We start from the raw sequence: 72089 nt of genomic DNA, 5'->3' as shown, positions 1-72089 counted from the left end.
GGCCTTGATACTCAACATAATCATGTGAGGCAGTTCCTTATAAGAAGTCTCTTTACACACGCATGCACACACATGCACATATCCAATTGGGTCTATTTTTCTGAAGCACCCTGGCTAACACTGGGGTAGTCCTGTAACCCTGTCATCTTCGTTGGTCTCTGTTCCAGGCTTCTCTCCTTTCCAGTTACTCGGTATTTCTAGCCAAGTTATCTTTCTAACATATATCTGAGCAAGCCAGGCCTTCTCTTGATATTCTCTACCTCCTAGTTACCTATAGCTCCCAATTCCTCCTCTAGAGTAAAAAGTCCTTCAAACTCTAACCCCATCCTACTGGTTCAGCCTTCCTTCCTCTCTTTCCCCAGTACCAATACCACCATTTAAACTAATCATGGTCTTTCAGACATTTGTGTCTCTTGCACCCACTGTTCCCATTGTCTGGAGGGCCCCTTTCCCTTTTTCCGCCTGGCTGGTTAACCACTGATTAGCACCCAGATGTCACCTTCTCAGTAAATCTATCCCTGATTGCCCAAGGGTACACAGCCTGAGCCCCATTCCATTTTGTACCTGTCTCCATCGTGGCAGCTATTACAACATACTGTAGGGGTTCACGTAGTGTCCATTTCTGCCAATTAACAGGGCTTCTCAAGGGCACAGACCATGACAGTTTAAGTTTTGGTTTCTGAGGGTCTAGCATGTAGTAGGGACGCGAGTCCCTAAGTGCTGAAAGGCTGGGCATGAATAGATATATGAACATATGGATAAAAGGATGGAAGAGACAAAGAAAGTGTGACAGTGGAGATCCCAGTTATCACAGCTCATTCTTCTCTTTAAATGTCCTGTTAAGTGAATAATCATGAACTTCTTTCCCATCATTGTTTTACACTGTGTTCCAATAACAGCTAATAATCAACTACAGAATTGTTTTCATAAGATTTTCTTCTTTTATTTTTATCAAGTTTCATCCAGTGTCTATTTGGGCTTAAAGAGCCTTGGCTCTTATTATTAGGCTTTTATTTTGTACTGGAGAAATCTCAAGAACTCATTCTGGTGTTTTTAGGACCTTCGTTCATAGCATTGTTGAATGTAAAGTTAACATTTTAGGGAAGACAGAATTTCTGAAAAGTGTTCTTTGATCTTTTGAGTTATAATTAAATACATACTTGGAGTTTTAAAATTCCAGTTCTATAACCTGTGCCAGAGTGAGGGAAGACTATAGAGGAGTTATGCTTTTTAATGAAAGTTGGAAAAATATGAAATCAACATTAGGGAGCAGGCAAATTTATTGTGGCAACTGACGATTGTAGGCCTAGTGAGTTTCTCATCATAATTCCCATAAAGCAGGAGGAGAAAGAGCCTGAGTGTAGATCTTTAGAATGAAATCACAGCAGGGGCAACAGAAGTTGGTTTAATGATTTTAAAAACAACGCTTTTAAAAATGCTTTTAACATTCCTAGCACACAAAAAGAATTGGCCTCAGTGTTTTGCTGCCGAGCAATTGGGAAAATGAGTATTTCCATTGTGGCCAAAAGCCTGCACATTTCTCTTATGACTCATCTCGTGTCTGAATTCTAAAAGCCTGGCATGCGGAAGAATGGGCAGGTGCCACACCCTCATTTCTAGTTAATCCCTGTCAATGGAAAGTCAGGCTGCACTTCAGGGTAAGTTTTATGTGACAGTTCAATTCAGAGTATATTTTCCAGGGCCCTTGATATTTGGGGTAAGATGTAATTTTCATCTCTAAATTTAAAAAAAATTGTAGACACTCTGTCGTATGTAAACAACAGCACCGATCCTTGACACATATACCCCTTCTTGCTCTCTATACTGTGGACTTACATAAATGTCAGTACCCTGACCTTGGGCAAGTAGTTAGTATTTCTGAGCTTCATTTTCCTCATCTGTAAAATGGGAACAATGTCTGCCTCATCGGTTTATTGCAGGAGTTAAATGGGTGAATGTATATAAATAACACAATATCTAACACATACTCATTATTCAATAAATGGTAGCTGTTGTGGTGGTTTTTGATGTTGTTCATATTATTAATGATGTAATGGAAAGAACATTGGGCTGGAAATCAGAAAAAACTAAGTTTTCCCAAAGTAACTGCTTAGCCTGTAACCTATTTTGAGCCATATTTTCTCATCTTAAAATGAAGAGTCTGGCCTAGACAACTTTCCAAATTTAGTATTTATGACTCTGTGAATAAACCTGTCTTTATAGTGAAGTCCTCTCAGCTCCATCCCCTGAAGTCCCTGCATGTTTCCGGAAATATTCTTCAACCACAAGCGAGTCTTGTGTCTGAAATTCCATGGAGCTCTTGTGTCTGAGCTCCATGCTGGCCAGATCTGTGTGGGTGCACAATAGCTCTGCAGAACTGCAGAGAAAAAGAGTTTTTTAGGTAATGGTTTTCAAATCCAAGGACATTATGTCTAGAAAAGTTTTTAGTAATAGTGGGTACACAGATAACATTCAGACTCGTCTCCAAGAGATACTGTTCCATTGCCAGTGAGAGCGGAAGATGGATGCTTTTATCCCGCAAGTCCTTGATGATATTTAACCACTTTAACTTGGAAACAAAGAAGTTTTCACCTGGGGCAATAAAATTCTCCAGACCGATGCCAGTTGAGGACAGACAGCCGTAACAGCACAAAAATTACCCCTTGCATCTGTACGGCTTAGTGCCTCTGCAAAGCCCTTTGTCATACATTATGCCCTTTCATCCCCACAACAACTATATAAGGCAGATAGTGATGCTATGAATATTCCCATTGCTGAAATAAAGGAGCTGATATCCAGAGAGGTTGTATGACTTTGCCTGGGGTTGCACAGCTCATAGGGCATGTGCTGTGCCTGAGAGAACCATGGCTTACTGGATGTGGAAGGCACCTAGACACCCCCTTGTACTGCATCTGAGCAGCAGTAATTCTGTCTTCCCCACTGGTCTTCTTGGAAACTGGCAAAACATTTCAGCATCTCTGTCAGATAAAACTAAGCAAAGTTCTCAAAAAAGGATCTACCAGATCAGCTTCTCAAGCAGGTCTGCTGGACGAATGTAAGGGGTGAGAGGAGGGGAGACCACACCCTCCTTCTCTATCAAGAGATACCATTATAATCCTTATCAATGCCTTATAATGTATGCCATTGTCTTCTACCTGCAGAACTGACTAAGCAAAATTATGAACAGGCCAAGACTGACCTTTCTCTTGATACATGAAACTGAATTGTTCTTGTAGTATTTGATTTATTCAATTAATAAAAGGTTTACATGCTGTTTTTCCTTTATAATAGGTAGATAAACGTCTCCATTAAATGTCCTAAATGACTGTGCTTTTGAACTGAGTGTCACTCTCTGTGGGTGAATTTTGCGCATTTTGGAATGTGAATCATTTGACAGTCCTACATTTACGTAGGTGGTGAAAGGTGCTGGCTCCTGCCTTCCACCACCAAGCAGCATTGCCTCTGCACGGGCTAGAAGAAGGCTCAGAGCTTCCGACTGAAGGCAGAGCTTCTGGAACTTGGGACCAGCCCCTCAGCGTGCTTGAGCGCTGCTTCCTTCACTTACTCACTCTTGCCTCCCCGTCCACTCTGAACTCTACCCCGCATTCTACAGATGCAACTTCTCTTAGAGACACTAGGAAATACATGGACAAAGCCTGGAAAGGAAGAAAGTTTAAAAGGTTCATTGGGGTATGACGGAGCTCAGTATCAAAATGCGTTTGTGTGTCTTTAATGGGGGTCAATGTCAAAGTGTGTGTGTGGATATGTGTGTGTTTCATGGGGGTCACAAGGGTCAGTATTAAAGTGTGTGTGTACCACACACACACACACACACACACACACACTGGACCTGTGATAGGGACTCACCTCTATAAACAAGAAGCACGGAGCAGGCCTCCCCTGTCCTTCATAGCTCCAGTGAGTGCTGCCTAGAATAGAATTGGCCTCACTGTGGCCTCATCACGTTACAGAGCAGCATCTCCGTTCCCGTCCATCAGTCTGCCCAGGTGCTTTTCAGCCTCTCAGCTGTCCTTTCTCTCCTGGCCTCTCTACCTTTGCTGTGGATTAGTTCCCTGTGGCTAGTTTGGTTTGTACTTCCCCAAACCGAATCCCAGTTCCTCCCTCCCACTCTGCACCAGCTCCTTTGGACGTCAGCTCTGGTTTCCGTCTCTGGTCTTTGAAGCACACGCTGTGCCTGCTCTCTTCTAAGTTATTAAGAATAGGTGTTAAATGAGGACAGCCTGGACCAGGTCTTCAGCCTGATGCCTCTCTGGAGCCAGCTACCAGCTTGTCCCTGAGATGGGCACCGAAATGCTAATGCTTAGCCTCTAAGGCATGCTTTGAATCTCAGCTCTGCCACCTGGTTAGTACTTTACTCCCTGAGTTTCAGTTTTGTTATCTTTATGATGGGTGCAGTAATGCCTTCCTCAAAGAGTTGGAAGTAGTTAATGAGACAACGGTATAACATATGTGACAGCTATTAAAAAGGTTCTAGCTCTTATTAATAGTATCATTATTACTTGACATGGTCCTCCCCACTCATGTGACACGGATCTTCCCTCATTTTCCTTCCTTCTCCCCAGTATTTACAGTTTCTAAAAAAAAAAAATACATTATCTCAATAACCTTTACAAACAGATGTTATCACCTCAATTTATAGGTAAGGAAATAAAGTCACAGACAGGTTATATCACTTTCTCAAGGTTGCATCATTTGGAATAAAAGCAACTGGGATAAATTAGTTCCCTCTCTGACTCCTTCAGGAAAACTTTTCTGGCTGCTTCTGGTGCCATGAACATTTTAGGTGCTGAGGAGACTGTGGTGATTAGACATGGGCCTGAGGTGGGGCCCAGTCACATGGGGAAAGTCAGTAACAGGATAATTATGGGATAGTAGGTTACAGGCATCCAAATAGGTAGCCAGGGACCTGGGGGCACCCCCAGGTAGCAGGGCTCCAGAGCCCATGGTCTTTCCATCACCACAGAGTTTACATAGTGCAAGCTGGAATGTGTCCTAGGGTCCGGCATGATGGGGCGCCCTGGAGGAGAGAGTCATTCTGACGGGGAGAGAGGGAGCAATCCGGGAGACCCCGTAAGGGCAGGCAGCATCATTGGAGACAGGGTTCGGAGGACGGGACTTTGGCAGCAATTCTGAAGGCAGCACACACTTCACACCTCTCAGCAGCCACCCTTCTTCGAGGACAAGGAGACCCTTTCCCATGAGTCCCCTGAAGACCTTCTCTCACAACTCTGACCAGAATCGCATCGCAAGCCTGTGGAAGCACCATGATTGACTTAGGATAACAAGGATCTACTCATAGGCTGTGGAGGTGCCCTGTGAAAGCTAAAGCAAAATGGGGGTTCTAGCAAGGAAGAAGGGGCTGCCTGGTGGGTGATTGGCCACCAGTGTCTGCCACAACCATCCGTTATTGTTATTATGATTATTATTATTTTGGGTTTTGATTTACGTATTAGCTAATTTTTCTCTCCTGTGCTTTGGTCCGTATTCCTTCTTTTTGATGACTGGGGATGTTGAAATGCCCCCAGCTCACTATTCTAAGCATCTATTATTTTATTATACTGAGTTCTAATACGTTGAGGCTTGGAAGAACAGGCTGAATTTATAATTTGGAAGGCATACTTTGGATAAGTTATGAACATTCACTTGTATGATTTACCTTTTAATTCTAAAAGCAGAGTGCTGAAAAATATTGCTGGCTATATTGCCAGCCTCCCATTTTAGTTGTTTCTCTTCTGGTCAATCTCATTTGATTCCCTAAGAACCAACAGAGTAGGCTAAGTACTAGAACCTCTAATTAGGGTCAGACAGGTGAAGAGAATTTTGTAAGGCCACCATAGCAAGTTTTAGGCTTCCTGGTTGCAGACTTCTCACTAACTATAGTGTGATGAGCAAAACAGTCTGAAAATGACCATGGCAGCTGACTCTGGTTGCCTGACCAATGAGCTAGCAGGCACCAGAGACCTCCTTCTCCCAGTAGAAGTGCTACACCCAAGCTTGGTTTCCCATGGGACTGGTAGTTTCCTTCGCCTACAGCATCCTATGGACCTTGCCTGCTGGCTTTCCCAGCAGCCCCTGTAAACAGCTGGGCCCCCCAATCCAGACTGGATCAAGCTGCCTGAGTATTCTCCCACTGACAAGGCAGCTTATACTTGCTTTATAGAAAAGGCAGAATAAGGAGGGATACTGTTCCTCTACTGGAACATAAACCCACACCATATTTCCTGCCAAGCACGCTTGCCTATCTCTCTGTGGGACTGTGGGAAGTAGGGAACCCAGTACTCTCTTTCTGTGTAATCTGCCTTTAGGTTTTCCCTTTCCCCAATAAAGCCTATTCCTTAACCCAAACCAGGTGAGGTTGTAGAATTCATTCCAAACTTGATGCACAGTAGGTGGTGACTCAGAAGGGACCCAACTTGCACAACAGACACCTGTTTTTCTTTTACATAGGTCGGAGTATGGAAGTATACCATTCAATTGTCCCCACAAGTGCAAAGCTATAAATATAGTAATGCAGAAAAAAACTTATGCAAGTTATTTCATCCTTGTTTGAAATGTATGCCCTCAAGTTATATGTATGTAATATATAATATATGAATGTATTCATTTAAGTCACCCTACCTTTCTTCTGCAAAAGATAGCATATAAATAAATACATATTAATAAATGAGCTATACGTTACTCATCATTTTATCTAAGACTTCTATGTTCTTTCTGCTTCCTCTTGCCCCCTTACGTGCTGAGCGTTGACATTGCTGCTTTCAACAAGATCTGAGCCCTGGCACTGGGCCTGAGTGTTTTAAGCCTTGCAGCCAATAAAGACTGAGATTCTAAATGCATACACACATATACACATACACACACACACACGCCCCACTCATTTATACTCTGGCAGTAGTTCATCAATGCCATTGCTAAAGTAATTTGATTTCCATAGTGATTCTAAATATTGAGATTCTAAGGGCATCAGGAAACAGACTTCCTCCCAAATTCCTCTGATCCTACAATTTCTCTCATGTCTCCACCACGGTGATCTAAGACAAAATAGCTTTTAGTAAAAGAGCTGGGTTTTCGGTAAAGTATTAACTACCCTCATTGGTAGATTACTTTGATTACTCTTTGGAATATTCTCCATCTTAATCCTCTCCTGAGTCCTCCCATATTTGCAGATTTATCTTCAGTCTTATCCCTTCCCTGAAGTCTCTCTCTGATCGAGGGCTCCCAGATCCCCTTCTCTAGCACGGTTGCTTATATAAGTTATGGCTTACACATCATCACAGAGTAACACATACATACTCACACACTGGCTTAAACACAGGAGCTGTGACTTATACTTGAGTATAAGTATTGAGTTCCCTCAGTGTCCTCCAGTTCATCTGGGAGACGGTGTCTTATGTGCTCTTGGGAATAAATCCTCTCTCCCGATTTGACCTGCTAAGGCTGTGAGGTTCTCCTGCACATTCCATCGAAGCCTGTGTCAATCGCCTGGTTGCCTGTCCCAGGCCAGTTTCCTCTCCCACATCAACTCTGGTCCAGAAGCAGACTGGGTTCAGCCCAACACCCCACACCCCATCCCCAGAGGAGACCCAAATGAGGAAACTCCCTTCACCCTCTAAATCCCCACTTCTTCCCTAGAAACTTCACTGAAACTCTGTTTTGTTCTTTTAATCGCAGCCTCTTCTCCAGGTCTTGTGTACAGAACATGGGGGCAGGATTGGGCCATCTGAGGGACAGATAAGGGCTGTGCTGAGGTGTAGCCACCCCCATGACTGACTTAATGACCTTGGACAATCTTGGACTCTCCTCTCTCTTTAGGATGAATTGTCACTTCCATTAGGAGGTTTTTTGGTCCTATGCACAGCGGCCCATAACTACCTCCCCTCCTGTTTCTTCTCAGGTGAGATTGAATACTAGGGAGATCTCAGCTGAAGCTATCAGGATGGCACCCCAGTTTCCAAATAAAAAACAAATGGATGCCTACTTCCATTTATGTTGTCCCTTCCATAGAGAGATGGAGTCCTATCTCTTCACCTCTTTGCACTTGAGCCTGGTCATGTGGTTTGCTTTGGCTAATGACACACTAGCAAGGGTGATACAAACAGAGGCTTGAAAAGAGTTTGTGAATTGGGATCTGCTCTCTTTTGCTGCTTTTGGAACCCAGTGGCCAGTGAAAAGCCTGGGGTAGCCTGTTGGGTGCTGCAGACACATGGCACAGTTGCCTCTGCACCATAGCCAACCACGAGACACGTGATGAGGCCGTCCACATTCAATCAGCTTCTGGCTGAACCGCCCGCTGACTGTAGCCACAGGAGTAAACCCAGGCAGGACTAGCAGAAGAACCACCTAGCTGAGCTCAGTTTAAATTGCCAACACCCAGAATTGTGAACTACTCAGTGACTGTTTCCTTAACCAAAAACCAAGTATTGGGATTGTTTGTTACACAGCAATAGATAACTGATCTATTACTGGAAGGGCAGAAGAGGGAATGTGGAATTGACAGAATAGGTATTCATAACTGATGGATAAAAGAAGATCTAGGGTCTTTTTCAGATACTAAAATTCTAAGATTTGATGAGAAGATCCCAATGTCTATACAAGCATAATTTATATCATTTAAATTCACAATTTAAAGACCATATCTGCTTTTCCTTCTGTTTTACATTGTAAATCTCAGAGATACACAATGTATGACCATAAAGAACTATGACTAATAATCACCACACTGATCTCATTACTTCCTTGCCACACCTTGTTTTGTTACTGCCAAGGCAATGCCTTTCTTGAGTTGTGGACTGTTCGTAAATGGTTACTTCATATGATTCATACCTCAATCTTGTATAAGAGCTATATGCATTAAAAAAAAAGAATTGAGACTTATGCATGAATTAATTTTTTAATAAAAAGATATTGAAATCACTTGCACAGTCACACACAACCATGAAAGAATGCAGCTGCTATAACACTAAAGGAAATTACCTCTAGGCTTCCATCCAGTACAATGCAATTTCAGCAACTAAGACAGAAGCCTTGAAAATAAGAGGTAATAATGGAAATGCTGACAAATCCATAACTCCCATTGCTGAAGGAGTGTCAAAGAAAGACCAGAATAATAACAACACAGTGTGAATTCCCAGTGTTTTTACCTTGCGTTGGCAGCAGGTGACAGGACGGGCTTTCATAATAACATTATAATTAAATTACCCATTGTTTAACTAAATAATTTCTGAAAGCCAGGAAAAAAATAGCACTATTTAATTTTGGAGAAGATTCCATTTTGCTGAGGTTTTTGGCACACGAGTCAGAGATTTCCAGATGGGACACTGCCCTGTCCTTGTTTACATATCTGGTGTCCACCCTAGGTCATGTGGAGGGAGACGCAAGAGGGAGGCAGATGCATCTTTGTACACATGTCACACTGAGGACTGTGGGCCTAGAACTCTGGGAAAATGTCCTCTTTCAACTCAGTGATCAGTGCTTTCCCCTTCCCGGGCTGTGACACAGTTTTCTCTTTGAAGGACAGGAACATCAGGAGAGAGTGTAGACAGTTCTCATCTCCATTTATGCTGCCCCCACCCCTCCACTTGCAATTCTCCTCCCAGCCAGAACCCACCCCCAGGGCCTCAAAGGGTCTCCTCCTCCAGATACCCAGGGCTGACCCAGCAGGAGGCACGAACACCCTTATTCATTACAGAGTGTCCTCTCTTCTTATCTTGCCTTTTTTTAGCCTGAAGGACAAAGACAGAGAGAGGAGTCTTGATTTTCCTTGTTAATCTGCTCCAGCTGGCAGCCTAGCCAACATCTAAAATCAGTTGTGATGTGAAAGTTATGTTTTTTTTAACTCTAGCAACTCATTTTATGTAATTTTATGGGTAACAGGATGGGAATTCAGCTTAGAAAACTTTTAACCAACAATCATTCAACAAATAAAAATGAAAACCAGAAAGGTGACTGTGACGAGCAAAATAGCCTGCTATACCAAGAATGTACATGAATCATGTTTCCAAAGACCATGTTTCTTATCTGTTTTATAATGACCTGGAACTTCCTTCTAATCATTCTCTCTTGGGCTCCTTAGTTGTCCAAGGATGACTAATTCTGCACTTAGAATGGTGGACACTTGGAGCCTCAGACTCTCTGAGCTGAAGGGACCTCAGAGTGCTTTCTGGTTGACCAGCTCCACCACATACCCCACACCTGTTGGGAGTTGGAGAAACAAGGATGGAGAGTGTTATGGGTTGAATTGTATCCCCTGAAAAGATTTGTTGAAGCCTTAACCCCAGCGCTTGTAAATGCAAATTTATTTGGAAACAGAGTCTCTGCAGATGTAATCAAGCTTCAGATGAGGTCACTAGGGTGACCCCAATCCAATACAACTGCTGTCCTTACTAGAGGAGGAGGGATACCGGGACAGACACACGAGGGAGGAACACCACGTAACAGATGGTGGAAGAGATTGAAGGGCTGCAGCTGCGAGCTGAGAGCGCCTAGGACTGCTGGCAACCCCCCAGAACCGAGCAAGAGGAGAGGAAGGATGCTTCCCTCTGGATTTCAGAGGGAGCCTGACCCTGCCAACACTTTGATTTCAGACTTCAGCCTCCAGAACTGTGAGACAATACATTTCTGTTTTTTTCAAGCCGTGTAGTTTGTGGCACTTGTTACAGCAGACCTAGGAAATGAATACAGAGTTAGGCAAACTGCCCATGATCCCAGGGAGGGTGATGGCCGAGGACACACCAGAACACAACCTTTGTGACTCCTACTCCAGGGTCTGTCCCCCATCCTGGGCTTTATTCCTCTGAGGCACCACAGCTAAGTTGTATGCATGTATGTTTTCTTACTTCTTGTTTTTGTTCCAGATTTCTATAATAATTTCCCTCAAATAGACTTCCCTTGTCTCCCCCTTTTTGTTTTGAAAAACTTTAGACAGATACATTGAAAGAATAACACAACGAACACACATATTCCCTACACCTACACTCACCAATTAACATTTTGCCATGTTTATTTCTCTCTTATTCTTTCTATGTTTACTTTTGTGTTGAGCACTTGAAAGTTTGCAGACCTCAGGACATTTCACATCTAAAATGTTTCATCATGTATCTCCTAAGAGCAAAGACATTCTCCTTCATAATGATCAGATTCAAGGAATTTAACACCAAAAGGATAATCAAATAAAGATTATATTCAACTTTCTCCAACTTCCCCCCAAATATCTTTTATAGATAGTTTTTTCCTTCTTCCCCTCCCCTTCCCTCTACTGTCCTTTCCTTCAGTTTCCTTCACCATCTTATCCTCCAGCTGCCAGGTCTCTTTCTCTTTTAATTGGGAGCATTTACCCACTTTTTTTTTTTATCTTTTCCAACATTACAATTTTGAAGAGTCAGAGCCAATTGCCTAACAGAGTGTCCCACAATCTGGTTTTGTCTGCTTGTTTCCTCATGATTAGATTCAGGTTAACCATTCCTTGGTAGGAATATTACCCAGGTGAGGCTGTGCACTTCCCATGGCATCTCTGGCAGAACTTCATGGCGGTCAACAACGCCATCGCTGAGGATGTCGGGTTCGCTGGTGATGGTGGTACCTGTCAGGTCTCCCCACTGTAAAGTTACCATTTTTTTCCTGTTGTAATTAATGAATTATCTGCGGGGGATATATGAGAGAAGGCTTGTTCTTAACTACTTAATACAGTACATCCAGAGTAAACAACAAATGCTGACTTGGTATTAGATATCACTGCACAGCTGAAATGCAACACCTAACACGCCCTACTTGATTTACCACATGTTTTCCATAAGGGTTCTAGGGGGGTTAAGGTTAAAACTAACCCTCCTCCTTTACAAACCACCTGCCCACAGAAATCTGAAGGTCACTCTCATGGCTTCACCAGCACATATAATATTATCGAGGTTTTGGTCTCAGGCAAGATTTCTGACTCATTAAAATTTACATTGAAACTTAAGAAGGCATACCAAAAAAAGTTAACTATATCAAAGAGTAAAGCCCTAGGTAGATAACCCCAATGCTTAAAGCACAAAATTACATTAGGTAAATCAAAGGTTTGCTTCTCAGCATGTCAGCATCACGACAGCCCAAGTGTCACGGATAACATAGAGCTTATAAAATTACACTTGTGGCAGCGTGGTATTTTCCTTGTTGGCTACCACAAAGAACATGAACTTGAGAAAGCAGGACAAAAATAGATCTCCAAAGCCATGTCAATCATTTCTGAGAGGTCAAAACCCCTTGTGGCTTTAATTGCAAATTACTGCCTTGGTAATTAGTATAATAACACGAAAACACACCTAAATCTCTGAGTGAACATTAAGCAGGGTGATTATGACCCATCAGTCACCAAGGCCACCCTCAGGGCCTTCCTATGGCACCGGAAGTTTGGTTCTGCTGTGAATTCCTGTGGAGTTTTTTCTGTATTTGTTGCAGGAAGGGGGACGCCTTCCAGGGCCCAAGAGTGGGCTCTTGTCTAACACTCGGAAATGAATTGTCGGAGAAGACACATGTGCTGACAAAGCAAGAGACTTTAGTGGGAAGGAGCACCCGCGTGGAGAGCAGGAGGGAAAGGGAACCCAGGAGGACTGCTGTGCCACGTGGCTCACAGTCCCAGGTTTTATGGTGATGGGATTAATTTCTGGGTTAGTCTCTGGCCGATCATTCTGACTCAGGGTCCTTCCTGGTGGTGCACGCATGGCTCAGCCAAGCTGGATTCCAGCGAGGAGGATTCTGGGAGGTTGGTAGGACATACGGGCTGGCGTCTCCTTTTGACCTTTCCCGAATTCTTCTGGTTGGTGGTGGCTTGTTAGTTCCATGTGCTTACCAGGACCTCCTGTTGTAAAATAACTCATGCAAATGGTTACTGTGGTGCTGGCCAGGGTGGGCAGCTTCAGTCAGTGTTTCCCCTAACACATTGATTTCCCCACTGGATTGCAAGTTCCATGAGAACAGGGGCTTGGTCCTGTTTGCCCTCCAGTGTCCAGAACAGTGTCTGGTGCACATTGGGTGTCCAACAATTATTGGTTGAATGAAGGAATGACTCAGTACTCTTCAAGGTTAGGTCAGTTCAACATTTCTAAGCAAGAGATGTAACCTCATGACCTCTTCACCATCTTTTAACTTAATTACAAAATTTGCTGCTTGGGAGTGTGTGTAAAGGGCCCTTCTTAACTTCTCTATCTTAATCTCCAACAGCTTAGCTGGTCATTTCAGGGTGGACAGCACACCTCTGTGTGCCAGACCACATCACAATTCTATCCCTTGAGGCCATGTTTCCCTCTCTCTCTACCTCTCTCTCTCTCTCTCTCTCTCTCTCTCTTTGCAAAGCAGGAACCAGGAAGGACATGGAATATTCCATCATCTCATCATCACTAGTGTGTTTATATTCTTCCAATATTCCATTGCTGAGTTGCTAAAGGTCATGGGGAGAGCGATGCCTGTGGATTGTTAATAGAGTGTATAATTTGCTTAAATAACATTTTTTCTGGGCTTCCCTGGTAGCGCAGTGGTTGGGAGTCCGCCTGCCGATACAGGGGACACGGGTTCGTTCCCCAGTCCAGGAGGACCCCACATGCCGTGGAGCGACTGGGCCCGTGGGCCATGGCCACTGAGCCTGCACGTCCGGAGCCTGTGCTCTGCAATGGGAGAGGCCACAACAGTGAGAGGCCTGCGTATCGCAAAAAACAAAACAAAACAAAACAACCCACATTTTTTTCTGTACTTGATTTTGTCTAGAAATATTGTGACATACAATTTTGATTCATTTGCTTTAATATATGACAGTTAAGCAAAATAAATGATCTGCCCTATAAACATTATTTTGTTGTCATTGTTCATGTGCAGATGGAGGTTTCAAGGAAGCTGAAAGAATCAACCAGTACACATGTTCACTTGAATCAAGACCCTCCAGACTCAGAGATGGAAGACAGTGCAGAGCAGAGAAGGAGAGAAGGGCCAGGAGAGAGGCTCTCCTTCCAGGAGAAATAGCAATAATAAAAATTTAAATATAAGAATAGTAGTAGTTTGTGCTTGTTTCATGCTTATTACTTCTTTTACAACAGCCCTATGCAGTAAGACTATTATTCCCATTGTAGAGAGGAGGAAACTAAAGCTTAGCAAGGTTGTGACTTGACAGTAGTAAGGAGTGGGCAAGAATTTGAATCCTCTGACTTCAGAGGTTCTTACTTCACCACACACGGGGCTGCTTCCAAACGCACAGTATAAGAAGAGCTTGTTATTTGCAAGTGTTGTCTTGCAAATTTTCAAGGAAATCTTTGACCATTTCTTAAAGTATTTATGCTGGGAGGAACTAAGGGCAGATAAGTTCCTGTAAGATCACTGCCCCAGAGTTCACGTAGGGGAATCCCTACAAGTGTTCTTTTTAAATCTAATATCTTTTGATATTCGGCCCTTTTATCATCTTTGTCATTCTCTTTGAATCCCTCTTCAAAGATGAAACATTCTCTAAAATTATGGATATAGCTCAACTCCTGAGAGGCATCCATTTGCAAATAGATGAAAAGCTTTTCTACTGTAGGTGAGATGAACAAGGCAGACTGAAAATGTGACACGTTAAATATGCTACTGCCACTGACCTGCTCAGACACACAGATACAATGGCTCACTCTTTCTCCTGTCCCCTGGTGAAAAATTAGGGGAAATAAAGGGCCCGTATATATAAAGGTTATTTTTTAATCCAACACCTGGAAAGAAGTAGAAGGTTTACAATCATCAAGCTTAATTTTATCTAAACTTCTTAAGATTTTATGTGGGTGGGGGTGAGACGGGGGTGGGAATCCTTCTAAAACTAGTATTCATGTTGGCAACAGCGGCTTTCCAATGCTACAGTTCAAATTCTGCACCAGTGCAGGCACAGTGTTTTTCTCTTACACCTACCCTCCCCCTGCACTCCCCCAGACACATACTAGAAAAACATTCAAAACCAGTTTTAAAAAGCAAGTGGGGCTTCCCTGGTGGCGCAGTGGTTGAGAGTCCGCCTGCCGATGCAGGGGACACGGGTTCGTGCCCCAGTCCGGGAAGATCCCACGTGCCGCGGAGCGGCTGGGCCCGTGAGCCATGGCCGCTGAGCCTGCGCGTCCGGAGCCTGTGCTCCGCAACGGGAGAGGCCACAGCAGTGAGAGGCCCGCGTACCGCAAAATAAATAAATAAATAATAAATAAATAAAATTAAAAAATAAAAAGCAAGAGTATTTTTTTTCTTTCTCACAAATTAATTTCCCCTTAATGTAGATGTGGTTAAACCACTGACAAGCAAACAGCAGGAATGCCTTTATATGAGTGTATCTTTCTTCCAACCCCAGCACAGATATAACCATCCATAACAAGGGCTCCTAACCTTTTGGATTTCAAGGACCAATAAATGAATGAACACATGAAACTTTGGATGATCCAAGGTTGCCAAGTTTCAATTTGCAATGAAAGAAAACAAATAATAATACATATTACCACCATGACTTCATAAAGCAAAGGACAACATAACAGGAGAAAGAATGTCAGTACATAATTGCAAAATAAAGAATTTGTTTTAATCTTAAAGTTAGCTTATGGAATTTAGTTTTATTCTCACTCTCCCACAAGTCAGTGAAAATTCTATCAGAGACTGGCACTGGTCCTGGGAGCAACATTTGGCCGCCACTGATCTAAAAGAGGTCTTTCCTGATTATCATCTCCCTCCACCACTGGGTGGAACTAATCCCCTTCTTTCTCCTCAAGCATTTTGTGAATACTTCTGCTATATCACACTGTTTCATAATTATTCCTTTTTTTTTTTTTTTTTTTTTTGCAGTACGTGGACCTCTCACTGTTGTGGCCTCTCCCGTTGCGGAGCACAGGCTCAGGACGCGCAGGCTCAGCGGCCATGGCTCACGGGCCCAGCCGCTCCGCAGCACGTGGGATCCTCCCGGACCGGGGCATGAACCCATGTCCCCTGCGTCGGCAGGCGGACTCCCAACCACTGCGCCACCACGGAAGCCCTCATAATTATTCCTGTTAATATTTATCTAGCAGCTAGACCACAAGTTTTTAAAGGCACAAAGATTGTGTCTTACCCTTTTATCCACGTACAGAACATGGCACAAAACCTAGAACACAGTAAGCACTCTAAGAGAACTTATCAAATTAATTTGTACATAAGTCAGTCAAATGTAAAGAGAAAATTCTCTCCCTAGACAAAACTGACCATCTTATTTGCAAACTGGCATACCACAATAGGCCCTGGAGGGAGGTCCTAGAGGTATGTAAAGGAAGTTATAACAACATCAAATACCATTGGCACACAGCTATGGCTTGCAAATTTTAATTGAAGTTTAAATAATTAGTCAACACCATTGTTCTGAAAAACAATCTCGGCTAAGAAATTGGTTTAGGGTCGTGTTTAAACATGGAGAGTGACATTGATTTATACATACCTCAAATGAAAATGGAATTTCCTGATGCAGAACAGAGTAAGAATCAAGAGGTAGGGTAATAGCCAGCAGCAGATGAGATCCACTGTGTTCATTTATGCAGGTGGTTTATTGGTGAGTCATGGATCTGTGGTCTGAATACTGAACACTCACCCGGCAGTTTCCTAAATTCAGGAAAACAACATGTCCTAATTTATTACCCTGACATAATTTGGCCACAGATCAGCAATGCAGTAAAAATATATTCCATAAAAATATCTTTATGGATTTTCTCATTACATTGACAAATGAGGGGTGGAATCACCTTATGGGGGGCGGAATCACCAAAAACTTCTATCCTTTATACACATATATCTCCATGAAGCAAAGAACATAAAAAGGGGAAGGAATTAAAATGATAATCAATTGTTTCCTAGACTGTCTCTTAAGAAACAATTGACAAATTCAGAGGCTGTCAGCCTATACAGTGTTATGTTAGCTATTACTTTTCACTTCTTAGCGGTACCCAACAGTTAAATCATTTAGTGTTGTCCCATGGATCAAATTTAAATTTACCTTTAGCAGTGATTAAATAGTTATGAAGCTACACGAAGCTTTATGGATAAAATTGTGGCAGCATTGGCAACTGTAAGCGGGATCAGAGGAAGAAAACTGAAACCCAGAGCCTCACAGCTTGCTGTGCTCATTCACCTATTCTTCAGGCTAAAGAAATGAAAACAGCTCTGGGGGCCAAACTTGAGCATATCTGAATCCAGTGCTTTTGTAGAAGCAACATCATGCAGGCACAGCTACATTATTTCCTCACTGAGGCTGGCAGGTCCCAAGGATCCCACCCCTGGGACTCATGCCCTGTGGACTCCTTTCCAAACTTTACCAGCGTTGGTTTGTGTGACCAATAGGATACAGAAGTGATTGTACGTCACTTCTGAGATTAAGTCATAAAAGACTCTGCAGCTTCTGCCTCGAAGTCTCTCTCTTTGTCTCTCTCAGATCACTGGCTCTGGAAAAGCCAGCTCCTATGTTGTGAGCAGCCCTAAAGAGAGGCCTGTGAGGCAAGAAACTGAAATGTTCCGTGAACAGCCATGTGAGTAAGTTGGAAGCAGTCTCCAGCCCCAGTCAAGCTTTCAGATGACTACAGCCCCAGCAGACAGCTTGACTGCAACCTTAGCAGCCACTGAGCTAGAGCCACCCAGCTAAGCCGCTCCCAGATTCCTGGCCCTCAGGAACCAAGTGAGAAAATATGTGTTTGTTGGTTTAAGCTGCTAATTTTGGAGGTGATTTGTTACTCAGCAATAGGTAACTAATACACCCACTGTGATCTTGGGTAAGTTAGATAAATTAATTGAGCCTCTGCTTCTTCATCTATAAAATGGGGACTGATATAAATAGAAATATATTTATACTTAATTTCCTTTGTTCCAGAACAAATTTAAGACTACTTTCAGGGATGCATAAAATATAAGGAAGCATAGATTAAAAGAGGAGGGAGGATAGAAAAACAACGATAGGGGAAAAACAACGATAGGGGAATAATAAGAAATGGGAAAGAGGTTAAAAAATAATACATTACGGGCTTCCCTGGTGGCGCAAAAAAAAAATAATAATAATAATAATACATTACACACATGTTAAAACTGGGCCACAATCTGACTCTGAAACTTAGCATAATTCCTCCAGCCTCCTCCTACCCCACCCCTACAAGTGCACCACACACACATAAGGTCAAATGTTAGCTCAGAGTCCAAAAACTTTAAAAAGAAACCCCCTTTTTTTTTTTTTTTTTTTTTGCAGTACGTGGGCCTCTCACTGTTGTGGCCTCTCCCGTTGCAGAGCACAGGCTCCGGACGCGCAGGCTCAGCGGCCATGGCTCACAGGCCCAGCTGCTCCGCGGCATGTGGGATCTTCCTGGACCGAGGCACGAACCCGCATCCCCTGCATCGTCAGGCAGACTCTCAACCACTGCGCCACCAGGAAAGCCCAAGAAAATCCAATTATTGAAGAAACATATAATTATACTTAGTGCTAACATGGATGAGAATTTTCCTTGGGCACTCCCTAAAGCAGACACTGTATGGGGTACAGGCTCAGGCCTTCACACTCAGGGGTAATTTAAGGAAATGGGATGATGACACTATGTCTCGTATCATACCAGCCCATAGTGGGGCTTATACAACAGTGTCTGCTGTTACTACTGCCATTCAGGGCAGAGTTTTACCAGTACTACAGCTCATCTCTAAAAAAGGTTTTCCCTTCACAGCCTAATACTCTTGAATTTCCATCCTCATCAATATTAAAAACAGTCCTTTTTCCCCCACAAACTTAATGGAAACAGCTGTGGAAAATCCTGGATATTCCAAATAGTTTCTCATATTCCTTACATTGCAATAAGAAACGCAGTGGACATAAATGTCCACCCTCATGGTCACTCATGCTCAAAGCTTTGGGCCTCTTTGATACCCTCCCCTTTAAACACTTTCTTATTGACCTCACCACCAAGTCTTAATGTTTTCAGTAATGTCTCTTCCCATCTGACCCCTCCTTTATATTCTTGCTGCCACTGCCTAGCTCTGAGTTTTAATTCTTTACTGTCATATTTAGGCAATAGCCCTGTATTGGTCAGCTCGGGCTGCCATAACAAAATACCATAGACTCGGCAGCTTAAACAAAAGACACTAATTTCTCACAGTTTTGGAGGCTGGGAAATCCAAAAGCAAGGTACTGGCTGATTCTGTTTCCTGGTGAGGGTGCTTTTTCCTGGCTTGTAGATGGCCCCCTTCTCCATGTCTCCTAACATGGTAGAGGGAGAGAGAGGGGAAGAGAGAGAGAGAAATCTCCCTGGTGTCTCTTTTTATAAGGGAACTAACCCCCCACCCCCATTCATGAGGGCACCATCCTCATGATCTCATCTAAACCTAATCACCTCCCAAAGGCCCCACATCCTAACCCTTCACATTGGGGGTTACGGAGGGAGACACGAGAGGGAGGAGATAGGTGGATGTATGTATATGTATAGCTGATTCACTTTGTAATACAGCAGAAACTAACACACCATTGTAAAGCAATTATATTCCAATAAAGGTGTTAAAAAAATAAAAAAAAAGAATGGTGGGGGACATTTCAGTCCATAGTAAGTCTCCAGTCTTTCCCAGTAGAACCAAAATGAATAGGATTGTAAGAGCACTTTTTCTCTCTTCTTTCATCAGGATTTAGTCAAGTGTCAGCCTGGGTCCAGACTGCAGCATGAGAAAATCTGACATCTTTGATATTAAAGAACCCAAACGCCTGCCCCAACTCTCATTCCTGTTCTTCACCCAACATAGCTCTTCCACTCACATTTGCTCCCTCTTGTCTCTGGGCCTTTTCTGTACTGTGAAATCCAGAACGCAACACCACCATTCCCTTTCTGCAGCCAATTCCATCCTTTAAACCTAGTTGAAATCCTAGCTGAGAACTGAGAGTCTGAGTTGGAAGGACTCCAAAGGTTACTCTGTCCAACCCTCAGCCTCATTCATGCATCACCTATTCACCAACCCAACATTCATTTGGTAACTTCTAAGCCAGGTAAAAATGAATATGATAGATTCAGCCCCCAAAGAGGTCGCAGTTTGCACAGGGAGACTGGAATGCAAATGATTACAATGTAAGTACAATGTTCAAGACCTGAACAAAGTGCTTTGGGAGCACATTCTTTGACACTTGTCTAGATTCTACTTGAATACCTCCAGGGACAGGAAACTCAGCTCATTCCATTTCAGAAAACTATAACCAAATCAAGTTAGCACACTGAGTGTAAATCTAACTTCTACATATTTACTCTAGTTTTTTCAAACTCCAGAGGTTTCAAAGATAAATCTAGATTTCTTTTCGTATGTCTGTCACTTAGGTATTTGAAGACCATACCATAAATATCCCTAAATTTCTTACATGTTCTGATTCTAGGCTCTTCACCCTGTTGGCTGCCCTCCTCTGGCTCCACTGAAGATTTTTTATACCCTTCAAAGTTTGTTGGGGATTCACCAAGGTAAAATGGAGGGAGGCTATCCCCTCCTTAGTTCTTACCTTAATGCAAATTAAGATCACGTTTACCTTCTGTGGAGGGAAGGGGGCACCCTTACTATTTATTGTAGAAAATCAAAGTTTTCAGTGATTCTTTTTTTCTCCCTCATTCATCTAAGTGATCTCTCCTCTTGAATGGCTCATATTGGGGCTTGTTCATACTATCTTGTATTATCAGTTAATTTTTTTATGTATAAATCTAAGCTCTCTACCTAAACAGAAGGAGTCTTGGGGGGGGTAAGGATACTTTTATTATTCATATTTTCCTTTAATAAGTATGTGAATGAATGAACAAGTGTTAAGAGAGAAAAGCCCTATGGTATGCAGAGCAATACCCCCTTCTAAAAGATGTCCACACCACAATCCCCAGAACCTGTGAATATGCTATGCTACATGGCACGGTGGTGATTAAGTATGCAGATGGGTTTATGGTTGTTGATGAACTGACTTTAAAGTAAAGAGATTATCCTGGATTATCACCCAGCAGGCCCAATGTAATCACAAGAAGGCAACAGAGATCACAGTGAGAGTGATCTGAAGATGCTACTCTCTCCCTTTGAAGATGGAGAAAGGAGCCATGGGTCAAGGAACTGCAGTAGCATTTCATCGCTGGCTGAGGCAAGAAAACAGATTCTCACCTAAAGCCTCCAGAAGGGAATGCGGCTCTGCTGACACCTTGATTTTAGCCAACTGAGACCCATTTTAGACTTCTGACTTCCAGAACTGTAAGCTATGTGTGCCATTTTAATCCACTAAATTTGTGGTAATTTGTTACAACAGCAATAGGAAATTCATTCAGGTGCTACTATTTTGTGCTATTTGCCAGCCATCATTTGGCATTTTCCTTTAGATTATCATTAATCCTTATAACGCTCTTTAGATTTTAAAAGTGTTGAAGCTATTGGGTAAATTTGGAAAGATTAGCCAGCTAGTAAGAAGCAGAGCTAGGATTTGAACTCTGGTGTCTCTGGCTCCAACTTATGCTTGTTTTACAAAACCACAATGCCTTCAGAAGGGATAAAATCACAACCCAGATATTGTACCTTAGTAACTCCCTAAACATTTTTTCTTAATATTTATTTATTTGGCTGTGCCAGGTCTCAGCTGCAGCATGCGGGGTCTTCGTTGCTGGTGTGGGATCTTTAGTTGCAGCATGTGAACTCTTAGTTGTGGCACGTGGGATCTAGTTTCCTGACCAGGGATCAAACCCAGGCCCTTTGCATTGGGAGCGTGGAGTCTTACCCAGTGGGACACCAGGGAAGTCCCCTAAATATTCTGATTAGACTTCCCGAGTCCATTATTCCTAGCAGAAACTGGATACATAATTCGATAGCTCTTATTAACATTCTTCCTCTGTCTTCTTTCTCTCCGTGAACTTTTCCCTCTCCTGTTGATATGCTTAAATGTAAAATATTGTAAACTGAACATATAGCTTTAAATAGATTAAATTGTTCACTTCATATCACATGTCCACTATAGTTTATTACTAGGATGTGAATTGAACACATTAGGTATTCATCTACAAATATTTATAATACCTAGTTTCCAAGGAAAACATGGTTTTATAGCTGATATCTTGGGGTAAGGGGTGCAGTGGCTTGAAGCAGGACCTTGGTCCTTGTCTTCTTTGAAGAAAGAATTCAGCAGAGACAGATTGTGAAGGAGATAAAGCATTTATTAGAAGCAAAGTACACGTGGAAGATCATACAGGTGGACTTGGAGTGAGGCACAGAATGGGGACGGCTTAGGTTGCTTATGTGGATACAGCCTTCCAGAGTGTCTCTGGCCAATCATCTCACTTGTGTCCATACTTGGCTGGACTCAGGGCCCTCCCTGGTACATGAATCTCTCGATCCAGATGGATTCCAGTGTGAAGGTTTCTGGGAGCTTGGCAGGACATACTATGGGTTGACACCCCTCCTTCCTTTGAACCCTGAGGACCTTCTCTATGCCTGTGTGGGCTAGGAAATCCCTTTGACCACAAGAATGTGAAAAATGTGGTCACTCTGTCTTTCACCCAGTCAGGGCCTGATGCTCCTGCAAGTGTCTTATCTCAAGGTGTTAGCAGGGGCCAGTTGTAGCTGCTCAGCCTGGGGCCCATCTATCTCCTACCTCGAAACTACAATTGTTTTTCCTGAAAAAACATAACCAAACACTTCAGTGCTCTGACAAGAATGGCCATTCAGTGGTGATACACTTATCTGTGCAAAATTTATTGCTGGTTACAGATACAATAACAAGGGTGGAAATTTTGCAATTATAAGGATATAGTTTATCCTCAAATCTATAATGAAAATGTGAAACTTTCTGTAGTTCCTCAATTATCACAATTCACCTGTTGCAACATGCTACTTTTGTCTCTACTTGAAACGAGTTCATTATTGATCACCTATTGTGTGCAGTGGTCACTATAACATAGTGCTTTAGAACGCAAGCTAAGATGCAAGGCAGATGATTGTACTACTTCCTACTTACGTAAGTAGTGCCAATCACCCTCAGTGAGACTCAAGTTTCCTCTCCTGTGAAATGGATATAATGGTGACACCTACCTCATATGAGAGTTATGAGGATATAATGAGACAATGCATTTAGAACAGGGGATAGTATAAAGTAAGCACTCACTACCTGTTAGTTCTCACTATACGCCAAGCTGTGGGTTTATATGGGTGTATAAAAGAGACAGGATCCCTGCCCTTAAGAAGCTTATACTCTTACAGTTCAGGTGTACAGGTAAGCAAAGAATTATAGTTTTTAAGAAGTGTGCAGATCAGCAGCTACTATTTTTGAGTTCACAGTGTGGGAGCTTCTGCTGAAGTCCGCATATTGGCGTGACCTGCTTCAGGGGCACTCATGCCCGGGCACCTGCTGTAAAGTGCTCTAGACCCACCCCAAGGTCTCAGTTCCCCTGAAACCCTTCACCTTTTACCCTCTGTATTCTGGAGAATTATCTACAGAATTACAAAAAGTAATGAATGAAAAAGTAATCCTGCCTGATTATCTGATGGCTGGAGAAGAATACCCCTTCCCCTAAACATATCATCCTTAATATTTAAAGACAGCACCATAAGCAGGGATTTCTGAAATAAAGCAACTCTAGATACCCACTTTTCATATTCTTTGTCATGTTAAATTAATGCACAGAAGCTTCCTCCTTCCCAGGAGATTTTTGTCCCTAATTCTGTAAGAGAACGATGATATATATATTTCCCTCAAACATACTACTGCCTCATGTATTCTGATGAGAATGGACTACTTTTAAAATATTAAATAAGACAAAACTGAATGCACCTATAACAGCCTCTGGCCCACAAGAAATGAGCCACATTACATGATCTGTTTCTTTCTTACAGATGATTTGTTGATCTCAGTGCATAACTCCAAATAATTTAATTTCAAAGAAGCAGTTCTCAACCCCAGGATGGTAATAAAACAGGTACCTATTGCTTACATAATTAGTAAGTACTTGCTGATTTCCTGTCCAAGACCTGGAGGAGTTAAAGATGAGTGTCTAGCAGCCTCTCTTCCCTCTAATCACTGATTTTGGCAAAGGCCATGGTAGTTCACCAGGCATCAGGCTGACAGCATCTCAGACCCACTTGCAGGTCTATTTTAAGCTTCCTGGCTGGCATCACTGAGATTCTACTGGACTATCTCCATGTGGTCACAGCTAACCTCCAATACCCCCAAGGGTTTTTATCATCCACCCACAAGAACACCAGGCCAATCTGGCTGAGCACTTGCTCATCTCCAGGTTTATTCTAGGGCAAGAAAATGACTACATGTTAATGGTCTAATTCAGGAACTGTCTTTCATTTTTGTTATCACAAAAAACACTGTGTAGACAAAACAGGTACTTTTGTGCATTGCTTCCTTTGTACCATACTATTTTAGAAGCCCCTTTCTTTCTCCTTGCCTGCCCTTACAACAATCCTGTGTTGTTCAGTGCTACTTTTATCTACCTTCCAATGTCACAGTGTCAACAGGTGTTCTGGTGACTAAAACAGTCCGTGGGGTCAGAGCAGCAAACCCAAAGACCTTCCCTGGCCTTGGCCAGATGGCCATGTGATAAACAAACAGCACTTCTGAAGCAAGCCTATTTACTGGGTGGCCAAATGGAGCTCCATCTAGAGACAGGAAGAAAGCCAGGCCAGAGGAAAGACAAGATTGAGACGCTAAAGAATCTCCCCCAGTGGTACAAGCAGTTGGTTCCTCTGCAGAAGTACTATGACTTTATTTAGAACATACTTATCACTGAATCATACAACTTTGTAGCTAGAGAACAAAACTTACACCTCTAAATGAGTTTATTTCAAAGCCATTACTTTGGGGAGCCTTTATTCTGACTCCAGAAATACTTTGGCATTGCCTTCAGTTCTCATGACAAATTCTTTTGACTATATTTACTGGTGGCGAATACCAATTTTTTGAGAGTGGGTGGTATTTTCAGAAATAGGTCATTCAGAACTATTAGCAGAAGGGAATCAATACTACTTTGGTGTACAAACCAAGGTGCTAGTTATAGTAAACTAAGTTGGAGTTTCCTGGGCAGATCCAAAAACAATTTGAAAAGGTAATTTAAAAAGTGCTCTGAATAATGGCAATGTTGGTGTGGAATAATGAGATACGCCACCAAGATGATCTGAAGAAGTCATTGATATGGATGTATATATTCTGGAGTCTCATGACTCTATTTTCACAATCACTAGGAAAAAGTTTATAGACAACAGGCAAGCCTAGTGTAAACTTCATTTCTGAGTCCTCAGGCAGAAATTCTCAAAATAAAAATCCACTTACCTTCAATTACCTGGTCTCCATGTCTGCAACGTAGGGGCTAAGAGGCAGTGACATTCCTCATGTAAATAAATTACTTTAACCTGATTTCCTAAGGTTCTAAGAATCTCCAATCTATTAATATTATGACTTCTTAGTATCTAGCTGTAGAACATATTCCACTTGAGGGTCTGGGTTTCCTACTCGCTAGGAGTCCTTAATTAAAACAAACACACTCATCTGGACATGTCTATAATACTAATAATAGCTGATACTTATATAGCCCTTACTACCTGCTTGTACTTAACATGATATGTATCAACTCAATACAACCCTGAGAGGTTAAAAAGTTTTAAAATATTACTATTTTTATTCCTATCTTACTTATGAAAGAACTGAGCCAGGAAGAGGTTGCCCAAGGCCACACAGTAAGCTGCAGAGCTGGGACTGGAACTCAGGCAGTCTATCTCCAGCTGTGCTCTTACTCACTTTGCTATATACCACCCTATACTGCCTCTATGAGACCACAGAAAACCAGATACATAAATCAGATACTCAATAGAATAAAGGACAATGAAAAATATTTACAAACTTGGGCTTCTCTGGTGGCGCAGTGGTTGAGAGTCCGCCTGCCGATGCAGAGGACGCGGGTTCGTGCCCCGGTCCGGGAGGATCTCACGGCCACTGAGCCTGCGCTCCGCAACGGGAGAGGCCACAGCAGTGAGAGGTCCACGTACCGCAAAAAAAAAAAAAAAAAAAAAAAAAATATATATATATATATATATATTTACGAACTTATGGGATGCTCATTTGAGAAGTAGAAAGGAGGGGTGAAGTGAGGCAAGACCCATGTAAAATGGGATGAAGGCCACATAAAGATAGCCACAAGAGTTCCATGGGCAGCCTGGTGCTGGGCAAAAAGGCCCTCTAATTTATTTAGAGAATAGAGAAGGCAGTTGGAAAGACGTAGGAGTTATAAAGAACCAGTTCCTGGCACTGTTTTGTGTCTATAAAAATTTTCCTTTATTACATAAAAATCAGATAATGCAAATTAATAAAAACAAAACTCCACAATACTGTTAACATGACAGTTTTTATATCCAGCTCACATCACTTTATGAACTTTATTGGCTAGTAAGCAGACATGCTTAATAAATCAAAGTAAACTGTTTAACAGTAGGCGGGTTAAGTGCAATGATCTACCTGATACCATCTCCGAGGAAGCTTTTAGAAGTCACTATCAGTGACTCATTTCCCATAAAGAGGGGATTACGTGTGGACAGAAGGAAATGAAATAGCCCTTGACATGTTTTCCCTTTAACCCCAGGCTGCCAATACCACCCCAAATACAACTCGTCTCACAGAAGGGGAAACTGAGTCTTATGGAGCGGAAATGACTTGGATGAAAGTCCTGACACAAGAGTCCAGGGCTCTTCCCACTTCGTCACAAATGCAGACTGCATTCTACCCTTTTCCTTGTAACCATTCAGGGCAAGTAAGTCAATACTGATTTCAAAGTCCTTCAGAAAACGTGAGCACACACCTACTCTACAGGGGAAAGAATTCCTTCATCACAACTTCCTCTTGCTGCTGTTTAGACCGCCTTTCTCTCCCTGGGCCCTGAGAGGTGCCCAGAAAATGACAGAAAACATCCACGGCAACACTCCTAAAATCTGCAAAGTATCAAATGAATGAGGCCACAGATACTCCCAGGTTATCACGCCTTGTTATTCCAGGCAGGGGCGACTGCAGCGAATGCAGTTTCCCGTTGGGCAGGGAGCCGCCCCAACAGCCTAAACCTACGAAGCCCCGGCCCACTCGCAAGGCGCGGGGTAGGCTCGGCCAGCCCCCCGCCAGAGGCCAGAGATTCGCGGAAGCCTGCCCGGCAGGCAGAAGCCGGTCCCGGGGCCCAGCTCGCTTGGGGATGCTGGTCCGGGACACACGCTTTCTCCAACCCGTTCCGCCGCCAACCCACTAACCGCGCGCAGCCCCACCCTCCACCAGGCAACCAGGCGCGGGCGCGGTCACGTGAGGCGGGCCTGCGGAACCAATGGGCACCTCGCGCGGAATGGAAGGGATTGTCTGACCCCCATGACGTCACAAAGCCGGCGGGGAGCGCGCCGCTCTTCCGCTCCCACGAGCCGGGCAGCGGCCAGCTCTCCTCCTCTCCGCCCACTCGCCACTGCGCAGCCAATCGGAAGGCGGGAAGAGCTCCGGCCCGAAAGTGTGGGCGGGGTAGGGTGGCTGCCCTGCGGGGCAGGGTCGCTGAGGGGGCCGGGCTGGGGCAAGGGGCCGAGCTACAGGGAGTTGCGCTGGGCTGCGTGGAAGGACCGCCCGGAGGTGCCGCCGCCGCGGCCGCCTCCTTGTTGAGAAGAAGCGGCTCCTCCCCTGCCGTGCCCGGTTCGTATTCCCTACTCCGGGCCCCGAGCCGGCCCTTCCGGAATCCTCCTCTACCAACCCAAAGTTGTGAGGGGGCGGCCGGCGCGCTTGGGGAGCGGCGGCCGCGGGCGTGCGGAGGGACTAACCCCGGAGCGCCAGGTGCGCGTGAGGGCGTCGGGGCCGCAGCGGGCGTGGCGGCGCTGGGGGCAGCCGCAGGCTCGGGGTGGTGGGCGGGCCCGCCGCGCCCGCTGTCAGCGCCGGGGGCGCCGTGGGGACCCGCGGGAGGGTGGGATCCCGGGAGGTGCGACGCAGGTGGCGCGGCGTCTCTGCCTGAGGGTTTCCCCTTACACACCTCGAGTCCAGGGTGATCCCACAGTCAGCCGCCGCGGGCCGACCCTCAGTTTTCAGGACTGAAGCCGGTGCGGCGTGGGCGGGCGGAGGATGCCGCGCGCCCGTGGGCTCCGCTCCCGGGCTGGATGGACGGGCCGGTCCCGGGGCGCGCTTCTGCGGGCCTTGGGGCCCCCGCCGCTTCCACTGTAGCTCTGCCTCTCCCGCGGGGTGGGTTGGTTTGTTTGGTTTCCTTCTTCTCCCCACCCCTTTTTTCCTCCTCCATCCTCTTCCCCCCTCCTAGCCCCATTCACCCGCCTGGGGCGAGACCTCGCCCCTCCTCCGCTCCCGCCTCCCCTGCCGCCGCCTCCTCTAATGAGCATCTCTGCCTTGCTTTCAATGGGCCGGTGCTGCTGTCGCTGCTGCTGTCCGCGCGGGTTGTGGATGTTGTCGGCTCCGTGTTGTGATGACAGGAGAATGTGTGTGTGTCCCGGGCCCAGACGAATTGGTAGGTATTCACTTAACTACCTGCGTTGGGTACCCAGGAAGGATGTTGACTGATTTTGTGTGTGGATGGTTTTAGGTGGGTCGGCGTGGAATTAAGAGGTGACATAGATAGCTTTGATGCCTTAGTGAGTGCAATTTTCAGGTAGGGACAAAGGAAACTAATCAAACAAGTGCTGGCTTAGGGCTTCGTGTCTTCCGAAGGCAACCGGTTTCTTCATCCATGTAGAGATAACAGGAGCTGTGAAATGTCTAGACATTAACCAAAAATGCTGAAAAATCGCAGAGAGTCTTTATGCAGGGTGTTTAATGCAATCAAATTACGTAAACTGGGGTTCTGACACATTTAATGGTTAGTATAGCATTTTTTTTTCGTTTACACCAAAATTTTTGCAAACCTAAAGAGCTCTGGAGTCGGTACAGTAATTGCATTCTCTAATTTCTTCTGCGAGTTTATTGATGAAGTTGAATCATTTCTTGGCACAAACTCTGTTGAGCACATCAGTAAGAATGGATGGATCTCTTTCCTGTTGCTGGTTACAGCTCATCTTTCCTTATTAGTCGTGGGCAAAATTGGCAAAATCTGCCTAAGACTAAGATGCTGAATATAAGGTGGCTAAGTCTGGATCATGGGATAGGACCTTTTAAGTGAAATTGTGGCCAGAAATAACTGGAAAATTTGACAGTGCTTCAGTTTACCACAACTGAACCTTGCTGCGGTTCTTCCTGCCTCATCAAGAGCCGTCTACTTCATTAATTTAGCAAGTTTGTCGACAGAAGTTTTGATTTCATGGGGTTTTGTTGTTGAATCACAGGATATTCAGAAGGATACTCACAGAGTTTTTTGAATGCTCCCTTAATGGTTTATGAAAGCATTTGAAAGTACTTCGACTTCTAGTAGTAACTGGTCTGATGGAGAGAGTATGTTACTTGTACTGGTGGTGATAGAATGTTCATTAATCACAGAGTAGGTAACTTCCCTAAGAATTTGACTTTTGGAGGCATGTTGGGAGTCAGTCCATATGCTAAGCCCCTGAGTAACTGAAAGATAGAGTTAATAAAATTCACTCTCTGCTTTTTTGTTTTTAATGTTGAGAATTTATGCCTGAAGGAAAAATGTATGTTAGAGTGCTTGCTGTTTGAATTTACGTATTATTCAAAGCATCTGCTGCATGAGTCGGTTCTTTTTGCCACAATAGTTCATTTTGCAGTCAATTTCAAAAGCAGGAGGATTGTCAAAGCAAAGGAATTTAAGGAAAGTGTGGGTTTCCTAGACTTGTTATTCCTTGATCAGACACCATATAGCCAAATCCTGGTATGCATCTATCTGTGAAAACCCCCCTCCAAACACACACACACACACACACACACACACACACACAGTGCTTTGATTCAATCTACATTCCATACAGAAATACACGTTTTTCCCTCTAAGATTCTTAAGTTTTAAAGTAAGCATAAATGCAAACGTATATAAAGTTACAGAGAAAATTTACTTTCATTAAGATTGGTGTCTGTTTACATTTTTAATAACAGAAAAAATCTTTATACAAAGCATGAAATAAGTTAATGTGCTTTCTGCATACAAACCTAGCAAGAGATATGATTCATATCTAGAAGCCAGTGTCATGTGGCCCCACATTTGAGCACATCTCCTGGCTCAGTCATGTACACTTAACCTTTGGATGACTTTCAAGTATTCAGTTTGAAGTGCTGTTAGTTAAGTGGTTAGTCTTGATAGATTCCTGTTCTTCTGGAATTTCTGTTTTTCATGACTGCCTTTCAGAATACTTATTTAGTTATTGATTTTATTTCCAAAATTCTAATCATTTCCTTCTATTGCCTAATCTTGTCCTCAATTTTGTAAACAAATCCCTTCTTAAATACTGTAGTTAAAATAACGGTACTTTCTATCACATGCAAAAGGAGTTCTATATGACTGGCTTATACAGCACTTATTACAGAAGCAAATTCTCTGTTTTCTCTGCCCCCTTCACCGCATTCCACTTATCTTTTTTCTAACTGTGTTTCAAAAGAGGGTGTGTGAAAATAATGTAATATATTCTAACACTCTCTATGATATTTGTAAAATGTTTTCTTAATGTGTTCAACCTTAGGAAGGAATAGTTGATATTCAGACTCAGATGGTTTTATATTCCTTATTCCCTTTTGTTTACTGCATTTGTTTTCTTATTTAAAATATAAAGCCTGTTTATTTATAGGCCAGATGAATACTTTGATGCAATACCTCAAGAATTCAGGGGAAATATATGTTACAAGAGGGATTCTCTTCTTGTAAAAATTACCTGAATTAATGATACATGTTTATTAAATTTTCTAGATAAATGCCCAGCAAAATGTTTTCAGTGTCACATAGTAAGTGACATGATTTTGGTTTATTCATGATTATAATGCTCTACCTTTTTTAGCCAAACCTTAGACCATTAGACTACTATTTCACTGTTTATTAATTTCCAAGTGCAAATAGATAACTTTTTTATAAAATGTAAGAGAAAATATTTTTCTAGGGGTGAATTCTACTTGGGATCCATTGTAGACGAAAATCATATTTCCGTAGCTTTCTTTCATGGCTGATAAGCAGAGGAAAACGGTAGCAAGTAAATTAAATTCCAGAACTGCGACCATTTATGTTATTAACAGAGTTTTAGAGCTGCTAGAATACTTAGTTTTTTTTTTTATCACAAAGAATACACTAAAATTAAACAACAAATAAATGAACCCTGCATTTAATATCAAAGCCTCACTTCAATGCACACTTTTTATAAAGGCACAGAGTCCAGGAAACGTGCTCAGATAGCATCTGCTCTGATGTGTTCACGTACAGCTTAGGAAAGCAAGGCTCAAAGCGGTGATCCAGCTTTTCCAGGACTATGTGGTGAATTGGTGGCAGACCTATGTCCCTAAACCTGCCAAATTGGCACAGTGGTCTGGAGAAACATTGTTTGCAAGACCATCTACTAGGATGCAGGGAGGGCATTTTGGAGCTTCTATTTTTATTCATTATGTAAAATTTTTATTGTACAGGTTATAATGAACATGATATTAATGTAGTAGCATACGTATATAACTTACAAATAATTCATGAATACACACAGGTTGGGGCTGCATCCCAACACTTTTATAGTAGTAGCCATGTGTATCAAATGCTAACAATCGACCACTGGTCTAGAAACAGGATCTTCATAAATGGGAGAAGTCCCTGTGCAATTTGGGAGATCCACGGCCTTTTTTAAGGATAGGGAGAAGGGTGATTGGCCAGGTAGACTGCCACTGCATAATGTTATATAACCTTCGTCTCCTCCACTCTCCCCAGCCAGATCTATTGTACATTCTGCACAGTTTGTGCTGCACAAAGAAATACAAGGAAGAGAGAAAAGTAAAGCTCGACGACAGTTCAGTCCTGGCTCCATAAGTGATTGGGAGGTGTGCTTAACAGAGTATATCCTGTAGAAATAGTACATGATATGTGTGTAAAATGTAGTGCCTTAGGAGGCACAGGGAGCCTGTAGATTCACCTGCTAAACATTTGTTATGAAAGCAAAAATAGATTAAGTAATCAGAATGTAACTTTTGCTGTCTAGGAATCCCAGTCAGAAGTTCCAGCCTGCCGCTGTTCTCTGATGCCATGCCAGCACCAACTCAACTGTTTTTCCCTCTGATCCGTCACTGTGAACTGAGCAGAATCTATGGCACTGCATGTTACTGCCACCACAGACATCTCTGCTGCTCACCCCCTTACATTCCTCAGAGTCGCCTGAGATACACACCCCATCCGGCATATGCTACCTTTTATAGGCCAAAGGAGAGCTGGTGGCAGTACACCCAAGGAAGGAGATATGCTTCCACACCACAGAAATTTTACCTTACACCTCCACAAGTCAACAGCATCCTGAAAGCTAATGAATACAGTTTCAAAGTGCCAGAATTTGATGGCAAAAATGTCAGTTCTGTCCTTGGATTTGACAGCAATCAGCTGCCTGCGAATGCACCCATTGAGGACCGGAGAAGTGCAGCAACCTGCTTGCAGACCAGAGGGATGCTTTTGGGGGTTTTCGATGGCCATGCAGGCTGTGCTTGCTCCCAGGCGGTCAGTGAAAGACTCTTTTATTATATTGCTGTCTCTCTGTTACCCCATGAGACTTTGCTAGAGATCGAAAATGCGGTGGAGAGCGGTCGAGCATTGCTCCCCATTCTCCAGTGGCACAAGCATCCCAATGATTACTTCAGTAAGGAGGCGTCCAAATTATATTTCAACAGCTTGAGGACTTACTGGCAAGAGCTTATAGACCTTAACACTGGGGAGTCGACTGAAATTGATGTTAAGGAGGCTTTGGTTAATGCTTTCAAGAGGCTTGATAATGACATCTCCTTGGAGGCTCAAGTCGGTGATCCCAATTCTTTCCTCAACTACCTGGTGCTTCGAGTGGCATTTTCTGGGGCCACAGCTTGTGTGGCCCATGTGGATGGTGTTGACCTTCATGTGGCCAATACTGGTGATAGCAGAGCCATGCTGGGTGTTCAGGAAGAGGACGGCTCTTGGTCAGCAGTCACTCTATCTAATGACCACAATGCTCAGAATGAAAGAGAAGTGGAACGCCTGAAATTGGAGCACCCAAAGAATGAGGCCAAGAGTGTGGTGAAACAGGATCGGCTGCTTGGCTTACTGATGCCTTTTAGGGCTTTTGGAGACGTAAAGTTCAAATGGAGCATTGACCTTCAAAAGAGAGTGATAGAATCTGGCCCAGACCAGCTGAATGACAACGAATATACCAAGTTTATCCCTCCTAATTATTACACACCTCCTTATCTCACTGCTGAGCCAGAAGTAACTTACCACCGATTAAGGCCACAGGATAAATTTCTGGTATTGGCGACTGATGGATTGTGGGAGACAATGCATAGGCAGGATGTGGTTAGGATTGTGGGCGAGTACCTAACAGGCATGCATCACCAACAGCCAATAGCTGTTGGTGGCTATAAGGTGACTCTGGGACAGATGCATGGCCTTTTAACAGAAAGGAGAGCCAAGATGTCATCGGTATTTGAGGATCAGAATGCAGCAACCCATCTAATTCGCCATGCTGTGGGCAACAACGAGTTTGGGGCTGTTGATCACGAGCGCCTCTCCAAAATGCTTAGTCTTCCTGAAGAGCTTGCTAGGATGTACAGGGATGACATTACAATCATTGTAGTTCAGTTCAATTCTCATGTCGTAGGGGCATATCAAAACCAGGAATCGTGAGTGGATCTTACCCTGGCAGTTCTCACATGAAATAGATTTAAAGAGCAGATAGATTTTTAAAAGATACTAATATAGTAAACATTTCCAGTGGGTCATTCTAAGCATTTCCCCATTTGATACTCTAGTCAGCCAAGTAGTCCAAGTTGACTTTGTAGCCAGGTGGCAGGATCCTGAGTCTCCTTCTGCTTAGCTCGGACCTCACAGCACTTGCAGTTGAGGCACGTCAGTTCCTTACTGCAGATGTCTTATGACATTGGCTTCTTTTTTCAACCTGAGAAAATCAGGATGACCTTACAAACAGGATCTTGAATAGGCCCAAAGCAAGGAACTTGCTGGGCATATTCTCTTGGTAAAACGAAAAAACGTTATTCACACCTGCAGACCCCTTTCATCACCAAGATTCCACTGTACATGAGAACATTTATTTATTGCATGATCTCCTAGATATACAGCCTATGCATTATTCATATAACTTTATTTTAACCTGAAGTAGTTTTCAAATCCAGTGCTTTAAGCCATAAAGGACCGAGAACCAAGTAATCTGAATTTGTAAGTGTGTGTGCTTATTTGACTGGAATCCTGCTTAAATGGAAAAACAAACGCTACCCCCTTCCCCACCCCTGATTACCTAATGTGATTGAAACATTTTCTATCTTGCCACACACTTGAAGACAATAAAGGTATTTAGTTTTATCTACTCTTAGTGATGTTAAATAAAGGAAAAATAATTTTTTCAGTTTATATTAATGAAAAGCTTTATTTAGTTTGAAATAAAAGATCCAGAATGAAGAGAAGAGACTGATATGTTCAATTACTGTCATCTGCAGCCACCAGCACGTCACTCTTATCATGTAATCCCCCGAAGCGTGGCATGCTGTGTGTGCTGGGTAGACTGCTGCTGGGAAATCATACTTCTAATTTAGTAGTGATAATAATTTTCATCACTTTTGGACTTTTAAGGATGACACATATAAAATAAATTTAAATATATAATTTTGGGGAGTAAGGTTTAATATTACCTTCGGGTGCTGAAATGAGGAGGAAGTTTTTTGTTTTTCCCCACTTAGATGTAGGTCAATTAAAATCATTGGTTTAAAAATTACTAAATGCTTTAAACATATTGCAGCTTATAAATAGGAATGTTAAGATATATACATGAGAAATTTTTAAAGGTAACTATTGTGCATGCCTCATGCTTAATGGAACACTTAGCAGCATCAAGTGTTGTTTGCAGCAGTCGCCATAATTATATGCAGTCTCTTCCAATGCTGTATCAAAGTAAATGAAAATAAATATATTCAAATTGGCTTTTTGGGAGCTTATTTAATATGCATCAAATGGCATTTTGTTCCCGTGTTTAATGGTGATCCATGTACAGCTGTGCATATATTTTCATCACTTATTGTAGCATCACTGATAAAAGAATGGCTATGACTATGTTTGATTTTCACATAGATTTTAATACAAAACATGATCAGTTTTCCCTTGTGTAATTAGCTGAGGGGTGTTTAGGTCCTTTCGGATTTCTGTAGAATATGAACTAGATATCCAAGGACTCCCTCTGGACTGTGGACACTGAAGCAAGGTAGAATTGGCTGCAAAATTTGTTCCAATTGAAAATAGACTCAGGAAGATTGCAGCTCAGAAGACCATATGTTTGTTTTCTGAGGTCTATTTTTTTTCCTTTTTTTTTTTTCCCTTGAGTCAGCTTGGAACTTTCCTCCCAGGCAGTATTTTGGAGGGGGAAAAGCTATTGTACTATATACTTATTTATAAATGTTTTGACAGAGACTTCATCTTTTAATGAAATATATGTAGAATGCAGTAGCAGTTAAAACTAATTTTCAGGCTACTATTTGAATTTCTCTTGAACACCACCACTAAAGAGTTCCACATTATCTTATACTTAGTAAAGTCTCGTCTCTATATAGTACAGTATATATAAATTTGGTTTCCCATGGTCATGATCAAGATAGTAATTCTTATTATTACACAAGAAACTTGGTCTGCAGTCCAAAAGCCTGTCTACTCTCTATAGAAGTGAAAATGCAGTGTGGAGTTAACAGTATGGAAATGAAAATAATGAAAATGAAAATAATTGGATGTTAGAAATATGAATATTATCATCTAAAAAAAGTTGAGATTTTATTATAATTGGTTGTCACTGTGATTTGATATCTAGAATTAAAGAATATGTGTAAACTTTCATGGTATTTAGCCTTAAACTTTTTTTAATTTATACTTTCTAACATATGTATCAACTTCTGTATTTAGTCAGTGGCTCATGGTATTTATAATACGTCCTTAGCTAGTTAAATGGGATGGTGGTATGGTACACAGTACTTGGGGAAAACAACTGTCTTGTATCTGTGTGAAGAAATGTGAAAAGTTCATATATAATATAGAGAATGGTCAGAGAAATGCCCACAGTGAATTAAAGCTTCATATCTGCTTTCTGAATGACCTGTGTTGGTTTTTAATTAAGATTCATTAGATGCTTTCTGTGGGGGTAGATTATACTTAACTTTAGGATCCTCTAGATAGATAGTACTTAAAAAAAAAAAAAAACGAGGGTATAGTTTACATTCAGTAAAATGCACAGGTTTTAAATGTGTAGTTTGAGTTTTGGTAACCACAACCCCAATAAAGATACAGAACTTTTCCATTACTCCAGCAGAAAATTCCCTCATGCCACCTTCCAGTTAATCCTTCCCCACAAAACTATTGTTCTGACTTCTATCACCATAGATCGGTGTTACTTGTTCTAGAAATTCATACAAATGAAATCATATAATATGTACTCTTTTGTATCTGACGGTTGTTCATTTTTTTGAGGTTCATTTATGTTGAGTGTATTCATAGTCTCTTCCTTATTACCAAGTAGCATTCCATAGTATGAATATATCACAATTTATCCATTGTTGATGGGCATTATTAGCCCCCTTCCTCTCCCCTTTTAGAGCTAACTTTTAGGTTAGCAATTCCCAGGGATATTATTTGGTTGAAGTATAGATTTAACATTGCAGATGTGATTGATTACAGGTGAGTTTTATGTTCCATACCTTAATGCTAGGACTTTTTAAAAAATGCCCTTTAAACAAGTGATGAAAATGTTTCATGGTGAAAAATTTGGAGGGATTAGGGAGTGGTCCTTTGCTAATGACCTCTCTGTACCTCTCCCACTGATAATCTTGTTGAGTTGATGTAGTTCATTAAGTGATTGAGCTAATGACCGTCCTATAAGAAAAAGACAAATAATACCTCGGTTTTTGATGGTCCTGTTTTATCACTCCATCGGCCATTGCTGTGATTAGGGTTGGGGAAGGAAGTGGCTTAAATGCTGACTGTTAAGTTAGGACTGGGATGGTGTAGCTGACTTGAACATCTCTGCTTTTATTAAACGAAATTAATACTTCCTAGAACAAGCTTTCCTGCTCACTAGTCAAACACGTGCCTGAATATGGGTTATTGTTAGCTCTGTCTTTGGGTATAGCAAGAGGGTCTAGGTAACTGCTATCCTTAGTCTGTAGGTGAACATACCTTAATTATGATCTTTATCATAAATAAAACAATTGCTATTCACTATAGAATTTTTCAGATCGTCAAAAGCTGAGGCCTGGGCAAGCTGGGTAAATGAAGACGTTAATGGTATCTGAGTTAACTTGTTACAGTATGAAGGTCACTTCCTTTGTTCCATTCAGAGTTTACTTTGAAAGCCAAGCTTAATCTTATTAAATCCAGTCAGCCCGGTTCTTATGACAAAATTTATACCTTGGATTGAATCCTAACAATACACAGTATTGTCTTCTAAATAGCTTTCAAATTATAAGTCTTCAAAGTAAATATATTAAGAATGATGAAATTCATGCATTTCATGTGCCATTAATAACGATTGTCCAATGCACATATTTTAAGGACCACACCATTTAGACTCAGTTATGTAGCCAATATTTAGGTTCGTAAAATATGCACATATCTGGTTTAAAATTGTTCTAATTTTTAACTTTACCTTGTTTGTCCATCAAGATTTTCAGTTCTTTAAGGTCAGGGCCCGTGGATTTTGTTTCTCTCTCTGAGCCAACACAATGTTGAATAAAAAATGTTCTGCATCCACTTTATTGTACATTAGAGACATATCATCAAGTAAAAAAAAAAACCTAAGTGAACTTTAAGAAATTCTTCATTCGTCAGAAGTTAACATCAATCTAGATGCAGAGAAATAATTTATTCCTGAAATTTAGTTTCATTTTTATAGTTAAAAGTCAATGATTTCTAAAAATTGAACTAGTTTCCTGTTGCAAAGAATATTCAGAAGAAAAAAAAGTATCACTATACAAATTGGTCCATCACACCTTTAGCCCTCGACGGGAGAATGCTTCTTGTGTTCATTGGGAGAGACCTCAAAGACTCAATAGTCAAGCGAGTCAATCGGACCCCAAAAGTCAGTTCATTTCCCCCAGTAAAACTTTGCTAACTGGTCCCCATCTAACCCTTGCCCTCTTCCCCAGCTCCTTTTGTACACACGGTGGGAGGCGTGCCCTCTGAGGGCCTGCGAAGAACTTTAGCTGTTGTTTGGAAGCACCTGGCACCCAGCTCCAAAAGAGCTCAGTAATTCACGTCACCTTCCTACCCCAAGGGAGCCGTAAGACCCTGCCCTAGAGTCACACCTCTCCTCTCTTCTAAGCCATACCCAGTTCACTGACGTACTTCCTGCCTGCATCACATGCCCAACCAACCCAAACAATCAGATTTTACTACAGTGCAAGGAGGCTAGTGATCCTATTCAGCCTTTCAGAAACCTCAGACCTGGAGCACTGAGCCACCACCAGCAGCCAAGAAGAGTCAAAGAACCAAAGATTTTATCTCACCTGCGGTGATTGAATCAATCTGTCTCCTTGAAGGACAAGACCAATTTGATTGGCTGGCAGTGTTGACTAAGAGGCGAGCCTTCAAGCATAAAAGCTGAGAATGGGAAACGTGACAGATCTAAGGGAAAGAAAAAAGAAAAGGCGAGAGAAGGAAGAGAGTGGTGTGATTAGAGGCAGTAATGGGGGCAGGGAGCATCAGATCCTCTGACTCCTTGGACCAGTGACAGGGATGAAAGCAAAGCAGAGGAAAAACAGCAGCCAGCTGAATAGTGGTGACATAAAGGATTGAAAAAAACACTTTTAAGCCCTTATGAAATCATGGATTTTATGCTAGGGCAGCAGCAGTTGGAATGCAAGGCAGTTTCCATTAGCGTGACCATTTTGTCTTGGCTCATTAGATAAGAGGGAAAAAAGAAAGTCTTTGACCACATGGAAAGGGAAACTGACCAGATGGACAGTTTTCTCAAAGGAACGTTGCTTAGACATTATTTTTTCTTGCTCCAAATCTGGGGACAAGTTAAAAAGCCTAATTTCACCAGATGAAAACAGAGACTAGAGCATTAAAGCCCTGGTGTCAGTAGAAACAGAGCTGTGAGACTGAGCAGACCAGAGAGAGTATGTTACTAAACCAAGCCTCATGACTGTGGGGTCACACACCTATGGCTCTTGCTTAGACGGGCAAAGATGGCTTCAGGTATAACGGGAAAGTCCAGTGACCTCGCAGCCTTAGTAATGCTAACGGTAACCACGATTACTGTTTCTCGAGCACTTACTGTGTGCCAGGTCCTGTGGAAAATATACTCTGTGTTTTCTCATTTAATACTTGTGCTGCTAGTCTCTGTTTGGCCCCTCAACCCCTTCTCTAAGCCATCTCTGCCCTGCCCTGTGTGCCTGGAAGCTCCTCCAGGCTGCACCTCCCAGGCTTTCTCGTCGTCCTTTTTTTTTTTGGCTGCGTTGGGTCTTTGTTGCTGCGCGCGGGCTTTCTCTAGTTGCAGCGAGCCAGGGCTACTCTTTGTTGCATTGCACGGGCTGCTCATTGCAGTGGCTTCTCTTGTTGCAGCACGCAGGTCCTGGAACACGCGGGCTTCAGTAGTTGTGGTGCACGGGCTCAGTAGTTGTGGCTCGCGGGCTCTAGAGTGCAGGCACAGTAGTTGTGGCACACGAGCTTAGTTGCTCTGCAGCATGTGGGATCTTCCTGGACCAGGGATCGAACCTGTGTCCCCTGCATTGGCAGAAAGATTCTTAACCACTGCGCCACCAGGGAAGTCCCTCGCTTGTCTTCTGATTATCATTTCCATTCAACCAGTGGGTAGCACCAGCAGGTGACTGGAGGGTGGGATGAGAGAGATGCTGGGATAGTTCTTCCTAGCTCTCTCCATGTTTCAAGTAACATCTCCAGCCTTAGCTGTGTCCCTCCACACTATAGCCCCTTAGGGCTGCACCTCTTCCACACTTCTGGTTCTCAGTGGGCTCAGGTCACACTATTCCTCCCTTTGTCCTTTCAGCCTTAGGGATGGTAAAGACTTCCTACTACTGCTCGTCTCTGGGTGCCTCAACAACCCTGTCTGTTCCCTCATCCTTGCTCACACCTCTGTGAGTAATCCGTTCATTTGAACAATGTAAGGTGAAATCAGTTTCCTACCCGGACCTGACCAATACAATCCTTAAAACAAACTGAAGTATGATTTCCCCTATTTTACCTAGTGCAAAGAGGCACGGTAGCTTGTCCAGCATCACACACCAAACAAAGCCATACCTGTATATTCCAAAGCCTGCATGTTTAATCACATCACATTGCCCAGCCTCTCCGTGTAACCAGAATGATCCCTTTGGAATTGAGAAGACCCGAGGACTGTCAAGTGGCCAATAGACAAGTGAGCCCTTGCAAAGCTGAGATAACGATCCTCAGAAGAAGCAGCAAAGACTGATGTAGGCCAGCAGTTAGTCTAGCACGTAGGGAGTGGAGCCACCCACAGAGTGTGCCAAGTGAGGAGTGCATTGCAGTGTCCAGGTGTGCAGTTCCTCAGTTTCCCAATTCATTTGTTGAAATCTCCACGGTGGGAGATGAGGTAGAAAGATAGGAACTGCAGAAAAAGCCTTAGGTAGATAGTACATTTGAGCCTTGAACGAGAAGGGGACTAGGGGCCCCAAACCTCCCAGCATACAGGAAAATCCGGATATAACTTACAGTCAGCCCTCCGTATACTTCATTCCTCCAGATCAACGGTTCCTCTGTATCTGTGATTCCACATCTGCAGATTCAACCAACCATAGATCAAGTAGCACTGTCGTGTTTACTATTGAAAACTATCCACATATAAGCGGACTTGCACAGTTCAAATCCTTGTTGTTCAAGGGTCAACTGTACACAATGGCCATAGCATCCTTGCAGCTAGCATACATTTAGAGAACTACTTGAGATGGCAAAGACTAGCCAAGCAGGCATGGGATGCAAGAGTTGGTAGAGGCAGGGGTGGGAGGAAGAAGTACAAAACGATGTTAGCCAGAGCCATGCCAGGCTGAAATCTGGCTTCTAGCTACTCATAGGTGGGAGACTTGACTAATTCTAAATGAGGAAGGATTGGTGGTTAGGCAAGAGAACATCTTTGTGATTTACATATTGCCATTAGTCATTCACGTGTGTACACTCACATTTAATGAACTGGTATGTTTTGTTCAAACACAGTCATATTTTTGTTCCTCTTGATTCCGTAGTTACCATAGTGCACGATCACTGAGCTCTACTCGGGTATGGGGTAACTTGACAACTGAACTTGGGAGACCTAACCAGTCACCCATCAAAGTCTTGGAGCATTGTAACTGGATTGAATTGCCAGCCACCAGTTAGTTCAGTCCAATCTAGCAAGTGTTTATTGGGCTTGTTCATTGTTTTGGCTACTTGGCTATGTGGTAACCACCTTCCAAGATGGCTCCCAATGATCCCTATCGCCTGGCATTTATGCCCTGTGTAATATGCTCCCAGGATTTGTTTGTGTGACCAGTGGAACACAGCAGATGTGATGGCATGTCCCTCCTGAGATCAGATTATAAAAGACACTGCAGCTTCTGTCTTGGTCACTCTTACTCTCTCTTGGGAGGAGCCATGTTGTGAGCAGCCTTGTAGAGAGAACCACATGGAAAGAGACCGGTGCCTCCTGGCAATAGACACATGAGTGGAGTTGGAAGCAGACCTTGCAGCTCCAGTCAAGTTTCCAAAGGCTGCAACTCTGGCTGACAGCATGATTAACAACCTCATGAGAGATCCTGAGCCAGAAAAGCTGCACCCAAATTCTAAACCCTCATAAAACGCAGCCAGTTATTCTACTAGCAAAATGGGTTTATTCAGGAACAGTAAAAAATTGCAATTCAGGACACGCAATCTATGGCAAATCACAGGCAGATTTGGAGAACACAAGAGAGGACCTTTTTTTTTTATAGAGGAGAAGGGGGACGGGCTGTTATAAACAAGAGTCCATTGGAGGAAACTGAGAGTTTGAAGTATAGTGGATTTTCATTGGCTGAGTTGTGACAGTCTCTCATTGGCTGGGCTGTTGCCAGGCAAGGAGAAATTCTTCCTTCCTCCTACTGGGTAGTAATGTAACTTTCATCCTGTTGTAACTGCAAAGGTACATCTCTTCCAGTTGGGTCTGCAATTGATTTACAGTGGTACAGCATGAGAGCTCCCCCTTCTGGACCTCCTCATTTTTTTTTTTTTTTTTTGCGTGGTGTGCTGAGTTGGGTCTTCGTTGCTGTGCGCGGGCTTTTCTCCAGTTGCGGCGAGCAGGGGCTACTCTTCGCTGCGGTGCGCGGGCTTCTCACTGCGGTGGCTTCTGTTGTTGCGGAGCGCGGGCTCTAGGCGCGTGGGCTTCAGTAGTCGCGTTACGTGGGTTCTAGAGCGCAGGCTCAGAAGTTGTGGTGCACGGGCTTAGTTGCTCTGCGGCATGTGGGATCTTCCGGGACCAGGGCTCGAACCCTGCATTGGCAGGAGGATTCTTAACCACTGCGCCACCAGGGAAGTCCCTGGACCTCCTCATTTTCAATGAGGTTTCTATTTATAGGCAAACCTCATTTCATTGTGCTTCACTTTATTTTGCTTTGCACATATTGTGTTTTTTACAAGTCGAAGGTTTGTGGCAACGCTGAGTTCAATAAGTCTATCAGTGCCATTTTTCCAACATTTGCTCACTTCCTGTCTCTGTGTCACATTTTGGCAATTCTCAAACTATTTCAAACTTTTTCATTATTATCATATTTATTATGGTGATCTGTGATCAGTCATCTTTGGTCTTTGATGTTACTACTGTGACTCGCTGAAGGCTCAGATGATAGTTAATAGTTAGCATTTTTTAGCAATAAAGTCTTTTTAAATTAAGGTATGTACATTGTTCTTTCAGACGTGATGCTATTGCGCACTTAGTAGACTACAGTATAATGTAAACATAACTTTTGTATGAACTGGGAAACCGAAAATTTTGTGTGACTCACTTTATTTCAATATTTGCTTTACTGTGATGGTCTGCAACCAAACCCACAATATCTCTGGGGTATGCCTATATTAATTTTCACAGAAATAACTGTTCATTGTTTTTGACATTAAGATTTGAAGCAATTTGTTATGCTCTTGAAAATTTTACATTTGGTTACCCAGACATTGGTCATTCAACTGTTTTCTGAACAGATGATGTCTCCAATTTGAACGTTATCTGGTAAACAAGATGTGCAATGACCAAATATATATTTTTATGCAGAAAACATTTCTGAGAGATATTGAGTGAAAAAAATCAAGTTGTATAATACGATCCTGTTTATTACAAGCCTATTTAAAAAATAAATTTAAGACTCTATTTCTACTATATAGATAATAAGTGCTCAATGTAGAAAATTAGAAAATACACATAAGCAGACATAATTAATAGATAATCAAGTTGAACCATTATCTTGCTATTCAGTGATAACAATTATTAACAAGTCAGTATATCAGGAGACAGTACAGTATAGTGGAATTAACACTGGCTTAGATACAGGTTGACCTAAATACGTGTCCCAAGTTGACCAGCTCCCAGAAATTATTTTACCTTTTGGTGCCTCAGATTCCCCATCTGTAAAATGGAGATAACAATAGCACTTTCTTCATAGGCTTTTTGTGAGGATTATAAAGAATAATGCATATAAAGTGCTCTGGGAGTCGTTTTCACTATTATCCTTCCAGATCTTTTGATATGCATATATACATTTAATATAAAATCAGATTGTACTATACATATTGATTTGTAACCTGTTTGTCCACTTAATAATATGTGACAAATATCTTTTTAGTTATCCCATGTTCATGGATTAGAAGAATTAACATTGTTAAAATGTCCATTCTATCCAAAGCAATCTACAAATCAATGCAATTCCTATCAAAATTCCAATGGCATTTTTCACAGAAATAGAAAAAACAATCCTAAAATTCATATGGAACCAGAAAAGACCCCAAATAGCCAAAACAATTTTAAGCAAGAAGAACAAAGGTGTAGGCATCATACATCCTGATTTCAATATACATTACAAAGCTACAGTAATCAAAACATTATGGTACTAGCATAAAAACATACCTATAGACCAATGAAACAGAATAGAGAGCCCAGAAATAAAAACATGAATACATGGTCAACTGATCTTCAACAAGGGTGCCAAGAACACACAAAATGGAAAGGATAGTCTCTCAATAAATGGTGCTTGGAAAATTGGATATCTGCATGCAGAAGAATGAAGTTGGACCCTTATCCCACACCCACCCCACCCCATTTTTGCCTTATCTCTCTAGCCCACTTTTTTTCTGGTCTCTGGTCAGAAGAGCAACCTGTCTGTAACATCAGTGCCTCACAGTGGATCTAGGCTGTCATACACCACTGCCCACAGCTTTGCTGGTGCTGGTTCAGCCAAGAAGGGTTCTAACTCTAGAGTGAGCTGGACCACAAAATCCCCAGCAGGTAAGTAACCATGACCAATGGATTCTTTTTGGCTTCCAAGTTCTCATTTATTTTCTCTGGCTCCCAACCTGACTTGAACTATGCTTTGCCTCTCTACTAAAATGCCAAATACAAGTACCAAAGATCCAATTCTGGAATGGTGACAGGAGGAACTTCTCAGACCTGCTGTCCAGTGAAACAATCATAACTGGTGAAAGTTATTTTTTAAAACGCAACCATTTAAAATCTCTGGAGATTGTCCTGAGGGCATACAGCAAATGAAGAAACAGTTATTCAAGAAAACCTACTAAATCTCAGAACAGTGAGGATCTATGGCATTTGAGCTATGACCTGCTCCCTGCCTCTCCCTGCCCCCAGATAAATGTAAGGATGTATTGTTCCATCATTTGGAGGTTATTAAGAAGTTGGCACATGATTGGTCTTGGGTAGCAGAGAAGGTACTTGAAATAATCAAAGAGAATGACTCCATTTTCTGCAATTTCCTGTGCTCACAAAAGGGCAAAAAGTCAGCCTCATGATCCTGCTTGGAGAATACTTACACAGTCACAGCCCACACAGTCTAGTCTCAAAATGGACACTTATTTGAAGAAGCACAGCTCAAATAGGCATTTCAGTCTTACATCTCTAAAAATTTTAAATAATCCAAGTCATAATTCATGATTAATCTGTAAACCCTTTACCCTCAACTCTTCTCTCAAACCTAATAAATCCTAGGGGCCTCACATTTCCCTCCTGGCTTGGCCAGATCCCTCCCTTCTGCCCCTCTTCTCTAGTGAGTCCGATCCAACACTTCCCGCCTCTTCTCTCCCCTCCCCCTTCCCCATCTATGCAGCTGGCAGAGGAGACAAAGCAGGAGGCTAACAGGACAGCACCCAAATGATTTTGTCCAGTTGCGTTTCAGTCACATTAAGCTTCTGAGGTTTTGGACTTTATCTTAGAGTTTTTGTGTATATTTTTAAAATGCGTGTTCGTAAAAGAATTATTGTTATTGTACTTCGGCAAGTTATCTTCTTTCTTTGGACAGTGGCTCATGTGTTCCTCACCAATGCCCCTTTATGCTGTACCTCATCTGCTTGTGAGTTTGACCATCTTTGCCTAGTTTCATTTCCCTTTCTGGAGAAAAGGCCTGCCCCTCACCTCTCACAGCTCCCCAGCCTTGGCGACAGGCAGCCAAGCCCACTTGGGGGTGAGGGGGCAGCTGCTTCCTGACTTTGTGGCGGCTGCTCCAGGGCTTGAGCCCATTTAGAGTTTAGTATGCTGGCCTCCTTGTCTGGCACATAGTAAGAGTTCGAGAAAGCTGATCTGGCTCTGCATTTGTAGCTTAGCGGCAAACTTGCTGGTCTCTTTTTTGTCACGTCACCAGCTCTCTTACAACAGTGAGGGTAACCCAGCCGAAAGCTGGCTGCCATCACAAAAGTTGGATGCAAAGTTCATGTTTGATCACTGTGGGAGACAATTCAAACTAAGTTTTCTGGGTCTGTCAACTCTGTCCTATATCCAGTCTGTTCTCCATTCAGGGTCACCTTTGCCCATGTCCTGAAGAGGAAGTCTTTCCCTGTCTTGGCTCAACTAAATTCCTTTAGTTACCGAAGACGTTTACTTTCTGCAGAGAGAAATGGGTTTCCTTCCTCTCATGGCAAACTGACCTTGACCTCCCTTAGACACCAAGAAATTGAGCTCCATGTTCATGAGAAAAGGCTGATAAGACTGGGCGGCTGCTGCCAGGTTCTGCCTCCTGCCTCCTCTTTGATTTGATCGTTGTCTAAAACCCTGGGGGAGATGAAAGGTGCTTCCCACCTTTAGATCCACAAAAGATGCTGCCTTGCTTCATTAGCATTTGTGAATGCCCAACACAGCCAGCTACTCCAGTGATGTCAGAAGGTCCTGGGGTAGACTAGACAGTGTAGAGCAATTCAGCCCAGCATGCAACTTTAAAATACGGTGCTCTCAAAAATAAATATAGACACTAAAGGAAACAGTATTAGGTTTAACCTGTGGTATAAAAAAATATATGTTATGTAAGATTCTAACCTTCATGTAAATCCTTTTCTCTCAGGACACCTTTCCCTGATTCTTTTTGACTTTAAAGGATGTTTGTGTTTTTTTTTTTAAGAAAAAGGAAGTTACGCCCTTGGAAGCAAGAAGAAACAGCAGCAACAGACATGCAAGCTCCCCAGGTCTTCACAGGTGGGGTACAGGTGAATTCTTTGCCATTTATGGGGATCTTTTCTTGACAAGTCTTTCTTCTAAACAATGGCTTCTGCAGAATTCAGACAGCTACAGGCCATTCAGTTGCTTGTATTTGGCCAATCATCCTAACAGTTATGAAGTGCCTACTGTGCATCAGGAACAGAATTTAATTCTAAAATAAGTTTAAAACACTTACTACGGCCTCCAACGTACTTGCCACTTCCCGCTCATCAGTTCAATGAACATAATATCATCAGTATGGCAGACCACTAAAATGTTTTACAGAATTTCCAGTTAGTCTGAGGCCCTTGGGACTATATTGTGACAGAGGGCATGAGTTAACTTAAAAGCTAAAGAGAGACTGTAAATGTATACTATCCCACGTGAATGCAAGCTGCTTCTACTACTCTCTTCTGATGAGAATAGACGACAACACATTTGCCAGATCAGTGATCATATACCATGAGCCAGAAGCCACACTGACATACTTTAGTAATGATACCAGCATGACAGTTGCAATTAGAGCTTCTGCTTAGTTGAATCGGTGGGAATCCACTCCTAGGATCCATTTGGTTTTATAGGAGACAAACTAGTGAACTAAATTGACATATGAGGGGGACAACCATGCATCCTTAGATTTTTAAGAGTGACACAGGGAAATATAGTCATTATTTTATAATAATTTTAAATGGAGTATAATCTATACAAATATTGAATCATGATATTGTGCACCTGAAACTAATATAATATTGTAAATCAGTTATATTTCAATTAAAAAAGAATATTAAAAATGAAATAAAATTAGGTTTAAAACAAGTGACTAAAATATCAGCTCTTAGCCAAATGTAATCAAATTGTACAACTTGCCAGATGTTATCTTATTTACAAATTTGACTGTATTTACTCTGAGTGGGCAGGTTTAATACATAACGGCTCGATCTTTTTCCTCCCTGTCCCCCTATTCCCCCAGCAGGGACTAGAAACAGAGAGAGAGGAAGAGGATGCCAGTTTGGAGCCAATCACAATCACGTCTCAGGCTTAAGCATATCCCTTTGCTTATCTTCTTGCAAGTCCTTGGTCAGTTCTCAAGCCCATTCCCCGGAGCAGCTATTTCAAAGCTCCATCACTTCCCCAAGCTCCTGTAAGTCTTCCTCTATTATACCCCATCACCTTTCAACAGATGGCTGTCTCATACTGAGGACATTGAGGTAATCAAGTGAGAACTTGCTTCATTTCCTACTTCCTAGCCAACAACTTTATCTGTTTCTATACCTCCCTCCTTCTCTCTTGTTTTAAGTCTCACCTCTCCACCAGACTTGTTAATCAGATCCACCTTCAGCTTCTCTAGGGTAGAATCACATCTTAAGGTGGAGATTAGATTCTTAAGTCAGTACAAAGGGAAAAGTCACACATAGTAATTAAATAATCCATAACAATAGGTCAAAAGTGGCTTTGAGAATACAGTCCTGTAAAGTAATATATAGGTGTGAATGTACCAAGCAGACAGTAATATATAGGTGTAAGGTATATATACTGCATAAGACTACACAAAGTATACAGTAATATATAGCATGAAATTCCAAAGAGGGATTACTTAAGTAAGCTTTTTAGGAACCTTGGACAAACTAATGAATATTCCATCTTCCCATTTGCTGTCACCATCCTAGTTTTCGTAGATAACTTTATCAGTTCCTCTCTAGCCCTTAGTTGGTTCTTCAGTTTCTTCTTCCAGATTGTAGTAAAGCCACCACTACCCACTAGTGGGTAGGGAATGACACCGCATTTCACTGTGTGTGGTCTGGAAAGCCCCACGTCCTCCATACCTCCATTGGTAGTTTCACTAAGAGGCTTCCCTGCCTGAATCCCTTCCTATAGGCAACTTCATTGAGTGCGATGGTCCACTGGATTTCCAGCATTCTTTAATAATGATTTCTCTCTCTGTCTGCCTCCTGCCCCATTAGAAGATTAAGCTTGGCCACTTATAAAAGAAATCCAAAACAGCAGTGGCTTAAGAGAGAAGTTTATTTCTCTCCTTCTCTCTGTCTCATTAAAAAAGTCCAGGAGTAAAGTGGTGCAGGGCCGTTTTGGTGGTTCCACAGTCATCAGGGACCCAGGCTCCTTCTCCCTTTCTGCCCTGCCTTTCCAGTTCATGGCTTCCATCCTCGTGACTGCTGCAGCTCCAGCCACTGCATCCACATTCCAGACAGCAGGCAGAAGGAAGCTGATGTTCAGGAAAGTTACCCAAAACTTGGAAATAAAGCAAAAGGATGGCTGTGTGTCCTACCAATGTCATAGGAGAACACTGTCAAGTTCCCCCAAGGGTCATCTCACTTGGAGAATGGCCCTTTAGTTACTCTTGATCAGGGTTCAGACTCTAAAATTAGATGTTAATTTGTAAAAAATCAATAAGACGCAAATGAAATTTTCTCAGGATAGATGGTTTTATTACCTTGAATAACATTTGCCATTTTTGTATCTCATTAGCATTCTTATTCCAGGATTTCTTTTTTCCCTACTAAACCAGCTATGTCATCTTGCTGGCTCCCCTCATTAATGAATTAATTATACTGTGGCATGTGCTCAGATAATGTGTGGGAATTACATTTTTAACATTTATAGTTTTCAACAGCAGGAAGGACAGAAGGGCTTTCTCCCACCTGAGTCCACAATCTCCCGAAATGTCCCAACTAAAATTTCTGCTTGTATCCCTTGGGCCAGAACGTAGTCATAAGGCCACACCTAGCTGCAAGGGAGGCTGGAGAATGTGGCCTTCTAGCTAAGTGCATCAGTACCCTGATTATAATCAGGGTTCTCATTCTAGATAGGCAGAGATCAGAGAGCAGAGACAACTACTAGTCTTTGTCACAGGAATATAGATCCATTGATTTTACCCCCTTTAACCTGTATTTTTGCCTTTCCCTCTGTCTTGGCTTTCCAATTGCCTAAAAGCATACTCAAAGAGCTCTGACCCCTTGGTTCTGAATCCTTCTCCAGCTATCGTGATGACATTCTCCTTTTTCCCCAGTCAGGGTCCTAGAAAGAACAATCTTATTTGGTTCCACTTTCTCACTGCCTCTTCCACCTTCATCCACTTTCATCAGGCTTTTGTTTCTCTCACCCCACTAAGTCTGCTCTCACAGGCTACTGCTAATCCTCCAAACATAAAACTCAAATCAGCTGCATCTTGCACAAGCACATATGTAATAAATGATTACTAAATTATTCAATGTGTTGGCTGATTTCTAAGTTATTCTTTCTTAGTACAGAGTTATTTTCTATTCTGAATTGCAAAAGTAATATTTTAGTTTCATTATGGGCTAAATTGTTTCTTTTGACTTGTTCATGAAAAGTTAATTCTCAGAGATCACTTTGTTTCTGTGCAAAAATGCATTCTAACTTCCAAAAAATTAGCCTAACGGCACACTTTTGGAAATGACCTTTTTGTAAGCTCGGGTATGTTTATTCAGTTCTCCTGTCTATTGAATAGAAAAAAGAAATTGGATGTTTGTTGCTAATAAAAGCAGATTTCACTTAGATTGCTTCCAAACACAACAGATCCGTGACAAGGTGTTTACCTGGCTCACTCATAGAGAAAAACTACCCATTTTGAAACCCCCAAGGGAAAAACACCAGTAAGATCCTTGATAATGCATTTTCCTCTATTCTTGAACTCCCTCTTGATTCTCCCTCACAATATGGATCTACGTATGTTCAAGTTCAATTTTTGTTCTAAACTAGAGATTTTAATGTCCCAAACGGATGCTTTGCCCTCTGTAAGCCTCTCCCTGTTTGCGGCTTCATTCATCGCCTGGGGCTGCTCTTTTGGGATTGGGGGCTGGGACCTGGAATCCCGGGTGGTTGGGGATTGGTGCCGTGATGTGGTTATACTGCCCCGATGTGGTTATACTGCCCCGATGTGGCAGATTTCCTTCTATTTCAAATGCTGCCTCATTTTTTCTCTCATGCTTCCTTGAGAAACAACCTATTAATGAGGAATGGTTTCTGAGTGAGTACATCATAGGACATTGAGGGGCAGTGGTGGGCTTGAAGGGAACCCAAAACATTTCTTCCATCCCTTCCTCACAGGTTTTGGGGGACATATGCGGAAGTAAAAATGAAAGCTTGGAACTTTAGTAAGCAACCCTCCTCTTCCTGCTGGAGATGAAGAGCATCTCCAGCAGGAAGAAGGCAAAACCCCTAGGAAAGAAGTCTGTCAGTTTTTGATCAGCTGGAGTTTGTCTGACCCTGCCAAATTAAACAGAGGTTGCAGTTTGGGACTCATAAGTTAAATCTGGCCCTCGGACATGCTGCGTTTGGCTGATGGTGTTTTTTGCTTGTGTTAGGTTTTAATTTTTAAAAAGTAATATTTAAAAGAAAGATTTCGTAGAATAATCTAGACTTCTGGCTTCAGCGATATTGTATTCCTGAGTTGCAGCAATTGGTTGGAATGGAGTAGCTGCTCCTACCTTTAGATGGAGTTTGCCCACTGCATTGTGTCACATTCCTCACTTCTCCCTGTTATTGCTGCTGCTTCCCTCGTTTACAATATGTGCTGGGGCCCTTTGGAATCTCTACTGTAAACAGCTGGAGATGAGAAAGGAAGTAGAGTTATAAGGGAACACTTCACAGAGGATAAGACCTTAAGCTGGTCCTTGAAAACTGAGTAGAAATTTTCTTGGTAGAGGAGAGCACTAGGTAAGAGCACTCTAGGTAGAAAAGACAAATAGACAAAAGACATAGAGTTATGAAGGTTATCGGGAAGGATCAGAACCTGAAGAAGGGCTAGAGTAATCTTTCACGTGACCTTGGATTTCAACAGATTTCAATGCCAGTCCAAGCTCTACCACATAAGGTCTGTGTGACTCTGTGCCAGTTATTTCATTTCTTTGAGCCTGAATTATTCTGTATAGTGGACATAATAGTAACTCTACCATATGGTTGTGACTACAGAATAGTCACATGACTACAGGTCACGTAGGTTTTTACTTAAAAAACTATTTACTGAAGTATGATATACATACTCAAAATTGCACATATCATAAATATGCAGTCAGTGGATTTTAATGAACTGAACTTCCATCCATGTAATAAGTACCCAGATCAAGAAACAGAAGATACCATCATTCCAGGGGTCCCCCTTATGCTCCTCTGGTCACTGGCCACCCTCCCAGGTCACCACTATCCTGACTTCTAACAGCATAGATTAGTTGTACCTTTATTTGTACTTTATATAAGTGAATCTTATAGTAGGTACAATTTTTGCCCAGCTTCTTCTACTCAACATTACATTTATGAGATTCTTCCGTATTGTTGCATGTAGTTCGAGGTCATTCATTTTCAATGCCATATAATATTCCATTGTGTGAATACCCCACAATTTATTTACCCTTTCTTGGTTAATGGACATTTAGGTAACTTTCTGGTTTTGGCTCCTAAAAATAGTACGGTTTATGAAAATTCTAAAAAGTCTAGTACGTACATTTTGGTGAACATATGCTTGTGTTTCTGTTGAGTATACACCCAGGAGTGAAATTAGAGGGTCACAGGCTATGCATATGTTAAGTTTTAGTAGATATTGCTAAATAGTTTTCCAAAGTGATTGGAACCAATTTATATATCCAGTAGTCTATGAGGGTTCTGGTTGCTCCATATTTTTTCCAGAACTTGGTATTTTTATTTTCATTTTTGCAATTCTGATGGAGGTATAGTGTTATCTCATAGTGGTTTTAAAGTACATTTCCTTCATGGCTAAGGAAATCTAACATCTTCTCATATGTTTATTGAACATTTTGGATATTCTCTTTTGTGAAATATCAGTTTAAATCTTTTGCACACTTTTTTTATTGAATCATCTGTGGTGGGTTTCTTTGTATTGATTTGTATGATTCTTTATATATTTGGTATAAGGCTTTGTTGGATATACGTATCACAAATATCTTATCCTACTCTGGTTGCTTTTTCACTCTATTAATGATGTCTTTTGGTGAACAGAAGCTCTTAATTTTAACATTGTAAGTATTTCAGTTTTTTCTTTTATGGTGAGTCCCTTTTTGTCTTGTTTATGAAATCATTGCCTACTCTAAGATCTTGAGGATGTCCTGTGTTACCTTCTCAAAGCTTTATTATTTTACCTTTTACATTTAGATCTGTGATTCATCTGAAATGCATTTTTGTTTATGATGTGAGGTAGGGGTCAAGATACATTTTTTCCCCATTATATATCCAATTGACCCAGCACTATTTATGAAAAAATCATCCTTTCGCCTCTGAAAAGGATATGGCACTGTCCCCTTTGTCATAAGTTAGGTTTCTGTTCACGTATAACTGTGTTCTGCTCCATTGGCCTTTCTGGTTATCCTGGTGGAAATGCTACACTGTCTTAACTGCTAAAACTTTGTAATAGGTCTTGGTATCTGGGGGGGGGGGGTAAGTCTTCAGGCTTTTTTAAAGTCTTTTTCTTTAAGATTGCCTTCATTCTCCTTGAGCTTTTGCATTGCCACATGAATTTTAGAACCAGTGAGTCAGTTTCCTATGCCCTGAAGTACTAGAAATTAGTGTCCTTGAAGTGTATCACATTAGTATCTGAGAGTCCAGAAGGGCAGGGCTTGTATGAGTTTCCAAATCAGATTGTCTCCAGGGTGACCATCCAGTGTCTTCCCACTCTTTTTCTCTGACTCCCAGTTATCCAAGTCTGCAGCCCCTGAAAGTCACTTGGGTGGAAACCCCTCCTGCTCACAAGAATGCCAATGTTCATATCAAGGTTATCCCTATAGTTGTTAATAAGTTTCCACTTCTTGGTGGGTACTAGAGTAATGCTGGGTTCCATGAAGAAGACAATAGCCTATTCCCTAGTTCTTGCAACTTTGTTTCCTGAGCCCTGAAATAGCTCAGACTATGCCGGGAGCCTCGAAAGTTTTTCTGTTTCTTCACCTCTGGGCATAACCTCTGGTCCATGAGCCCACTAACTATTTCAAGAAATATAGTTCAGTTTCTGGGCTTAAACATTATTCAAGGAGCCAGAAAAAAACCTTGCTCATCGTTTCTCTTCAAATTCCTCTTTGAATCACAAGTTATACAAATGAAGCTCCAGATATATGAGTGAATGCACAGAGACTCTGGGGCCTGGCTATGGATATGTTTTCTCTGTTCACAGTGTCTGAGTCCCAGCTAACAAGTCAAAAATGCCCAAAACTCACACAAAGTACATAAACAATTCTTGTCTTATAAAATGCACTCGATAAACGATCCCTGGAAAGCATCTTCTATTACTGATTTAGACTTCCAACAGTAGGGATAGCATTTAGAATTTGGTGTCTATGGGAACTTCCCTGGTGGCACAGTGGTTAAGAATCCACCTGCCAAGCAGGAGACACGGTTTTGATCCCTGGTTCAGGAAGATCCCACATGCCACAGAGCAACTAAGCCCATGCACCACAACTACCGAGTCTGCACTCTAGAGCCAGTGAGCCACAACTACTGAGCCCACATGCCACAACTACTGAAGCCTTCACAAGCCCATGCACCACAACTACTGAGCCCACACACCGCAACTACTGAAGCCTAAGCACCTAGAGCCTGTGCTTCACAACAAGAGAAGCCACCACAATGAGAAGCCCATGCACTGCAATGAAGAGTAGCCCCCACTCACCACAACTAGAAAGAAGCCCGCACACAATAACGAAGACCCAATGCAGCCAAAAAAAAAGAATAGAAGAATTTGGTGTCTATGACAAAGCAGAGACAATGGTTTCTCTCTTTTCTTTTTTTTCCCCTTCCTTTGCCATCTCCTCTTCTTTTTCACTTTTCCTATCACTCTCCTCTTTTCTCTCTTTCTCTTAATTCTTCACTAAATTCTGTTATTAATTATAATAGCTTAAATTAATTTGCTTGAGTTTTGTAGATAGAAAATGATGCAATCTGAAAATAATGATACATTTATCTCTTTTTCCAACAACTCTTACTTTCCTTTCTTACTTCATTGGACTTTCTTTTTTGTATGTTTATTTATTTATTTTCTTATTAGTCAGCTATTTTATACACATCAGTGTATACATGTCAATCCCAATTGTCCAATTCATCACACCACAACCCTCATCCCCAGCCGCTTTGCCCCCTTGGTGTCCATACGTTTTTTTCTCTACTTCTGTGTCTCAATTTCTGCTCTGCAAACTGGTTCATCTGTACCATTTTCTAGGTTCCACATATATGCATTGATATACGATATTTGTTTTTCTCTTTCTGACTTACTTCACTCTGAATGACAGTCTCTACATGCATCCATGTATCTACAAATGAACCAATTTCATTCCTTTTTATGGCTGAGTAATATTCCATCGTATATATATATTACAACTTCTTTATCCATTCATCTGTCGATGGGCATTTAGGTTGCTTCCATGACCTAGCTATTGTAAATAGTGCTGCAGTGAACATTGGGGTGCATGTGTCTTTTTGAATTGTGGTTCTCTCTGGGTATATGCCCAGTAGTGGAATTGCTGTGTCATACGATAATTCTATTTTTAGTTCTTTAAGGAACCTCCATACTGTTCTCCATAGTGGCTGTATCAATTTACGTTCCTACCAACAGTGCAGGAGGGTTTCCTTTTCTTCACACCCTCTCCAGCATCTGCTGTTTGTAGATTTTCTGATGATGCCCATCCTAACTGGTGTGAGGTAATACCTCATTGTAGTTTTGATTTGCATTTCTCTAATTATTAGTGATGTTGAGTAGCTTTTCATGTGCTTCTTGGCCATCTGTATGTCTTCTTTGGAGAAATGTCTACTTAGGTCTTCTGCCCATTTTTGGATTGGGTTGTTTGTTTCTTTACTATTGAGCTGCATGAGCTGTTTATATATTTTGCAGATTAATCCTTTGTCCGTTGATTCGTTTGCAAATATTTTCTCCCACTCTGAGGGTTGTCTTTTCATCTTGTTTATGGTTTCCTTTGCTGTGCAAAAGCTTTTAAGTTTCATTAGGTCCCATTTGTTTATTTTTGTTTTTATTTCCATTTCTCTAGGAGGTGGATCAAAAAAGATCTTGCTGTGATTTATGTCAAAGAGTGTTCTTCCTATGTTTTCCTCTAAGAGTTTTATAGTGTCTGGTCTTACATTTAGGTCTCTAATCCATTTTGAGTTTATTTTTGTGTATGGTGTTAGGGAGTGTTCTAATTTCATTCTTTCACATGGAGCTGTCCAGTTTTCCCAGCACCACTTATTGAAGAGACTGTCTTTTCTCCATTGTATATCTTTGCCTCCTTTGTCATAGATTAGTTGACCATAGGTGTGTGGGTTTATCTTTGGGCTTTCTATCTTGTTCCATTGATCTCTGTTTCTGTTTTTGTGCCAGTACCATATTGTCTTGATTACTGTAGCTTTGTAGTATAGTCTGAAGTCAAGGAGTCTGATTCCTCCAGCTCTGTTTTTTTCCCTCAAGACTGCTTTGGCTATTTGGCATCTTTTGTGTCTCTATACAGATTTTGAGATTATTTGTTCTAGTTCCGTAAAAAATGCCATTGGTACTTTGATAGGGATTGCATTGAATCTGTAGATTGCTTTGGGTAGTATAATCATTTTCACAATATTGATTCTTCCAATCCAAGAACATGGTATATCTCTCCATCTGTTGGTATCATCTTTAATTTCTTTCATCAGTATCTTATAGTTTTCTGCATACAGGTCTTTTGTCTCCCTAGGTAGGTTTATTCCTACGTAGTTTATTCTTTTTGTTGCAATGGTAAATGGGAGTGTTTTCTTAATTTCTCTTTCAGATTTTTCATCATTAGTGTATAGGAATGCAAGAGATTTCTGTGCATTAATTTTGTATCCTGCAACTTTACCAAATTCATTGATTAGCTCTAGTAGTTTTCTGGTGACATTTTTAGGATTCTCTATGTATAGTATCATGTCATCTGCAAACAGTGACAGCTTTACTTCTCCTTTTCCAATTTGTATTCCTTTTGTTTCTTTTTCTTCTCTGATTGCCATGGCTAGGACTTCCAAGACTATGTTGAATAATAGTGGTGAGATTGGACATCCTTGTCTTGTTCCTGACCTTAGAGGAAATGCTTTCAGTTTTTCACCATTGAGAATGATGTTTGCTGTGGGTTTGTCGTATATGGCCTTTATTATGTTGAGGTAGATTCCCTCTATGCCCACTTTCTGGAGGATTTTTATCCTAAATGGGTGTTGAATTTTGTCAAAAACTTTTTCTGCATCTATTGAGATGATGATATGGTTTTTATTCTTCAGTTTGTTAATATGGTGTATCACATTGATTTGCGTATATTGAAGAATCCTTGCATCCCTGGGATAAATCCCACATGGTGTATGATCCTTTTAATGTGTTGTTGGATTCTGTTTGCTAGTATTTTGTTGAGGATTTTTCCATCTATATTCATCAGTGATATTGGTCTGTAATTTTCTCTTTTTGTAGTATCTTGGTCTGGTTTTGGTATCCGGATGATGGTGGCCTCATAGAATGAGTTTGGGAATGTTTCTTCCTCTGCAATTTTTTGGAAGAGTTTGAGATGAATGGGTATTAGCTCTTCTCTAAATGTTTGATAGAATTCACATGTGAAGCCATCTGGTCCTGGACTTTTTTTTTTGGAAGATTTTTAATCACAGTTTCAATTTCATTCTGTCTGTTCATATTTTCTATTTCTTCCTGGTTCAGTCTTGGAAGGTTATACCTTTCTAAGAATTTGTCCATTTCTTCCAGGTTGTCCATTGTATTGGCATAGAGTTGTTGTAGTAGTCTCTTAGGATGCTTTGTATTTCTGTGGTGTCTGTTGTAACTTCTCCTTTTTCATTTCTAATTTTATTGATTTGAGTCCTCTCCCTCTTTTTCTTTTCTTTTTCTTTTTTTTTTTTTTGCGGTACGCGGGCCTCTCACTGTTGTGGCCTCTCCCGTTGCGGAGCACAGGCTCCAGACGCGCAGGCTCAGCAGCCATGGCTCACGGGCCCAGCTGCTCCGCGGCATGTGGGATCTTCCCGGACTGGGGCACGAACCCGTGTCCCCTGCATCGGCAGGCGGACTCTCAACCACTGCGCCACCAGGGAAGCCCTCCCTCTTTTTCTTGATGGGTCTGGCTAACAGTTTGTCAATTTTGTTTATCTTCTCAGAGAACCAGCTTTTAGCTTTATTGATCTTTGCTATTGTTTTCTTTGTTCCTATTTCATTTATTTCTGCTCTGATCTTTATGATTTCTTTCCTTCTGCTAATTTTGTGTTTTGTTTGTTCTACTTTCTCTAGTTCCTTTCGGTGTAAGGTTAGATTGTTTATTTGAGATTTTTCTTGTTTCTTGAGGTAGGCTTGTATAGCTATAAACTTCCCTCTTAGAACTGCTTTTGCTGCATCCCATAGCTTTTGGATCATCGTGTTTTCATTGTCATTTTTCTCTAGGTATTTTTTGATTTCCTCTTTGATGTCTTCAGTGATCTCTTGGTTATTTAGTAACATATTGTTTAGCCTCCATGTGTTTGTGTTTTTTCCTTTTTTTCCCCTGTAATTGATTTCTAATCTCATAGCATTGTGGTCAGAAAAGATGCTTGATATGATTTCAATTTTCTTAAATTTACTGAGGCTTGATTTGTGACCCAAGATGTGATCTATCCTGGAGAATGTTCTGTGCACACTTGAGAAGAAAGTTCAGTCTGCTGTTTTTGGATGGAATGTCCTATAAATATCAATTAAATCTATCTGGTCTATTGTGTCATTTAAAGCTTGTGTTTCCTTATTAATTTTCTGTTTGGATGCTCTGTCCATTGGTGTAAGTGAGGTGTTAAAGTCCCCCACTATTATTGTGTTACTGTCAATTTCCTCTTTTATAGCTGTTAGCAGTTGCCTTATGTATTGAGGTTCTCCTATGTTGGGTGCATATATATTTAAAATTGTTATATCTTCTTCTTGGATTGATCCTTTGATCATTATGTAGTGTCCTTCCTTGTCTCTTGTCACATTCTTTATTTTAAAGTCTATTTTATCTGATATGCGTATAGCTACTCCAGCTTTCTTTTGATTTCCATTTGCATGGAGTATCTTTTTCCATCCCCTCACTTTCAGTCTGTATGTGTCCCTAGGTCTGAAGTGGGTCTCTTGTAGACAGCATATATATGGGTCTTATTTTTGTATCCATTCAGCAAGCCTTTGTCTTTTGGTTGGAGCATTTAATCCATTCACATTTAAGGTAATTATCGATATGCATGTTCCTATGACCATTTTCTTAATTGTTTTGGGTTTGTTTTTGTAGGTCCTTTTCTTCTCTTGTGTTTCCCACTTAGAGAAGTTCCTTTAGCATTTGTTGTAGAGCTGGTTTGGTGACGCTGAATTCTCTTAGCTTTTGCTTGTCTGTAAAGCCTTTGATTTCTCCTTTGGATCTGAATGAAATCCTTGCCAGGTAGAGTAATCTTGGTTGTAAGTTCTTCCCTTTCATCACTTTAAGTATATCATGCCACTCCCTTCTTGCTTGTAGAGTTTCTGCTGAGAAATCAGCTGTTAACCTTATGGGAGTTCCCGTGTATGTTATTTCTCGTTTCTCCCTTGCTGCTTTCAATAATTTTTCTGTGTCTTTAATTTTTGCCAAATTGATTACTATGTGTCTTGGCATGTTTCTCCTTGGGTTTATCCTGTATGGGACTCGCTGCACTTCCTGGACTTGGGTGGCTATTTCCTTTCCCATGTTCAGGAAGTTTTCGACTATAATCTCTTCAAATATTTTCTCTGGTCCTTTCTCTCTCTCTTCTCCTTCTGGGACCCCTATAATGCGAATGTTGTTGTGTTTAATGTTGTCTCAGAGGTCTCTTAGGCTGTCTTCACTTCTTTTCATTCTTTTTTCTTTATTTTGTTCTGCAGCAGTGAATTCCATCATTCTGTCTTCTAGGTCAGAATTGTCAAAAACATTTCTTATCTGTTCTTCTGCCTCAGTTATTCTGCTATTGATTCTTTCTAGTGTATTTTTCATTTCAGTTATTGTATTGTTCATCTCTGTTTGTTTGTTCTTTAATTCTTCTAGATCTCTGTTAAACATTTCTTGCATCTTCTTGATCTTTGGCTCCATTCTTTTTCCAAGGTCCTGGATCATCTTCACTATCATTATTCTGAATTGTTTTTCTGGAAGGTTGCCTATCTCCATTTCATTTAGTTGTTTTTCTGGGGTTTTATCTTGTTCCTTCATCTGGTACCTAGCCCTCTGCCTTTTCATCTTGTCTATCTTTCTGTAAATGTGGTTTTTGTTCCACAGGCTGCAGGACTGTAGTTCTGCTTGCTTCTGCTGTCTGCCCTCTGGTGGATGAGGCTATCTAAGATGCTTGTGGAAGTTTCCTGATGGGAGGGACTGGTGGAGGGTAGAGCTGGCTTTTTCTCTGGTGGGCAGAGCTCCGTAAAACTTTAATCCGCTTGACTGCTGATGGGTGGGGCTGGGTTCCCTCCCTGTTGGTTGTTTGGCCTGAGGTGACCCAAAACTGGAGCTTACCCAGGCTCTTTGGTGGGGCTAATGGTGGACTCTGGGAGGGCTCATGCCAAGGAATACTTCCCAGTACTTCTGCTGCCAGTGTCCTTGTCCCCACTGTGAGCCACAGTCCCCTCCTGCCTCTGCAGGAGACCCTCCAACACTAGCAGGTAGGTCTGGTTCAGTCTCCCCTTGGGTCACTGCTCCTTCCCCTGGGTCCCGATGTGCACACTACTTTGTGTGTGCCCTCCAAGAGTGGAGTCTCTGTTTCCACCAGTCCTGTCCAAGTCCTGCAATCAAATCCCACTAGTCTTCAAAGTCTGATTCTCTAGGAATTCCTCCTCCCGTTGCCAGGCCTCCAGGTTGGGAAGCCTGATGTGTGACTCAGAACCTTCACTCCAGTGGGTGGACTTCTGTGGTATAATTTTTCTCCAGTTTGTGAGTCACCCACCCAGCAGTTATGGGATTTGATTTTATTGTGATAGCACCCCTCCTACCGTCTCATTGCGGCTTCTCCCTTGTCTTTGCATGTGGGTTATCTTTTTTGGTGAGTTCCAGTGTCTTCCTGTCGATGATTGTGCAGCAGTTAGTTGTGATTCCAGTGTTCTCAAAAGAGGGAGTGAGAGCATGTCCTTCTACTCCGCCATCTTGAACCAATCTTCCATTGGAGTTTCTTATTACACTATTTTTCAAGTTAAAATTACGTAAGAGGAAAAAAGTTTACGTAAGAGGAGTGGTAATGAATAACTCCTTTTTATTCCTTATTTCACAGGAAATGATTCCAGTGTTCATTAAGTGTGATCTTGACTGGTGGTTTGATACATTATATTTACTATATATATTGTATTCTGTACTTTTATATTATATTTGGTAAATATTCTTCTTTTAATATTTTAGTGAGACATTTTTAAGCCAGCATTAGGTTTTGAATATTATCAAATGTAATTTTGACATATATTGGGCTGGTCTCTTTTTTTTCTTTTTGAAATGTATTATGGCATAGGTTTTTAAAAACTAAAATAGCATTTTAAAATATATGGTTGACTGAAAATAGCATTTCTAAATATATGGATACTACAAAACTCCTAGAGGAAAACATAGGCAGAATGCTCTTTGATATAAATCACAGCAGTACTTTTTGGACTCCTCTCCTAAAATAAAGGAAATAAAAGCAAAAATAAACAAACAGGACCTAATTAAACTTAAAACCTTTTGCACAGTAAAAGAAACCATTGACAAAATGGAAAACCAATGTACTGATTGGGAGAAAATATTTGCAAATTATATGACTGATAAGGGATTAATATCCAACATATATAACAGCTCATACAACTCAACATCAAAAAAACAAACAACCTGACTAAAATATGGGCAGAAGAACTGAACAGACATTTTTCCAAAGAGGAACTGCAGATGGCCAACAGGCACATGGAAAGAAGTTCAACATGAAAAAATGCAAATCAAGCCACAATGAGATATCACCTCACACCTGTCAGAATGACTATCTTCAAAAGAATACAAATAACAAGTGTTGGCGAAGATGTGGAGAAAAAGGAACATTTGTGCACTTTTGGTGGGAATGTAAACTGGTGCAGCCACTGTGGAAAACAGTATGGAAGTTTCTCAAAAAACTAAAAAATTGAACTACCATATGAGTGGAATGAGCAATTCCACTCCTAGGTATATATCCAGAGAAAACTAAAGCATTAATTTGAAAAGATACACCCCAATGTTCATAGCAGCATTATTTACAATTGCCAAGATATGGAAGCAACCTAAGTGTCCATCAGCAGATGAATGGATAAAGAAAAGGTGGAATAAAAAAGAACTAGTCAGCCATAAAAAAGAACAGCATTTTGCCATTTGTAGCAACATGGATGGACTTGGAGGGTATTATGCTAAGTGAAATAAGTCAGAAAAAGACAAATACTGTATGATATCACTTATATGTAGAATCTAAAAAATACAACAAACTAGTGAATATAACAAAAAGAAGCAGACTCACAGATACAGAGAACAATCTAGTGGTTACCAGTGGGGAGAGGGAGGAGGGGCAATATAGGGTTAGGGCAGTGAGAGGTGCAAACTATTAGCTGTAAGACAGGCTTAAGGATTACTGTACAATATGAGGAATATAGGCAATATTTTGTAATAACTATAAATGGAAAGTAAACTTTAAAAATTGTATAAAAAATTGAAAAACTTTTTTTTGAAAAAGCAGTACCTTTAACCCCAGCCCCCCAAATATGGTTGAGTTTGATTATCTAGTATTTATGTGGGATTTTTGCACCTTTATTCATATATAAATTGGCATAAATACACATATATACATCTCAATAATTTTACTTTTTTGGTTGTTATCTTAGTTAGATCTCTTGGCATTAGGGTAATACTGGTTTTGTAAAATAGTTTGTGAAGTTTTTTTAACCTTTTCTGTTTTCTGAAGTAATTCACATAGCAAGGAATTGGTAACATTTATTTGCCTCTGAACTCTGTTTTGCAGATACTTCTTTGAAAAAGTTTCTAATTTCTTACATGACAGTGTATTCAACTTTCAACATTTTAGATAAACATTGATAATTTACATTTTTCCAGAGAATAGTTTATTCTATTAAAGTTTTTACATTTATTTCTTCTTGCATTCCCTCCTTTTAATGCTTTATGTTTATTTTGCTTTCCTTTTTTTCACTAATTAGATTTACTAGAGATTTTTTGTTATAACTGCTTTTGTTGCTCTTTTTCCCAGCAAAGAAACAGAACTTGAACCAATTTACAGTTTCTATGTTTCTAATTCATTAAATTTGACCTTTTTTTAGTTTGCCTAAGTTAGATTTCTAATTTTGTACATTGAATATTTAATTGGAGTTTATTTTATCTTGTTTAATAAAGAAAACATTTAAGGCTACTTATTTGCCTCTGAGCATAGCTTTGACAATATTCCATAAATTTCAAATGAGTATAGTATTGTCTATAAACTATGCTTTAGCTTTTGGTTTGCCCCAAGTATTTAGGAGAGTTGTTTTGTTTTGTTTTGTTTTCTTATTGTCCAAGATTCTTTCAAGTTTTTGTTATCTTTATAGTTAGGATGATCTTTACACTGCTTATTTCTCGTTCAGCAGAAAGTCTTCTGATCTGTCCTTGAGGAATAGTAACTCATCAGGAAAGAATGGAAACTATCTTTCCATCCTCATCCCTCTTTGAGTAGAAAGGCTTTGTGTGTGTGTGTGTGTGTGTATTTCTAAAGTTTGACACTTCATCACAGACAAGCAAGCCCTATTATAAAAGCAAGGAACCTGATGGACCTTTAATTTCAGGAGGAGGGTTTGGAGATGTGTGATAGTGGATGAAAAAATAAAGCACTCCAGTCCGAGGTGTGCTCTCCAAGTCCTGGGAATAGAGACTGGTTTAAGGAAGAGAGGATGATGGAACCCCCTTTTGCAAAACATCGCTGAAGTGTAGGACCTTGGAGGAAAGTGGCTGTGTGTGAAGACAGGTCCAGATACCAAGAGCTGCAATACTGGGGCCCATGTAAGGGGAGTGAGGTTCACATGGAAGAAGTGGGTTTGCTCACAATGCTGCTCCCTTTTGAAGGACATTGTTGAGGCATGACTTGGGACGCAGGGACCAACAGTTCTGGACAGATAGAGGAAGACCCAGGCTAGCAAAATTGTCTTGTGAAGCAAGCAGCAACTATGCTGAAGGTGGCAGCAGGCTTAAAGAAGCTAGAGTTCTTCTTTGCTTCAGAATAAAAGCCTGCCTGTTTTCCTTTTTAAACTGCCTAAATGAACCCCTTGGAAGAGTGTAAGGGCCCATAGATAAGAGAAAGGCCCAAGAATGAAGTCCATGACCTCTCACCAGTCTGGAATGTGGGGACTCAAACCAGTTCCGATTAATTTAAGAAATAAATAAAATGTGGTATTACTTGCATCCCTCCTGAGTGGAGCGAGTTACACATATCACGTTACTTTTGAATTTTATTTTCTAGTGGCTGAAGCGTATGCCTTGCATAATTTTCATTTTTGAAACATTCCTGTGTTCTTTTTATATGTGAATTTTTATATGTTTTCATAAATTCTAAACATTTTCATTGATTTGTTCCTAATTACAAAAGTAGTCGATGTACATTAGAGAAAAAATTTTAAAGATAAAAGCATAAAGAAGAAAATGAATCTTTTAAAATACGTTTTTAATGTCTAAGGTATTATTTGTGTACATATATTTGATACCCAGTGTTGGACATTTAGGTTGTTTTCAACATTTTTCTTTTATAATTAATATTGTGATGAACTGCACATTCTTAATTATTTATTTAGAATAAATCCTAGAAGGGGAATTATTGAATCAAAGGTTATATCCATTTTTAAGTTTTGTTACATTTTACTAAATTGCTTTCCAAAAAGTTGCAACTATCTCAACAGCAGCGTTTGAGAATGCCTGTTTCCTGCACCTGCTCCAACATTAGGTATTGTCATTTCTTAAATGCCATTACCTGAAGCAGGTCACCCTCAGCTCCCACCTGGATGACTTACAACAGTCTCTTAGTGGTCCCCAGCCGTCACTCTCCCCACTCTAATCAATTCTCCATACTCTACCCAGACTGATTCTTCTAACTTCCCTTTTTAAATTCCATAGCCCACAGAATGAGACCTAAATGTCCTCATGGTCCATGAGGTTCTTCATGTCCCTTTGGGGGCTCTTTAATCATCTTGTCATCCCCTTCTATGCCCCAGACATTCTGTTTTTAGAAAGAGTTATTCATATTCTCTCTCCCTCTCTGTCTTTGTCTCTTACTCTCCTTCTGTCTTCCAGCCTCTGCATATGCAACTTCCTCAGGTTGGAACTCTCTTTCCCCTGTTCCTCTGGCTAACTGCATCCTCTTCCACCAGAGCATTTGGACATTTTCGTATCTGCAGTGTTCAGACTGGTGTTTGGCATTAGGCAACGCTGCCCCCTAGAGGACTCCTGTGTGCTCTGAACTAACCAGGCAACTAATTTGGGAATGTTTCAGGAAGTTAATCTCTGATGGAATATTCAGGGAATCTGATATCCATATCCAAATTATTTCTTTCTTCAGATATTGCTTCAACTGCATTCTTTCCCCTCTCTTCTTCCGGAACTTCAAAACCTGTTAGATTTTCTCACTGGATCCTTGGAGTCTCTTATTCTTTGCTTCGTATTTTCCATCTCTCTGTTTCTCTGTGCTGCATCTAATAGTTTCTTCTCTCCCATCTTCCACTTTGCCAAGTCTCTCTTGAGCTATGTACAATTTACTGTTAAGCCCTCTGCTGAGCTATTAAGTTAACTTATTGCATTTTAAAATTATATAATTTCTATTTAGTTCTTTTCAGCTCTGCCATATTACTTTTAAAATGCAATTTTCAGGTCCCTGCTGAAACTTTTAAGCTTGTGTTTTATTTCTAAAAACATAGTAAGCCTAGTTGTTTTATAGTTTGAATATGATAATTCTAGTAGTTAGGTCTTTGTACATCTATTTCTGTTGTTTGGTCTTTCTGCTCCTTTTTACTTATGGAATCTGGTGTTTGAATTTCTGGTTTCTGAGTGTGTCTGGTTATTTTTCACTATGTGCTGGTCATTGTTTTTGAAAAGTTCTTTGAAATATTAATTATGAGGCCTAGGATGAGGACATGTCTTTCCTGAGAGCTTTTTCATTTATTTTTGCTGGGTACCTAGGGGTGTTTCTAGTCCAGGACCCTGTTCATCTAAGTTTAAGTCTTGAGTTTTCTCCCACTGCTAGGATGTGATAAAACTAGGCTATGGGTCACTACAAGGCTTCCTTCTGGTTCACCTTATTCCGAGGCTAAGGCCCTTTGGGGTCCCAGCTTAAATAGGGGATGTTTTAACACAGTATGTATTTTTGGTGTGTTCTGGGCTTTGAGTTTTATCTTCTTGAGCCTGGATATCTGCCAGACACAGTATTCAGTTGTTTCTTTTGTATCAGCAAATGCTTCCAGGACAAAGGGAGCTTTGAACACTGGGCTTACCTCTTTGAGTTCTTATCCTTCCCTAGATTTGAACCCAGAAATTCCTCACTAACTTGTTTGTTCTTTGATGCTTTAAAAAATGTTTTTTCTTCCAGCTTTTTTGGTTGTCCTCAGTGGGTGGATTGGTCCTAATTACCTTATCTTTCATAACATAAGTGGAAATCCTTATTCCTTGTTCGGCTTGGACCTAGGAATGCCAAGGGATAGAACTTGAATTTAGCTCTCAGTTGTGGGTCAGATATGAAAAGATCTCTCTAGACTGTTTAGGTGGACTCGCAGACTGAAAGAAGCCAAACCAAAAGAAGAGACCAAAGCCCCCCTTTCAGCTCCTTAGATAAATGGCAGGAGGGTGTGCACAATACCCTCTCTAGCTGTCTTTTATCTTAGTCAGTTCTCCTGACTAGAGTCAGGCTGCATCCCTATCCCCATTACCTGGTCCTCAGATTCTCTGGCAGAGCTAGGACACAACAGCCTACAACTACCAGAGTGCACTTCTATTAGGGTCCCCTGGTCACCAGCCCTTCCCACAGCACTTTACTTGTAGGAAATACATTTCCCAGGGTGCAATGTGCCTCTGCTGGTCCCCCACTCCCAATCTCACTTGTTTTCTAATTGTGTTCTGACAATCTCGGACTGAACGTAGAACAAGGTGGAGCAAAGGGAGAGGAAAGGATGAGAAGAGCTATAGCTGCTTATTTTTCTGGTTATTCTAGACCTTGAGTTTCTCATCCAAGGTCAGGCAGATCAAGGGATGCCTTCCTGTGGCAGGCTTGCTCTGGTTCTGACATCATGTCAAGGGTGGCATTATAGGCTAAATAATCCCCACCCCCACCCCCAAGTCGTCCATGTCTTAATCTCTGGGACCTGTGAATATGTTACCATACATGGCAAAAGGGACTTGCTGTTGTGATTAAGTTAGCGATGTTGAGGTGGGGAGATTATTCTAGATTACCCAGTTAGTCCCAGTGTAACCACAAGGATTTATCATCTAGTTCTACCTCTAACTATTGTAGTTAGTGGGGACTGTTTTGTGATGCTAGTGATAAGTCTATGCTATGTTCTCAGCAAAAATTGTCTTAACTCTTCCTTGTGATGGAGCAGGTTATTCATCCCCAATCAATTCACATCAGTTGTACATTTTCTGTGTAAAGTTCAGTGTTGAGCATCACCGATCCAAATTTTGAGAGTCCTTTTGTGGAAATAAACTGAGATAGAATGAAAACACAAAAATACCTTAAAATGCTATAAATATGCCATCTAAGACAGTGTCTTCAATGTTTTAAACTATGGATCTACGTATTTAAAACAGGTTGTGAAATGGAACTTGGGAAAGACAGCGGTATGTGGCTGGCAGAAGACAAGCCCCGTCACCCACCCTGCCGGGACTCAGTCAGCCCTGAGCCAGCCACTCAGTTGTCCCTGAACTCCTGCCTCTCTCTCAGGAAACAGTGATGGATCGAGTATTTGGAAATTCGTTTTACGTTTTATCTGTTTGCATAAATAGAAGCTAAAAATAATAAAGGCACAGTCCTTGCTCTTGAGTTCACCTGGGGAGACAAAGAGCTCAACAAATAATTACAGTGCGGCATAATTGCTATGAGACAATGACAAGATGAGCAAATAACTGAACCAGGAGGAAATGGTAGAGGTATTCATTAACTAATTAATTTATTCAAACTGCAACATGCAAGCCCCGTGTCAGATGCTGGATAATTACTTACCCTGTGAATCATAAGCTGTGAAAAGAAATTTGCTGGAAACTCTAAGCACTCAGGGCCTCCCCGTCTCTGCCCCCGAGATGTCAATGTTTGTTTGAAGTGAGGACACCTACACAGGCTGGACACACTTGCAGGTATGGACCAGCCGAACCCACAGACTTCGGAAAGACTCTACACCTTAGCCTCTGAGGCCTTGCAATCCTCCACTCAAAAATTATGCCTTCTTCAAATTCCATCAGGCCTCAGTGATGGGGTCGAGGTGACCGTCTAGGTAACCTGAAGCCCAGGACAGACTTGAATGTGTCCCTGAGGTGCAAACACTGTCTACCTTAGGGACCTGTGCACATTTTCATGCTCTTGCCTTGGTTTCTCCCTTCTTATCCTAAACAGCTAAGTTCAACTTCATAGTCACAAAGTCTGATGCTCCCAAATATAACTTTGTTTCCCTGTACTTGAACTTAGGACCATTCTCAAAGAGCCTCTTCTCACGCTGTGATAGAAAACCTAATCTTGCCAATTCCAGGTGATTCCAGTTTAGACCCTATGTCCCTCTGGGTACTAATGATGAGAAGGGAAAATGCCTCAATTAATATTTCAATCCCTAGACAATCTCTGATTCCCTCTTTCTCTTCTTTACTCTTGCCCAGCAGGAACCTAAGCCGAGGAGTATATCATGTGATGGTGCCGGGGAAGAAGCTGAGCTCCACGGATTCTCTTCCTCGGGCATCCATCACTGATGTTACTTGTCCCTTCTTTTAGCAAGGCCAATCTTGAGGACTGCCTGGGAGCCGGGTGAGGTCTTCTGCGGACCAACATCCACTTGGCTCCGACCAAAGTGATTTCCCTCTGTGCATTGCACCTGCTGGCTCTGCTATGGGGTCTGCTCTCTTCACTCCTCGCCATCCTCTTGACCAGACCAGGACTCTCCAAGACTCCTTCCACACCCCTACTTGGGCATGTGGAAAGTTCAGATTTCCTCTTTGTACTGTGGGAGGCAAGGAAGACCTGGGGGTGTGGGAGGGCTGACCCAGACCCTCTCTGCTAAACTCACCACACTGCCTTTTCTGCTCTCCTCTGGCCATCCTATGATGATGTGGGGTATTCTTTAGGACTGTTTCCTCCTACAGTTAGGAAGAATAATGGGTACAGGGCCCTCTGTTTCAAAATCTCCAAGCCCATCCAGGATTTTATTACCACCTCCCTTGTCCACTCAGGTGAGTGAGGGCAAAGAGATGAGGGCTACACTAGCATTTCAGTTTTCTTGCTTTCCTGTTCCATTCCCTTCTAAAACTTTGCCCCCAGACCAATAAGAGAAAAGGACCTTATTCTTTCCTATTCTCTGGTTTCCAAAAAACACCCTAGGTTAGGGCTCATGTGGCAAATCTGGTTGAAGCCTGTTTTTGTGAATGAAGTTACATTGGAACACAGCTCACTCATTTGTCTACTTACTGTCTGTGAGCTGCCTGCACAATGGCGGGGTTGAGTCACTGAGATGAGGACTTTGGCCCTTTACAGAAGAGTTTGCTGACCTCTGTTCTAGGCTCTGAATCCTCTAGGTTTGGCACCAGGTATTTAAAGCTAAGCTTTTTGAATCCAAAGAAATCTACCCCTTCCCAATTCCCACCCTATTGCTTGGTTCTTGCAACTGAGAACCATGACTTGAAGACTCTTGGAACTCAAAGTCAAGAATGGAACTGTTCTCTTGGGGTTCCTTTGTGTCTTCCCTTCCTTAGCACAGTAAGTCTGGTCTGGTTCTAGTGATGAGAAGGGAAAATGCCTAAATTAATATTTCAAGAGGTCCCATGGCACTATCTCTGTTTTCCTGCTGGTGCTTCTGTGGCTTCATCCCCAGGTAGACATCTGGCTGGGACTGGTGCAGTGCGCTTTCCAGCACCCTATGAAGGTAGCGATTTTCCCAGGAGACACTGGCTCCTACTGAGCTGTTTTGGACAGGTTCACCAAATGCAAGAATCATGGGATGTGTGAGCGAGAAAAGATGGCAATGTCTACCATTTTCTTCACACCCTCCCTCCCATCTCCCTCGTCTTTAACAACGAAGACATGAGATGTGGAGAGTGTAATGAGGAGAAATGAGGGGTGGCCTCTTCAAGAACACACCACACGAATTGTAGTCTTCTTCTCCCGTCTGATGACCTGGTCCTGTGCTGAAAGAGATCCTGAGAGCAGCAAGTCTCCGGGTGTCATGTGTGAGGTGAGTGGAGCCTGGCCTCTAACGCGATGATCCCACTCACGTGACTCCCAGGGGGTTACCTAAACAGCAGAAATTCTCCCAACAGGACAGGACCAGCGATGACCTGGAGCCCTGAGTCTCTGGATTCTGTGCTCCTGGGCAGATTTAGGGAGATCTGCCTGTCTTTCTCCTTCAATCTTTTCTCAGTCTCTGGTTTTAGGGAAGGAAAAAGATGAAAGTCACAGTTGGACTCCACAGCGACCACTGGGGTGAAGGGTTCAAGTAAAGGAGTATTGATTCCAAATGACCACTGGCAACTGTCACACCGCCCCTCCCCGGCCAGCCTTCTCTTTCTTTTCCTTCTTCTCTTGGAAATTGGTTCTTAGATAGCAACCACTGTTGACAACAGTGCAGGCTATGTTGGCTAAAGGAATACAGTGTGTGAGTAACAGCTAATATTATTAGCACTCACCATTTCCAGGGCAAGTCTGAACACAGCATGCACCTGGTTACACTGAGTGGCTCCCCACTGTCCGTGGTATCAGCTCTGACTCCCTCACATGGTATAGAAAGTCCTCGCCAAGCTCTCCCACCTCATCTTTAATTATGTCCCCTCCAAATTATCTGTTTCATCCAAGCTTCAGCTTATTGAACTTTTTTTTTTTAATCTAAAATGTATTTCATTTTCTTCAGCCAGGGAGCTTTTGGACAGAACACTTTCTCTGCCTAGAAAACTGCTTCTACCTCCTCAAACTTCCAACACATTGACCCACACCCCAAACTCCTATTTGCCCGATTAATGCCTTCTTATCATTCAGATTGCAGTTTATTCATCACCTCTTCCAGGAAGCCATCCCTGACTCCTGCGTGCCATGATCCCAGAGCACCCTGTACTTCTGGGACATGCTCCTTATTATACTATATCATATTTTAATTGTCTGTTTACTTCTTTGTGAGCCGCCTTAGACCAGAGCTTTGCCCAGGTGCCTGGCACTTAGAAGGAATCCAGTAAAATATTTGTAGAGTAAATGAACGAGCACATGTGTGAAACAGGTTTTGCTAATCCCATTTGCAGGGCACTTTACATGGCTTTTCCAAAGTCAGCCACATAACAGGGAACAGAGTATAGATTCAAATGTAGGCCAACAAAATCCAAGCCCGGTGCTTTTTACAATGTCTTGTAAGGCCTCACACAAGCCTGGCTGATCGGCAGGTATAAGGGAAATGTGTCCTTCGGATAGGGTATCATCACCCACATAAACAATTAGAGAAGAGTCCAGAAGAAAACACACTAACAGGAAATCCTGATTATTGCCAGGGAGATGGAAATTAGCATTGATATCTTCCTTTACTGCTTATTCAAAAAAGAAAAAAGAAAAGAACCAAAATACTTTGCCTCCATTTTTTTTTTTTTTTTTTTTTTTGCCGTATGCGGGCCTCTCACTGCTGTGGCCTCTCCCGTTGTGGAGCACAGGCTCCGGACGCGCAGGCTCAGCAGCCATGGCTCACGGGCCCAGCCGCTCCACGTCATGTGGGATCTTCCCGGACTGGGGCACGAAGCCGTGTCCCCTGCATCAGCAGGCGGACTCTCAACCACTGCACCACCAGGGAAGCCCCTTTGTCTCCAATTTTAAAAAAGGCTTATCATTACAGTCAGTGCTAAAACTAATTGAATTCAGAAGGTGAACTGCGACAAGTGAATTGTGACTGTGACTGGACTACTTAATTTGTTGTTTTCTTTCAATTTATGACTCTTCGTCACAGATGATTTGTCTTTGATGCTCTTTCTGTTTTTGAGTTTATTTCTAGTCATAAAGAATCTGGTCTGCATAATTAAGGGGAGCTGAGAAAATATAATTAGCTAAACATGCAGGAATTAGATGGCAAATCTTCTTCATGACAGAAATGTAGCCCCAGACCACAGTCTTTCTTGGATAAAGACCGTACTCATTGA

General features: G+C 41.7%; 1 protein-coding gene and 1 long non-coding RNA gene across 4 annotated transcripts; both read left to right on the top strand.

Annotated features, from left to right (window-relative positions):
* The first annotated feature begins 27332 nt into the window (after positions 1-27332).
* Positions 27333-37297, top strand: PDP1 (pyruvate dehydrogenase phosphatase catalytic subunit 1). Of its 3 annotated transcripts, XM_079901598.1 has the most exons (3): positions 27563-27673; positions 28453-28487; positions 32086-37297. In XM_079901598.1, exons 2-3 carry the CDS (start codon positions 28457-28459, stop codon positions 33744-33746), a joined length of 1692 nt encoding a protein of 563 aa, XP_079757724.1. In that variant the 5' UTR covers positions 27563-27673; positions 28453-28456; the 3' UTR covers positions 33747-37297. The 3 variants fall into 3 exon arrangements, with proteins under 3 accessions (XP_079757726.1, XP_079757725.1, XP_079757724.1); XM_079901600.1 differs by lacking the exon at positions 28453-28487 and having other exon boundaries at positions 27333-27811; XM_079901599.1 differs by lacking the exon at positions 28453-28487 and having other exon boundaries at positions 27561-27673.
* Positions 37298-44455: 7158 nt separating this feature from the next.
* LOC307175909 lies at positions 44456-70241 on the top strand. The gene is made up of 3 exons (XR_013824534.1): positions 44456-44589; positions 46703-46781; positions 70004-70241. It is a non-coding gene; the product is annotated as an uncharacterized lncRNA (long non-coding RNA).
* The last annotated feature ends 1848 nt before the right edge of the window (positions 70242-72089 follow it).

This window comes from Stenella coeruleoalba, assembly GCF_951394435.1.
Source record: "Stenella coeruleoalba genome assembly, chromosome: 17".
NCBI lineage: Eukaryota > Metazoa > Chordata > Mammalia > Artiodactyla > Delphinidae > Stenella > Stenella coeruleoalba.
This window is presented reverse-complemented; position numbering and strand designations above follow the sequence as displayed.

Excerpts from the sequence above, each read along its gene's own strand:
- PDP1 (XM_079901598.1), top strand. The coding sequence starts at position 28,457 with ATGTGTGTGTGTCCCGGGCCCAGACGAATTG. Across the intron at positions 28,488-32,085 it reads TCCCGGGCCCAGACGAATTG|GAATCCCAGTCAGAAGTTCC; the intron begins GTAGGTATTCAC and ends TTTGCTGTCTAG.